The following is a 65,902-nucleotide window of genomic DNA, read 5'->3' on the forward strand; positions in this document are numbered from 1 at the left end:
TAAATATTTCAGATTTAATTCATCTCTTGTTAAAAAAAATGTAACTTTTGTTAGAGAGATTCATATATTATACTAAACATGACCGTAGAAAAAAAATTAAAGTCCGAATGAAATGCACGAGTTAAATGAAAAGTAGTGACTAAAAAGTGTGAAAAAAAAATCTTCAAGGACTAAAACGAAAATTCTGAGAAACTATAGGGACCAAAAATATATTTAACCCTAAATTTTATAAAATTCATCATTGGATTGAATGTTTATATCATATGATTATTCATTTTTTTTTAATCATATTTTTTTTAAAGAAATCAAAAATTATTTGATATGTTATTGAGACCCATTAATAATAACAATTTATGGTAAATCTTCTATATTAGCAAAAGCCATTAGTTTTAGGTGGTTTTTATTTTGAAATTACAACTAGGTGTTTGTTTTTCTAGAATTATATATTGGTAAAAGCTTATTAGGTGATTGGTTTTTAGACGTGATCAGGATTAGTAAGACACTTGCATGTTTGCATGTTGTTCCTTGCTCATTATTTGTGAGAGAGAATTGACATCTGGAGAGGGTGCATGCTATGAGAGAAGAGATGAGTGATGGAGAGGAGAGAGAGAGAATTGACATGTACAGAGGGTGCATGCATGATATTTTATTTTTTGTTTGTAGAAAAAAAAAAAGAAATTAAGAAAGTTTATTTTTGCACTTTATTTTCCCATTATATCCTTATTTTAATTTACCAATAATTTTTTTTGCACACACTTTCTCTTTCCAATAAATTTAATATATTATGTACAAAAAAAAATTAGTATTTTATGTACCAAAAAAAATATTTAATTCTAATGTCATCAATATTAAAATAAATATAAAACCGGACAATAAAAGAGTTTATAATAGAAATAACTGAATATATACCCAAATAATATAAATTATACAACCAAGCATTCGTAAGAGAGTTTCTCGACTCCACCTAGAAAAATTAAATTACAAAAAACAGAAAGAAAAGAATCTTGTTGGCCTTGGAGTTCCCTGACCTCCTTGCCTCCTCCTTAGAGTTCTCCTAACTCTGGAATGTGTTGGAATATTTTGGAATGAATAATAGTGGAGGAAGGAGGTTCTATTTATAGTTTTCAGTTGGGCTTGAGCTTTTTCTGCGCATTAATCACACCCATCGTGGCCACGATGGCGTGTATTTTTGCCTCATCGTGGCCACGATGGATCCTATCGTGGTGCGATGGAAGATCTTCTTAGGATTTTCTGCGTATTCTTCAAGTCATCATCGTGCCACGATGGAAAAGATTTTCTGCAAATTTTCTTCAATTTTCACCGCATTCTCATCGCGCCACGCTGAGACTCATCGTGGGTACGAATACGATGGTTGCGTTGCTTTATTACATTTTTACCCTTTTTAGTTGCTTTTTTCACTTTTCTTGCTTCTGGGTCTTGTAACTTCACTTTTCTTGGTATTTGCTTGCTTTTGGGCTTCAATTACTATTAAAACTATCCTAATTTACTACTAAAAACATCACATAATTGGTTGTCATCAACTTTCCACCGACGCTCACATCCTCTCCGTGAAGTTCTAATCACACAGATCATCAGGATTCATGAGAACATAAGTTTCAATTCATCTGTATAAGCAAAACTATATCACACCAAAAATCAATTTCAGAAAAATGAATCAGAATATTGTTGTTGACTTGTTGGTTTCCGAATTCGACAACATAGTGACTAACTCTTCTAACTCGGTTGGTGTTCTAGGTAGTATGGGTTGGAAAGATCTGGTTGAGTTTTTTTTTTTACCAAAAAAATGTCATTGTGAAGGTAGGTTAGGGAAGACGGAAACCATGAACTCATTAAAGGTTAATCCACGTGTTTTAATTTGGTTGGATAACAGATAAAACAGAATGTATGAAACTTGATATAAGTTTTGTCCATAGATTATAATATAGATAAATCAATTTTCAAAATTTTGAGAAATAGTGGGAATTAAAACTACATGCATAAAAATTGTTTAAGAATTAAAACTTGTCACTTTTTTTTTATATAAGAACCAAAAATAAAATTTAATAATTTTGTACGGTCCAAAAATATATTTATCCCACCAATTACTATTTTAATAAATTAATGGTGATGATGAAATATTTAGAGTCCTTTTGTTTGAGGGAAGAAAAGTGGGAGGAAAAAAAATTACGCAAACCAATGAATGAACCTAGACTAACTTTAGTCCATCTTCATTCATTGATTTGCGTAATTTTTTTCCTCCCACTTTTTTTCCTTCATACCAACGGACTCTTACGGTGGTGTAGCAAAAAAGAGATGTGAGCAGAGTACATATTAAAATTTTGGCAAAATTACATTTATCAAAAAATATAGTTTATAAAAATACAATTTTTGTTTGTAAAAATTTATAAATAATATAGATTTAGTTACATAAACGATTTTGCATAAATTCAAAAAATAAGCAATTTTAATAAGGTCCTAAAATTTTCATTTTGCTACTGCACTTTCATTTTACTTTAAAAATGGTCCCTAGACCCATTTTTTATGATGTGTCACTTTCATTTTACTTTTAAAAAATTACTTATTTAAGGGTATTTTGGTCCATTCACTGCAAAATTAAATGAGTCATCAACTCTAAAGTCCAGTCAACAGTGACACATCAGCAAAAATGTGTCATTTCAGCAAAAAATGGGTTTAGGGACCATTTTTAAAATAAAATGAAAAAACAGTGGCAAAATGAATTTTTTTTTAAATGCAGGGATTAAAACTCACATGGCCCATATGTGCAGGGACCTTTTACACATTTAAGCCAAATATATATAAATAAGAAAGATCAGTACCCTTATGTAAGAAAAAAGAAGATCAGTACAAAAAAAAATTAATAAGGAAAGATCACTAAAAAAAAAAAAAAGTGACTAGACCAAAACCGATACAATTTTTATTTATTTTTGGTACATAATACAAATCTAAAATAAGGTGATATAGAAAGAAAGAATATTCTTTCATTAAGTATAATTATGTTTGTAATTATTTTTCATTATGTGTAATTATATTAATTTTCTATGATTGACTTCACACTCTAACCTGTATATATCTATTTCACCAGTGAGAATACAGACAACACCATAACCATATAAACAAGAGATAGCCCTGGGTTTCTAGTCTATCAGCACAAACATTACCTTCTCTATTATTTTCAATAACATTACCTTCTCTATTATTTTCAATAACCCTATGTTGGCTAGTTTGTGCTGACGTATAAGCAAGAGATAACCCGTGTATAAGCAAGAGATAACCCTGTGTTGTTAGTTTATCAGCACAAACATTACCTTCTCTATTATTTTCAATAACCCCATTTTGGCTAGTTTATCAGCACAAACGTATAAGCAAGAGATAACACTGTGTTTTTAAGTCTATCAGCACAAACATTACCTTCTCTATTATTTTCAATAACCCTATAACCCTATGTTGGCTAGTTTATCAGCACAAACATATGAGCAAGAGATAACCCTGTGTTTCTAGTTTATCAGCACAAACATTACCTTCTCTAAATATGTGAGTCACCATAAGAATATAATCTAAACATTTTTAATGTTTTCAATTTATTTGTTATATAATCTGAATATTTGTTTTTACATTATTGCACCAGATCTAAATCAGGTCTAATCCAGCTCTTTATAAACTTTTCATTGAACTAGATCTATTTCTTGTTTTTTTTTTGAAGGATAGATCTATTTCTTGTTGTCTCTACATACCTAAGAAGTTAGTATTTTTTTATATTTCTTCAGCATAATAATAATGTGTTTGTTTTGTAAATTTTTTATTAAAAAAATGATTTTTTAACTTATTTTTGTTTGTTATATTTTTTAGGATATAATATTGTTTGCTTTTCAGGATATAGTTTTTTTTTTTTTTTTTTTTAAGAAACTAAGAGAAAATTATATTAAAACAAAACGCAGCCCCTCAAGCACAAGATGAGAAACTAAAAGGTAGTCAGTCATTATACAAAAGTTAAGCCACAACTAGCCAGAAGAAACATAAAAAATTACACAAGAGCCTGAAAGTAGCATAATTATATTTTAATAAATATATAGTTTTATCTTTTTTGTTTGTAACTTTTTTCGTTTTTTTAATAAATATATTTTTATTTTATTTATTTATTTTTGGTAGAATATTGTTTATTTTTAAAGTATAATTTCTATTTTTGATTCCTTATATATTTTGATAAATATATAGTTTTATCTTTTTTGTTTGTAACTTTTTCGTTTTTTTAATAAATATAATTTTTATTTTATTTATTTATTTTTGGTAGAATATATTGCTTATTTTTAAAGTTATAATTTCTATTTTTAATTCCTCATACGTGCACATGTTAATATTCTCCTATTTTTAATATAGTGTGTTATTTATGTATTAATTTGACAGAAAAAAATTAAGAAAATACTGACAGAAAAGTGTCCATTAAACTATAGTATATCTAAAAAATTATTGATTTTTTCGATATAGTGTATTATTAGATTCGTCAAAAAAATATAGTGTATTATTAGAAAATCCTGAAAACTCTACCAAAAAGAAAAGCATATCCTTAACTTTACGGTGCAAAGTTTTGCGTCTTGTCAAAAAAAAAAAAAGTATCAGTTTTTTTTTTTTACCAAACTTAACAAATTTTATTTTTTACTAACACCTAAAGTCAATTTTTTTAAGCCACAGCATAAATAAAGTGTATTATTAATTTTCACAGCTGGTTTGGTCTAGTAGTGAGGAACTTGAATAGTACGTTATAGATCCCGGGTTCGATCTACAGCTAATTATAAAAAAAAAAAATCAATTTTTCTTTCACTCATCAATAAAGTGTATTATTAATTTCCAAAACTGTTTCTTTTAAGTACAGTATAAATCTTACGTCAAAAAAAAGTATAGTATAAATATTATAATAAAAAAAAATGCGTCAAAAAAAAAAAAAGTAAAGTATAATATAGTGTATTACTATTAGTTTCCAAAACTGTTTTTTTCTTACTTAAAAAGAAAACTGTTTTTTTCTCAGTCAAATAAAAAAAAAACTGGGGCTTAGGCCCTCTCTACTACCAAAAAAAAAAAAAACTGTTTTTTTTTCAAGGTTACTCAAATCTGTATCTTAAAAAATTAATATATTTCTAAAACTGTTAATTTCCCAAACCAGCAAGAATTAATGGCTCATTACCACCAATAATTTCCTTTCTAAAACAATTTCAAAAGTCAATAAAAAATAATAATTACATAGTATACAATTAAAAATATCAGAGCTGCTATATAATTCATTATAAAAAATAAAAAACAAAAACTGCTATATAATTCCATGAAAATTCATAAACTTCGATAAATAGTACTTTCTCCGGTCACTATTATAAGTAAAAAAAAATTACTTTTTAAGTTCATTGAAAAAGTAATGTATTTAGGTACCGTTTGACCAAACTTTTTTACGGTTTAAAAGCTACTTTAAAATAAAGTTTAAAATAAGTGCTTTAGAAAAAAAGTTAAAGTTGTTTGGTGGTGATTTCATTTTTAAAAAACTTAAAGTAAACTCTAATTTATATTTGTTTCATAAAAAAATTTATTAAATCATTTATATTTAGGGATATTATATTTTAAAAATATAATAAACAAATATTAAAATTTGGTGTGCAATATTTTATCTAAATAAATATAACATTTTAACTAATAATATATTATAAAATCTACCATTTGATTAGAAGTATATATTATTTAGATCATCTATGTAAAATTTTACACAAATCTAAAATAATTCAATATGTTTTTGAAATTCATAAAAATAAGAAATGTTCAGTATTTTTTTTTTTTTTTTTTAACTTCAAATATCATAGATAAAAATAAAAAGTGGGATACAAAAGAGGGGGACCAAGCCTAAATCCTCAACAAAGGAAACAAAACAACTAGCTAGCAACATCTAAAATAAGGAAAACCTAACCTATTTGTAGTTAAATCTTCCCTAATGTTCAGTAAAGTGCATAAATTTTAAATTTTAGTAGGTCTCAATAACAAATCAAATAATTTTAAATTTGTGTAAAATTTTATATAAATAATTTAAATGACATATACTTTAAATCCATTGTAAATAATATTTTATAAAATTTATATTTTTTAAAATATTATTACACGGCGTAACATTATCGGTGTGAGGGAGCCGGAGTTTAAACCCCGATCATAGCGTTCAGCTTAACAATTTTAACATTTTTTTGTCAGTTGTGCTGGGACTTGTGAACTATAGGTGTAATTTAATCCAAATACATGTATAATTATTGAAATGATTAATTTCATATTTTGAAGAAGAAAAATACTACAGGGTTCTTATTTTTTTAATTAATAGTACAATGAAAACTAATAATAATGCCTTTTTTGTTATAAAAAAAATTAAATAATAGTGCACTTTTTAATAATAATAATAATAATAATAATAATAATAATAATAATAATAATAATAATAATGCACATGACATGAAGGTGATTAAATAATAGTGCATATTATGAACATATCAGTTAATGTACAAAAAAACAAAGCATATCAGTTAATTATAGGATATATGGTTTTACGTTTGTGAGGATTCGAAGAGGGGAGCAGCCGAAAAGTTCATTTTCCACAAAAAAAATTTGCATATATTAATTTTACCAAAAACTCATTATTGATGTATTTTACACATAAAAATTAAGCAAATTTTTTTATAAGTACTTTAAAGAAAACTGTTTGCCTCAAATTCTATTTTTTTGGAATAAAAAGTCGAAAATAAGTTCGGTCAAACGGTGCCTTAGTTTATATTATTGACTTATTTTTTTGAACAAATCTAAAAAATAATGTTTTTACTTATAAGAGAGAGTATAAATCTTGTTTAAGAAAAAAGTGTACTATAAATCAATAAAGAGTATTATTGGTACACATTACCACTTGCAATGATCCTAATTAATTAATATTAATTTATTAGTAAAATATCAACTGACCCATGGTCGACAAATTTACCACTTGTCCATGTCACCTATATTACTACACCATGTGCCATAAGTTATAACTACTATATAATGAAGGGCTGCCTTCCCCATTTTCATCAACAACACATTTCTTTTAATTCACATCCATTATAGCTCCCACGTGATCCCAATGCTTCATCTCATGTCCTATAAGTGTTTAGTGTTTACAAATATAGTATAGTTTATTGTGATTTTACCAAATTCATTGCGAATTCATACATGCATAGAAAAGTAAAATCAACAATCTTTTGATTGTTGATCCTTTCTAAGAAAATCTACAATTCTACTTGTGATACAATAAGTAGTTGACTGAATAGTTATCATAGGATTGACACCAATAGCAGTAGGAAGAACACTAGCATCACAAACAAACAATCATTCATCTTCTCAACTCTCACCATTTTCATCAACAGCACCTTCCTTTTGATTCATGCCCATTCTACAACTCCCCATTTGATGAGCAGAACTATACAAATTCCAGCTCTCACCCGGCCACAATGCTCCATCTATAGGACAAAAACTATCTATAAACTCTTCAATTTCATTTTCACTGATATTCTCATTAATCTTAATTCTTTGACCATCACTTCTATGTGTCCCTACTTCCACTGCTCCTGTTGCTATTAGAATCCTCACTGCATGTTGTAAACCAACTCTCATATTCTCTTTGTCAGTTGAATCCAATTTATAGCTTATTCTTCCTTTCTTTGTTACTTGTCCACTTGATTTGTCCCTTATTATTGTGATTAAATGTGATGTTCTTAGAAAGTTTAGCAAAAAGAGACCCCTTGAAAAAGGGATTATAGAAACCATGCACGAAAATGACTCAACTCTTCAACAATCTCTAATTAACAAAGGCCTCAATGTTACACTAGACTCCAAAAACAACACACTCAAAATAAAATTTGATGCAGTAGTTGTTGGATCTGGCTCTGGAGGAGGTGTAGCAGCTTCTGTCCTTTCAAATGCAGGACACAAAGTGCTTGTTCTAGAGAAAGGAAACTATTTTGTTCTAGAGGATTATTCATCACTAGAAGGTCCTTCGATGGATCAACAATATGAATGTGGAGGAATGTTAGCTTCTGTTGATTCAAGAATACTTATTTTGGCAGGTTCAACAGTTGGTGGCGGCTCAGCTGTTAATTGGTCAGTTTGCATAAGAACACCAAAAAAAGTGTTAAAAGAATGGTCAGAGGAACACAAACTTTCCATATTTTCAAGCTTAGAGTATCTATCTGCTATGGAAACTGTGTGTGAGAGAATTGGTGTCAATGAAAATTGTACACAAGAAGGGTTACAAAATCAAGTACTGAGAAAAGGGTGTCAAAATCTTGGCTTAAAAGTTGATTATGTTCCAAGAAATTCATCGGGGAACAATCATTATTGTGGTTCACGTGGTTATGGTTGTCCAAAAGGAGAGAAACAAGGGACTCAAGTTACATGGCTTGTAGATGCTGTTGAAAAAGGTGGTGTGATAATAACAGGATGCAAAGCTGAGAGGTTTTTATTTGAAAGTAATTACAGGAGTGGAAATACAAGAAAGAAGAAATGTTTGGGTGTTTTGGCAAAGACTTTAAAGAGTAGAGTCACAATGAAGCTACAAATTGAGGCCAAAGTAACAATTTCTGCAGGTGGTGCACTTCTGACACCTCCATTGATGATATCTAGTGGTTTAAAGAATAAAAACATTGGTAGAAACCTTCATCTCCACCCTGTGTTAATGATATGGGGATACTTTCCAGAATCAAAATCAGATCTCAAAGGTATTATTTAAAATAAATTTTTTTGTTAAGAGTTTAGTTAGTTTTTTTGGTAATTAACCATGTTATTGGCACGAAGTAATCTTCATCTCTTTCATCCTATGATTTATAACAGGTAAAGTCTATGAGGGAGGTATAATCACATCTGTTCATAAAGTACTATCATCATCAACATGTGATGATTTAAAATCAGACATAAGAGCCATAATTGAAACACCATTACTAGGACCAGCATCATTTGCATCACTATGTCCATGGGAATCAGGACTAGACTTCAAACAAAGAATGCTAAACTTTCCAAGAACATCACATTTAATCACAATAATAAGGGACAAATCAAGTGGACAAGTAACAAAGGAAGGAAGAGTAAGCTATAAATTGGATTCAACTGATAAAGAGAATATGAGAGCTGGTTTACAACAAGCAGTGAGAATTCTTATAGCAGCAGGAGTAGTTGAAGTAGGGACACATAGAAGTGATGGTCAAAGAATTAGAATTAATGAGAATATCAGTGAAGATGAAATTGAAGAGTTTATAGATAGTGTGTGTCCTATGGATGGAGTATTGTGGCCAGGTGAGAGCTGGAATTTGTATAGTTCTGCACATCAAATAGGGAGTTGTAGAATGGGTGTGAATCAAAATGAGGGTGTTGTTGATGAAAATGGTGAGAGTTGGGAAGCTGAAAGATTGTTTGTTTGTGATGCTAGTGTTCTTCCTACTGCTATTGGTGTTAATCCTATGATTACTATTCAGTCAACAGCTTATTGTATCTCAAGTAGAATTGTAGATTTTCTTAGAAAGGGTCAAGAATAAAAAAATTGTTGATTTTATTTTTCTACGCATGTGGCAAATGTTGATATATGTTAAAATCTCTGATTAGTGCTAATTAAGGATTAAAATTAGCAAATCATATCTATTAGACTTTTCAATGTATTTATTGTGATCTTATACACGAGGTCCCCATACCACATAAGGCCGTAAACACATACATGTTACACTAAGTTATCTTTCTGAAAATCTTAATTAGTCTATGTTACCAGCAATATTAATTTGAAGTTTTTTCTTCTATTTTTATCATGCTTAATCAGATGTTCCGGAACTAGACGCTTACCCGTGCGATGCACGAGTCTTATGCGTTATTTTATTCCATAACGTCAAAAAATTATTTGTATAGGTGATAAATTTAAAATTGAAACAATAGGTATTATCAAAATAATAGTAACAATAGAAGTTATGTAAATGTGATATAGATAAATATGTGTTTATACATTTAAAAAAAACTTATTTATACATCACATTTGGAGTTACCTTGGTATCTTCTTCATTAACATTGGTTAGCAATATCTTTAATTCATTCTTTAAAATAACTCTGGAAATGACAACATATGATTGACCACAAAAAATAAATTGATGTTGAAAAATAAGTTTTTTTTGTATTATAAATCTCAATGGAGGATTCTGAATTGAATAAACTACTTCATTATCGAATATGTCATTTATATTAATTTGAAAAATATTGGAGCATACCAACCATTATTAAATTTTAATTAATTTATTTTTTTACTAACACTTCAAATTGATTTTAATTTGGATCAACTAAAAGAGCGTGACGATGAATTTGCGTACCAAAATCATAAGTAAGTAGTGCTGACAATCGACCAATTTCTTATACACACAAAGATTGGACAAAAGATTATTAGCAAAATCATTAATTATTTCGAACAAAAAATAATAAAATACACAAATAATAAAATGAAAAAAATAAATTAAAATGAATAGTAACATAAAACAACCACAAAAAAATAACCCAACACAATAATAATAATAATAATAATAATAATAATAATAATAATAATCTAATAATAATAATAATAATTAATTATTATTATACATTAAATGGATGTAAGTGGGTGATGTGACTAAATGAAAGGTTTTCATTGTTTTAAGTGGATTAGGGTTTAGGTAGGTGATTAGACAACTATCTAGGATACTATACATTTAACTACATATTTAATCCCTTACATTTATTTTAGGTTTTAATTTGATCTCTTACATTTAAAAAGTATCAATTTGGTCCATTTAAGTTTATTGTGCATTCCTATGAGCTACAATTAATGCAATGACACAAGTCAAAAAAAAAAACCTTTTACATTCACTTGATCCAATGCTTTTAAAATTATGTCCATGATGGTGTCAACTGATTTAATCGCTTTTATCATAAAATCATTCATTTTTACATTCACTTGATCTAATGCTTTTAAAAAATTTAAAATTACAATCAGACGTTTACTTATCACAATATTTTTTTAAAAAATTAAATACAAAATTTTAGTTTACAAAGATTCCAAAGAGAGAAAATGTCTCTCTTTTTTATTTTAATCCAAGCTGTTACCAATTTTTTTTCCTTTTTGTTCTATCGAAGAGGGATGATTTAAGGTCAATTTTAGTCCGAAATCACTCCTCCAAATTATTTTTACTTCTCGTTATGGTAAATAAGTGTGATTTTCACATATTTTTGTTTTGATTTTTCATCTTCGTACGGTGTATTTTGTTGTCCTGTCTTTGTACGAAGTATTATGATGTCTCATCTGTGTGCGGAGTACTTTGTTGTTCCGTTTTTGTGCAGTGTTAATTTGTTTTAGGTTGGAGATTAATTTTGATCTAGTGTAGATCCAATCAATGTCGATTTTGGTGTCATCAACATTACAGATTCGGAGGCATGAACATTCCGGACACTTCAATATAGTCATTTTATAGGCTTATGTAATTTGCCGTTTTATACTATTAATATAGATACAGTGAGTTTGTTCGCAGATTTATGTTTTTTGTTTTTATCGAATTTGAATTTGTATTGTATATATATATATGTACTCTATCAATGAATGAATATTCTTTATTTTTTAATTAAAAAAAAAGAGAGAAAATATTGTGAGACAAGTGATGGAGAGGAGAGAATTGACATGTGGAGAGACAGGAGAGGGTGCATATATGCTATTAGAGATCAATCTAAAGGTAATTATTCCTTATATTTATTATAGACCATTTATTAGACTAGTCTATGTTACCAGCAATATTAATTTGAAGTTTTTTCTTCTATTTTTATTATGCTTAATCAGATGTTCCGGCACTTGACGCTTACCCGTGCGATGCACGAGTCTTATGCGTTGTTTTATTCTATAACGTCAAAAAATTATTTGTATATTTAAAATTGAAATAATAGGTATTATCAAAATAATAGTAACAATAGAACTTATCTAAATGTGATATAGATAAATATGTGTTTATACATTTAAAAAAAACTTATTTATACATCACATTTGGAGTTACCTTGGTATCTTCTTCATTAACATTGGTTAGCAATATCTTTAATTCATTCTTTAAAATAACTCTGGAAATGACAACATATGATTGACCACAGAAAATAAATTGATGTTGAAAAATAAGTTTTTTTGTATTATAAATCTCAATGGAGGATTCTGAATCGAATAAACTACTTCGTTATCGAATATGTCATTTATATTAATTTGAAACATATTGGAGCATAACAACCATTATTAAATTTTAATTAATTTATTTTTTTACTAACACTTCAAATTGATTTTAATTTGGATCAACCAAAAGAGCGTGACGATGAATTTGCGTACCAAAATCATAAGTAAGTAGTGCTGACAATCGACCAATTTCTTATATACACAAAGATTAGACAAAAGATTATTAGCAAAATCATTAATTATTTCGAACAAAAAATAATAAAATACACAAATAATAAAATGAAAAAAATAAATTAAAATGAATAGTAACATAAAACAACCACAAAAAAATAACCCAACACAACAACAACAATAATATAATAATAATAATAATAATAATAATAATAATAATAATAATAATCTAATAATAATAATAATAATTAATTATTATTACACATTAAATGGATGTAAGTGGGTGATGTGACTAAATGAAAGGTTTTCATTGTTTTAAGTGGATTAGGGTTTAGAAAGGTGATTAGACAACTATCTAGGATACTACACATTTAACTACATATTTAATCCCTTACATTTATTTTAGGTTTCAATTTGGTCTCTTACATTTAAAAAGTATCAATTTGATCCATTTCCGTTTATTGTGCATTCCTATGAGCTACAATTAATGCAATGACACAAGTCAAAATAAAAAACAATATTAAGCAAGTATGTAACACCTGCTCTGCTCCACTACCTAACACCTGCTCCAGATAGCAGGGTTTGCACTAAAGGCACTTAATAGTATGTAAGAAAATCATGACCAAACATAGCTGCATCAGTATCATTAAACAGACAAGGCTTGCATGGTAGACATGTGGAGACGGTGCATGCTATGAGAGAAGAGAGAATTGACATGTGGAGAGGATGCATGCATTCATGCATGCAATTTTATTTTTTGTTTGTAATTTTTCGTTTTTTAATAAATACATATTGTTTATTTTTAATAAATATAGTGTGTTATTTTTGTATTAATTTGAAAGAAAAAATAAAATAAAGAAAATATTGACAGAATAGTGTCCATTAAACTATATATAATATATATTATAGAAAAAGTTAAATATAATTTTAGTCCTTATATAAAAAAATTGACATATTTTAGTAGTACAAAAATTTTAAATATGTAGTTTTAGACCTATTAATTTTAAAAATTATTTAATTATTATTAAATTCTTAATTTATTTGTAATAAATTATTTTGCATAAATTCAGGAAGTTATTTCAAACGACTATAATAATTATCGCAAAAAGTAGTATAAATTTGTTGTAGTGAATTAAAATTGAGCTGCTTGAAAACTTAATCTTAAAGGAAAAATACAAGTCGAGAGAAATTTATGTAATCAGTCTTTCGGTGACATTTTCAATTTTAATTTTGTAGAACTTGAGTTTCAATTCATAAAGATTTTTAGTTTTTGCGAGTTCCACGGTGCAAGAGCTTGTTGTGTCTTGTTCTTGTTTACGAATATTATTATAACGAATATAAATTTTAAGGTTAAATATGTTTTTGGTTCTTATAGTTTTCGAGATTTTTTGTTTTAGTCTTTGAAGATTTTTTCACACTTCTTGATCCTGAAGTTTTTTCTGTCAAGATTTTTCGTCCATACTTTTAATCAAACTATTGTAAATTCTCACATTTTTTAATTCTCTTTTATATTAATGTTTATAATATTACAAGAACATCTCTGATAAAAATTTAGAATGTTTTAACGTAAGATGAATTATTTATGAATTTTTATGTACAAAAATCTAAATATTTCAGATTTAATTCATCTCTTGTTAAAAAAAATGTAACTTTTGTTAGAGAGATTCATATATTATACTAAACATGACCGTAGAAAAAAAATTAAAGTCCGAATGAAATGCACGAGTTAAATGAAAAGTAGTGACTAAAAAGTGTGAAAAAAAAATCTTCAAGGACTAAAACGAAAATTCTGAGAAACTATAGGGACCAAAAATATATTTAACCCTAAATTTTATAAAATTCATCATTGGATTGAATGTTTATATCATATGATTATTCATTTTTTTTTAATCATATTTTTTTTAAAAAAATCAAAAATTATTTGATATGTTATTGAGACCCATTAATAATAACAATTTATGGTAAATCTTCTATATTAGCAAAAGCCATTAGTTTTAGGTGGTTTTTATTTTGAAATTACAACTAGGTGTTTGTTTTTCTAGAATTATATATTGGTAAAAGCTTATTAGGTGATTGGTTTTTAGACGTGATCAGGATTAGTAAGACACTTGCATGTTTGCATGTTGTTCCTTGCTCATTATTTGTGAGAGAGAATTGACATCTGGAGAGGGTGCATGCTATGAGAGAAGAGATGAGTGATGGAGAGGAGAGAGAGAGAATTGACATGTACAGAGGGTGCATGCATGATATTTTATTTTTTGTTTGTAGAAAAAAAAAAAAGAAATTAAGAAAGTTTATTTTTGCACTTTATTTTCCCATTATATCCTTATTTTAATTTACCAATAATTTTTTTTGCACACACTTTCTCTTTCCAATAAATTTAATATATTATGTACAAAAAAAAATTAGTATTTTATGTACCAAAAAAAATATTTAATTCTAATGTCATCAATATTAAAATAAATATAAAACCGGACAATAAAAGAGTTTATAATAGAAATAACTGAATATATACCCAAATAATATAAATTATACAACCAAGCATTCGTAAGAGAGTTTCTCGACTCCACCTAGAAAAATTAAATTACAAAAAACAGAAAGAAAAGAATCTTGTTGGCCTTGGAGTTCCCTGACCTCCTTGCCTCCTCCTTAGAGTTCTCCTAACTCTGGAATGTGTTGGAATATTTTGGAATGAATAATAGTGGAGGAAGGAGGTTCTATTTATAGTTTTCAGTTGGGCTTGAGCTTTTTCTGCGCATTAATCACACCCATCGTGGCCACGATGGCGTGTATTTTTGCCTCATCGTGGCCACGATGGATCCTATCGTGGTGCGATGGAAGATCTTCTTAGGATTTTCTGCGTATTCTTCAAGTCATCATCGTGCCACGATGGAAAAGATTTTCTGCAAATTTTCTTCAATTTTCACCGCATTCTCATCGCGCCACGCTGAGACTCATCGTGGGTACGAATACGATGGTTGCGTTGCTTTATTACATTTTTACCCTTTTTAGTTGCTTTTTTCACTTTTCTTGCTTCTGGGTCTTGTAACTTCACTTTTCTTGGTATTTGCTTGCTTTTGGGCGTCAATTACTATTAAAACTATCCTAATTTACTACTAAAAACATCACATAATTGGTTGTCATCAACTTTCCACCGACGCTCACATCCTCTCCGTGAAGTTCTAATCACACAGATCATCAGGATTCATGAGAACATAAGTTTCAATTCATCTGTATAAGCAAAACTATATCACACCAAAAATCAATTTCAGAAAAATGAATCAGAATATTGTTGTTGACTTGTTGGTTTCCGAATTCGACAACATAGTGACTAACTCTTCTAACTCGGTTGGTGTTCTAGGTAGTATGGGTTGGAAAGATCTGGTTGAGTTTTTTTTTTTACCAAAAAAATGTCATTGTGAAGGTAGGTTAGGGAAGACGGAAACCATGAACTCATTAAAGGTTAATCCACGTGTTTTAATTTGGTTGGATAACAGATAAAACAGAATGTATGAAACTTGATATAAGTTTTGTCCATAGATTATAATATAGATAAATCAATTTTCAAAATTTTGAGAAATAGTGGGAATTAAAACTACATGCATAAAAATTGTTTAAGAATTAAAACTTGTCACTTTTTTTTTATATAAGAACCAAAAATAAAATTTAATAATTTTGTACGGTCCAAAAATATATTTATCCCACCAATTACTATTTTAATAAATTAATGGTGATGATGAAATATTTAGAGTCCTTTTGTTTGAGGGAAGAAAAGTGGGAGGAAAAAAAATTACGCAAACCAATGAATGAACCTAGACTAACTTTAGTCCATCTTCATTCATTGATTTGCGTAATTTTTTTTCTCCCACTTTTTTTCCTTCATACCAACGGACTCTTACGGTGGTGTAGCAAAAAAGAGATGTGAGCAGAGTACATATTAAAATTTTGGCAAAATTACATTTATCAAAAAATATAGTTTATAAAAATACAATTTTTGTTTGTAAAAATTTATAAATAATATAGATTTAGTTACATAAACGATTTTGCATAAATTCAAAAAATAAGCAATTTTAATAAGGTCCTAAAATTTTCATTTTGCTACTGCACTTTCATTTTACTTTAAAAATGGTCCCTAGACCCATTTTTTATGATGTGTCACTTTCATTTTACTTTTAAAAAATTACTTATTTAAGGGTATTTTGGTCCATTCACTGCAAAATTAAATGAGTCATCAACTCTAAAGTCCAGTCAACAGTGACACATCAGCAAAAATGTGTCATTTCAGCAAAAAATGGGTTTAGGGACCATTTTTAAAATAAAATGAAAAAACAGTGGCAAAATGAATTTTTTTTTAAATGCAGGGATTAAAACTCACATGGCCCATATGTGCAGGGACCTTTTACACATTTAAGCCAAATATATATAAATAAGAAAGATCAGTACCCTTATGTAAGAAAAAAGAAGATCAGTACAAAAAAAAATTAATAAGGAAAGATCACTAAAAAAAAAAAAAAGTGACTAGACCAAAACCGATACAATTTTTATTTATTTTTGGTACATAATACAAATCTAAAATAAGGTGATATAGAAAGAAAGAATATTCTTTCATTAAGTATAATTATGTTTGTAATTATTTTTCATTATGTGTAATTATATTAATTTTCTATGATTGACTTCACACTCTAACCTGTATATATCTATTTCACCAGTGAGAATACAGACAACACCATAACCATATAAACAAGAGATAGCCCTGGGTTTCTAGTCTATCAGCACAAACATTACCTTCTCTATTATTTTCAATAACATTACCTTCTCTATTATTTTCAATAACCCTATGTTGGCTAGTTTGTGCTGACGTATAAGCAAGAGATAACCCGTGTATAAGCAAGAGATAACCCTGTGTTGTTAGTTTATCAGCACAAACATTACCTTCTCTATTATTTTCAATAACCCCATTTTGGCTAGTTTATCAGCACAAACGTATAAGCAAGAGATAACACTGTGTTTTTAAGTCTATCAGCACAAACATTACCTTCTCTATTATTTTCAATAACCACTAGTGCAGAAAGGACTTTCCACTACTGGCCAAAGGGACTTTCCACTACTGGCCGTGGCCAGTAGTAAATGCAGTCGTCGTTGTAAGTATGTACTTTCCACGTCGGGTCGTTTAATACCCGACGTGGTATCCTAATTTCTTCAGTAATTTTTATTTAAAATTATGGGGATTCCACGTCGGTTTTTCCAATTACCCGTAGTGGTATGTATGGTTTCAAATTTTTTTAATATAAATCATGGGGATTCCACTACGGGTATTTACACATATCCGTAGTGGTATGTATGGTTTTCCAGTTTTTTATTAAAGAATTGGGGATTCCACTACGGGTATTTATACATACCAGTAGTGGTATGTATGGTTTCCAATTTAAAATTATGGGGATTCCACGTCGGTTTTAATGAATACCAGTAGTGGTATGTATGGTTTCCAATTTTTTAATATAAATCATGGGGATTCCACGTCGGTTTTAATGAATACCAGTAGTGGTATGTATGGTTTTCACGACTGTTAAACTGAATATCAGTAGTGGTATGTTTGATTTTTATTTTATTTTTTTTCGTTTTTTTGCTTCCTGTACCATTTTTAGGCATCACAAACAGACCATATATATTGGTACAAGAACAAATTGAGAACCCTCAAAGTAACCAAATTGAGAACCCTTGCTATTATGTGTGTGATTTTCCAATTCCCCAATAAAAACTACATAAATTAAACTAGAGTTTTAGTTACTACACAACTAGGCAACTCTGACAACAGGCTATCAGAGAAATGTAAAATCCTGGCATCCCCAAATTAGAAGTGTTAGATATTCAAGATCAACAAGAACAATTCCAGTTCACAAACATCACAATCATAATTTGGCAGCATCTTGAGTGATATAATTCTTTGAATTAAGCACACAGTTTACCTGTTTAAACTATCAGCTGCTCCTTTAACCATTGATTTAGCAGTAGAAGGCTCCATCTTCTCATCAATCATGAGGATACATACTCCCCGGTCATCAATACCTCGTCGACCAGCATGACCACTCATTTGTATATATTCTCCACTGGTTATCCACCTAAACTTGTCCCCATCAAATTTTCGGACATTTGTAAAAACTACAGTTTTTGCAGGCATGTTCAAACCAATACTGAAGGTCTCTGTGGCAAACAAACACTGAAGGAAAATAATTCAGTAGTTGAAAGATTTAATAATTTTGTCAAACAAGGAATGTTTATTATATCAACATAATCCTAGCTTATATTAGCAAATACAAAGACATTTCCCTTTATAGGCTATTATATTTTAGCATAGGTAATTCAAAGTGAGCATAGTCCAGAGCCTCATAAATAAGACACAAATCAGAAATTCTAGCAACTCTTACTAATAATCCTAGGAAGCTTATTTCTTAGGTTTATGCATATGCCTCCTCTTCTTTAGTTTTGATTGATGGTTCTCACATTATGTTTTGGAATGAAGAAATGTTCTTAAAGTTAAAGGCTTTTCCTGCTCACTATGAAAAGTCATCTATATAATATTTCAATTTTATACATGCTCATAATGCCGAACGGTAACTTTACTTGTGCAGACACAAGACCGAACGGTAATAGGCACAATGGCCAACATGTAGAGAATCAAAACACATGAAGTTTTGACAGCAGGCTCAAGAGTTCAACAAGTCAAAATTGAATCGGAAAACAATATCCATCACTCAGTCAGCTTATAGCAGAAAGCTGGGATAGCGTACAAGCCTGTAATGTAGTCCTACTCCTACTACAGGTATTATATGCATTGCCAGATTTCAACTCTTCAAATATTAAAAATAGCATAGTCATGCAGGGAATATACATGAAAAATTCTCAAATACACAGATGAAAAATGTGCTCATACCCCATTTTCAGATAATGGCTTCAGAGGGGCTTGATATATCCTTGAAAGCCCAAAGTCAGCAACTTTAACAACCCCGTGTTCCTCCTCATCGCCCATAACCTGTTCATGAAAGGTCATTAGAAAAATGAGTGCACAGATAAAAAAAAATGTACAAATAAATTTGAATTTAAATGTCTACTTGTGGGGGTAAAAGAACTAAACACATAATGGTAAGGTGGCAAAATTCATACCAATATATTCGATGGCTTCAAATCTCGATGTATTATCCAATTGCTAAAGGGAAAACATAATACAATAAGTTAACATACAAAGAAAATAAATAAAAGAAACCATCTTTAACTTCACAAAAAATAAACTCGCCTGTGCAGATAGTTCAGCCCATTGAGCAACTGCCACAGTATCGACTTAACAGTGTACTGATTAATTGATTGGTTGACCTTGTCTCTATGATGTCTTATTATTTCCTGCCATTCAAGATTGCAATATTTACACTCGACTAACTACAACACAACTAACAATTCCATACTACCTACATATGTTTCTTCCCATAGAAAATTCACATAACTTTTTAAGACACAGAAGTAACAATAGCACAAAATTCAATGGAATGCCATAATATGCCCATAAACAATACGCAACAGCTCCCAAACCTTATAAACGAATGTCGAAATGAAATATTTAAAATAAAACCAAATGAAATAACCTAAAAAAAATCCAGATATCAGAAACTACACATTTTCAGGAACAAACAGTTTGATAAATTTCAAGTCTAATGTCTTCTAGGTAGAATGTCATACTCACATAAAGGTCATGTTCAGCATAATCAAAGGCCAAATACAGAGACATGTCCGCATGATTGATGTGAACATTCACAAGCTTCACAACATTTTCATGAGTTATCTCTCTCAGCAACTGCAACATCAAATTAACAAATTACTCAAAAATAAAAATCAATCCAAAGCATCAAAAAATTATTAAAAATTAAAATAACAGAAATTATCCACTACATAGAACATTCATAAGCTACAATTTAAAAATCAGAGAAAAAACATTTAAAAAATACCATGATTTCACGGATGACGGTGGGGGAAACGCCATCTCCGTCTTTAGATTGTTTGAATTTCTTGATGGCGATGGATTTGCCGCGGTTTATGGCGGATTTGATCCGAGCAAGGAAAACGAGACCGTAGGTTCCTTCACCGATCTTACCGATGAGATCGTACTGTTGAAGCCACTCAGGTTTGTTGGAGCGGTTGACGTCAGCCATGGTTGTCGACGGACAGAAGCACGACGAAGCGGAAGCTAAGTTCTGTTTTCGATGTACCGTTCGGTCTTGTGTCTGCACAAGTAAACCAGAATGTTGAGTCTTTTGACTTAAAGGCCAAAGGAATTAAATCGTAATCATTTTGATGAGAAGAGAAGGGCAAACCCAGATCTCAAATAGCCTAACCTCAAGTGAAAATCTTCAAAACCCAGATCTCAGAAACAACAGTGTCTCATAAGTGAAGAAACCCAAACAAAGGAACAAAACATAAAGGTTAAATCTTTTTAAGACCCCAAATCTAGGAAGTGGAGAACGAAGAACGTGGTACTACTCTCAAAACCTCTTCGTTCAATCGCGAAAACGAAGAACACTACACGAACACGAGAGAGATTAGTGAGATTCAGAACAGAACACGATTTGGGAATGGGTTAGAGTTTCATTCGCGAAAATGAAGAGGATGATGTGCAGCATAGAAGATTTATGATTTGCAGCGGATTTGAAGGATTTTTGAGTGAGAAAGAGGAAGGGAAATCGTTTTAAGGGTTTTGAGTGAGAAAGATTTTCGCGTACGAGAGAATAGAAGGAAAGGGTATACATTCTAAGTTAAGGGATTTAACTACCGTTGAAGACCAAATCAGTAGTGAAATCCAATTAAAACAAATTTCAACGTAATTACAATATTGCCACCGTGTCTACTTTTCACTACTGATTTGAGAAAACCAGTAGTGAAATCCCTTGTCTATGAACTTTTCACTACTGGTATTCAAATATCAGTAGTGGAATCCTTTGGTCAAATGTGTTTCACTACTGGTATTCACATACCAGTAGTGGAATCCCTTATTCAAAAGTCATTTTTCTACTAGTGAACCCTATAACCCTATGTTGGCTAGTTTATCAGCACAAACATATGAGCAAGAGATAACCCTGTGTTTCTAGTTTATCAGCACAAACATTACCTTCTCTAAATATGTGAGTCACCATAAGAATATAATCTAAACATTTTTAATGTTTTCAATTTATTTGTTATATAATCTGAATATTTGTTTTTACATTATTGCACCAGATCTAAATCAGGTCTAATCCAGCTCTTTATAAACTTTTCATTGAACTAGATCTATTTCTTGTTTTTTTTTTGAAGGATAGATCTATTTCTTGTTGTCTCTACATACCTAAGAAGTTAGTATTTTTTTATATTTCTTCAGCATAATAATAATGTGTTTGTTTTGTAAATTTTTTATTAAAAAAATGATTTTTTAACTTATTTTTGTTTGTTATATTTTTTAGGATATAATATTGTTTGCTTTTCAGGATATAGTTTTTTTTTTTTTTTTTTTTAAGAAACTAAGAGAAAATTATATTAAAACAAAACGCAGCCCCTCAAGCACAAGATGAGAAACTAAAAGGTAGTCAGTCATTATACAAAAGTTAAGCCACAACTAGCCAGAAGAAACATAAAAAATTACACAAGAGCCTGAAAGTAGCATAATTATATTTTAATAAATATATAGTTTTATCTTTTTTGTTTGTAACTTTTTTCGTTTTTTTAATAAATATATTTTTATTTTATTTATTTATTTTTGGTAGAATATTGTTTATTTTTAAAGTATAATTTCTATTTTTGATTCCTTATATATTTTGATAAATATATAGTTTTATCTTTTTTGTTTGTAACTTTTTCGTTTTTTTAATAAATATAATTTTTATTTTATTTATTTATTTTTGGTAGAATATATTGCTTATTTTTAAAGTTATAATTTCTATTTTTAATTCCTCATACGTGCACATGTTAATATTCTCCTATTTTTAATATAGTGTGTTATTTATGTATTAATTTGACAGAAAAAAATTAAGAAAATACTGACAGAAAAGTGTCCATTAAACTATAGTATATCTAAAAAATTATTGATTTTTTCGATATAGTGTATTATTAGATTCGTCAAAAAAATATAGTGTATTATTAGAAAATCCTGAAAACTCTACCAAAAAGAAAAGCATATCCTTAACTTTACGGTGCAAAGTTTTGCGTCTTGTCAAAAAAAAAAAAAGTATCAGTTTTTTTTTTTTACCAAACTTAACAAATTTTATTTTTTACTAACACCTAAAGTCAATTTTTTTAAGCCACAGCATAAATAAAGTGTATTATTAATTTTCACAGCTGGTTTGGTCTAGTAGTGAGGAACTTGAATAGTACGTTATAGATCCCGGGTTCGATCTACAGCTAATTATAAAAAAAAAAAATCAATTTTTCTTTCACTCATCAATAAAGTGTATTATTAATTTCCAAAACTGTTTCTTTTAAGTACAGTATAAATCTTACGTCAAAAAAAAGTATAGTATAAATATTATAATAAAAAAAAATGCGTCAAAAAAAAAAAAAGTAAAGTATAATATAGTGTATTACTATTAGTTTCCAAAACTGTTTTTTTCTTACTTAAAAAGAAAACTGTTTTTTTCTCAGTCAAATAAAAAAAAAACTGGGGCTTAGGCCCTCTCTACTACCAAAAAAAAAAAAAAACTGTTTTTTTTTCAAGGTTACTCAAATCTGTATCTTAAAAAATTAATATATTTCTAAAACTGTTAATTTCCCAAACCAGCAAGAATTAATGGCTCATTACCACCAATAATTTCCTTTCTAAAACAATTTCAAAAGTCAATAAAAAATAATAATTACATAGTATACAATTAAAAATATCAGAGCTGCTATATAATTCATTATAAAAAATAAAAAACAAAAACTGCTATATAATTCCATGAAAATTCATAAACTTCGATAAATAGTACTTTCTCCGGTCACTATTATAAGTAAAAAAAAATTACTTTTTAAGTTCATTGAAAAAGTAATGTATTTAGGTACCGTTTGACCAAACTTTTTTACGGTTTAAAAGCTACTTTAAAATAAAGTTTAAAATAAGTGCTTTAGAAAAAAAGTTAAAGTTGTTTGGTGGTGATTTCATTTTTAAAAAACTTAAAGTAAACTCTAATTTATATTTGTTTCATAAAAAAATTTATTAAATCATTTATATTTAGGGATATTATATTTTAAAAATATAATAAACAAATATTAAAATTTGGTGTGCAATATTTTATCTAAATAAATATAACATTTTAACTAATAATATATTATAAAATCTACCATTTGATTAGAAGTATATATTATTTAGATCATCTATGTAAAATTTTACACAAATCTAAAATAATTCAATATGTTTTTGAAATTCATAAAAATAAGAAATGTTCAGTATTTTTTTTTTTTTTTTTAACTTCAAATATCATAGATAAAAATAAAAAGTGGGATACAAAAGAGGGGGACCAAGCCTAAATCCTCAACAAAGGAAACAAAACAACTAGCTAGCAACATCTAAAATAAGGAAAACCTAACCTATTTGTAGTTAAATCTTCCCTAATGTTCAGTAAAGTGCATAAATTTTAAATTTTAGTAGGTCTCAATAACAAATCAAATAATTTTAAATTTGTGTAAAATTTTATATAAATAATTTAAATGACATATACTTTAAATCCATTGTAAATAATATTTTATAAAATTTATATTTTTTAAAATATTATTACACGGCGTAACATTATCGGTGTGAGGGAGCCGGAGTTTAAACCCCGATCATAGCGTTCAGCTTAACAATTTTAACATTTTTTTGTCAGTTGTGCTGGGACTTGTGAACTATAGGTGTAATTTAATCCAAATACATGTATAATTATTGAAATGATTAATTTCATATTTTGAAGAAGAAAAATACTACAGGGTTCTTATTTTTTTAATTAATAGTACAATGAAAACTAATAATAATGCCTTTTTTGTTATAAAAAAAATTAAATAATAGTGCATTTTTTAGGTAAAAAAATAATAGTGCACTTTTTAATAATAATAATAATAATAATAATAATAATAATAATAATAATGCACATGACATGAAGGTGATTAAATAATAGTGCATATTATGAACATATCAGTTAATGTACAAAAAAACAAAGCATATCAGTTAATTATAGGATATATGGTTTTACGTTTGTGAGGATTCGAAGAGGGGAGCAGCCGAAAAGTTCATTTTCCACAAAAAAAATTTGCATATATTAATTTTACCAAAAACTCATTATTGATGTATTTTACACATAAAAATTAAGCAAATTTTTTTATAAGTACTTTAAAGAAAACTGTTTGCCTCAAATTCTATTTTTTTGGAATAAAAAGTCGAAAATAAGTTCGGTCAAACGGTGCCTTAGTTTATATTATTGACTTATTTTTTTGAACAAATCTAAAAAATAATGTTTTTACTTATAAGAGAGAGTATAAATCTTGTTTAAGAAAAAAGTGTACTATAAATCAATAAAGAGTATTATTGGTACACATTACCACTTGCAATGATCCTAATTAATTAATATTAATTTATTAGTAAAATATCAACTGACCCATGGTCGACAAATTTACCACTTGTCCATGTCACCTATATTACTACACCATGTGCCATAAGTTATAACTACTATATAATGAAGGGCTGCCTTCCCCATTTTCATCAACAACACATTTCTTTTAATTCACATCCATTATAGCTCCCACGTGATCCCAATGCTTCATCTCATGTCCTATAAGTGTTTAGTGTTTACAAATATAGTATAGTTTATTGTGATTTTACCAAATTCATTGCGAATTCATACATGCATAGAAAAGTAAAATCAACAATCTTTTGATTGTTGATCCTTTCTAAGAAAATCTACAATTCTACTTGTGATACAATAAGTAGTTGACTGAATAGTTATCATAGGATTGACACCAATAGCAGTAGGAAGAACACTAGCATCACAAACAAACAATCATTCATCTTCTCAACTCTCACCATTTTCATCAACAGCACCTTCCTTTTGATTCATGCCCATTCTACAACTCCCCATTTGATGAGCAGAACTATACAAATTCCAGCTCTCACCCGGCCACAATGCTCCATCTATAGGACAAAAACTATCTATAAACTCTTCAATTTCATTTTCACTGATATTCTCATTAATCTTAATTCTTTGACCATCACTTCTATGTGTCCCTACTTCCACTGCTCCTGTTGCTATTAGAATCCTCACTGCATGTTGTAAACCAACTCTCATATTCTCTTTGTCAGTTGAATCCAATTTATAGCTTATTCTTCCTTTCTTTGTTACTTGTCCACTTGATTTGTCCCTTATTATTGTGATTAAATGTGATGTTCTTAGAAAGTTTAGCAAAAAGAGACCCCTTGAAAAAGGGATTATAGAAACCATGCACGAAAATGACTCAACTCTTCAACAATCTCTAATTAACAAAGGCCTCAATGTTACACTAGACTCCAAAAACAACACACTCAAAATAAAATTTGATGCAGTAGTTGTTGGATCTGGCTCTGGAGGAGGTGTAGCAGCTTCTGTCCTTTCAAATGCAGGACACAAAGTGCTTGTTCTAGAGAAAGGAAACTATTTTGTTCTAGAGGATTATTCATCACTAGAAGGTCCTTCGATGGATCAACAATATGAATGTGGAGGAATGTTAGCTTCTGTTGATTCAAGAATACTTATTTTGGCAGGTTCAACAGTTGGTGGCGGCTCAGCTGTTAATTGGTCAGTTTGCATAAGAACACCAAAAAAAGTGTTAAAAGAATGGTCAGAGGAACACAAACTTTCCATATTTTCAAGCTTAGAGTATCTATCTGCTATGGAAACTGTGTGTGAGAGAATTGGTGTCAATGAAAATTGTACACAAGAAGGGTTACAAAATCAAGTACTGAGAAAAGGGTGTCAAAATCTTGGCTTAAAAGTTGATTATGTTCCAAGAAATTCATCGGGGAACAATCATTATTGTGGTTCACGTGGTTATGGTTGTCCAAAAGGAGAGAAACAAGGGACTCAAGTTACATGGCTTGTAGATGCTGTTGAAAAAGGTGGTGTGATAATAACAGGATGCAAAGCTGAGAGGTTTTTATTTGAAAGTAATTACAGGAGTGGAAATACAAGAAAGAAGAAATGTTTGGGTGTTTTGGCAAAGACTTTAAAGAGTAGAGTCACAATGAAGCTACAAATTGAGGCCAAAGTAACAATTTCTGCAGGTGGTGCACTTCTGACACCTCCATTGATGATATCTAGTGGTTTAAAGAATAAAAACATTGGTAGAAACCTTCATCTCCACCCTGTGTTAATGATATGGGGATACTTTCCAGAATCAAAATCAGATCTCAAAGGTATTATTTAAAATAAATTTTTTTGTTAAGAGTTTAGTTAGTTTTTTTGGTAATTAACCATGTTATTGGCACGAAGTAATCTTCATCTCTTTCATCCTATGATTTATAACAGGTAAAGTCTATGAGGGAGGTATAATCACATCTGTTCATAAAGTACTATCATCATCAACATGTGATGATTTAAAATCAGACATAAGAGCCATAATTGAAACACCATTACTAGGACCAGCATCATTTACATCACTATGTCCATGGGAATCAGGACTAGACTTCAAACAAAGAATGCTAAACTTTCCAAGAACATCACATTTAATCACAATAATAAGGGACAAATCAAGTGGACAAGTAACAAAGGAAGGAAGAGTAAGCTATAAATTGGATTCAACTGATAAAGAGAATATGAGAGCTGGTTTACAACAAGCAGTGAGAATTCTTATAGCAGCAGGAGTAGTTGAAGTAGGGACACATAGAAGTGATGGTCAAAGAATTAGAATTAATGAGAATATCAGTGAAGATGAAATTGAAGAGTTTATAGATAGTGTGTGTCCTATGGATGGAGTATTGTGGCCAGGTGAGAGCTGGAATTTGTATAGTTCTGCACATCAAATAGGGAGTTGTAGAATGGGTGTGAATCAAAATGAGGGTGTTGTTGATGAAAATGGTGAGAGTTGGGAAGCTGAAAGATTGTTTGTTTGTGATGCTAGTGTTCTTCCTACTGCTATTGGTGTTAATCCTATGATTACTATTCAGTCAACAGCTTATTGTATCTCAAGTAGAATTGTAGATTTTCTTAGAAAGGGTCAAGAATAAAAAAATTGTTGATTTTATTTTTCTACGCATGTGGCAAATGTTGATATATGTTAAAATCTCTGATTAGTGCTAATTAAGGATTAAAATTAGCAAATCATATCTATTAGACTTTTCAATGTATTTATTGTGATCTTATACACGAGGTCCCCATACCACATAAGGCCGTAAACACATACATGTTACACTAAGTTATCTTTCTGAAAATCTTAATTAGTCTATGTTACCAGCAATATTAATTTGAAGTTTTTTCTTCTATTTTTATCATGCTTAATCAGATGTTCCGGAACTAGACGCTTACCCGTGCGATGCACGAGTCTTATGCGTTATTTTATTCCATAACGTCAAAAAATTATTTGTATAGGTGATAAATTTAAAATTGAAACAATAGGTATTATCAAAATAATAGTAACAATAGAAGTTATGTAAATGTGATATAGATAAATATGTGTTTATACATTTAAAAAAAACTTATTTATACATCACATTTGGAGTTACCTTGGTATCTTCTTCATTAACATTGGTTAGCAATATCTTTAATTCATTCTTTAAAATAACTCTGGAAATGACAACATATGATTGACCACAAAAAATAAATTGATGTTGAAAAATAAGTTTTTTTTGTATTATAAATCTCAATGGAGGATTCTGAATTGAATAAACTACTTCATTATCGAATATGTCATTTATATTAATTTGAAAAATATTGGAGCATACCAACCATTATTAAATTTTAATTAATTTATTTTTTTACTAACACTTCAAATTGATTTTAATTTGGATCAACTAAAAGAGCGTGACGATGAATTTGCGTACCAAAATCATAAGTAAGTAGTGCTGACAATCGACCAATTTCTTATACACACAAAGATTGGACAAAAGATTATTAGCAAAATCATTAATTATTTCGAACAAAAAATAATAAAATACACAAATAATAAAATGAAAAAAATAAATTAAAATGAATAGTAACATAAAACAACCACAAAAAAATAACCCAACACAACAATAATAATAATAATAATAATAATAATAATAATAATAATAATAATCTAATAATAATAATAATAATTAATTATTATTATACATTAAATGGATGTAAGTGGGTGATGTGACTAAATGAAAGGTTTTCATTGTTTTAAGTGGATTAGGGTTTAGGTAGGTGATTAGACAACTATCTAGGATACTAACTACATATTTAATCCCTTACATTTATTTTAGGTTTTAATTTGATCTCTTACATTTAAAAAGTATCAATTTGGTCCATTTAAGTTTATTGTGCATTCCTATGAGCTACAATTAATGCAATGACACAAGTCAAAAAAAAAAACCTTTTACATTCACTTGATCCAATGCTTTTAAAATTATGTCCATGATGGTGTCAACTGATTTAATCGCTTTTATCATAAAATCATTCATTTTTACATTCACTTGATCTAATGCTTTTAAAAAATTTAAAATTACAATCAGACGTTTACTTATCACAATATTTTTTTAAAAAATTAAATACAAAATTTTAGTTTACAAAGATTCCAAAGAGAGAAAATGTCTCTCTTTTTTATTTTAATCCAAGCTGTTACCAATTTTTTTTCCTTTTTGTTCTATCGAAGAGGGATGATTTAAGGTCAATTTTAGTCCGAAATCACTCCTCCAAATTATTTTTACTTCTCGTTATGGTAAATAAGTGTGATTTTCACATATTTTTGTTTTGATTTTTCATCTTCGTACGGTGTATTTTGTTGTCCTGTCTTTGTACGAAGTATTATGATGTCTCATCTGTGTGCGGAGTACTTTGTTGTTCCGTTTTTGTGCAGTGTTAATTTGTTTTAGGTTGGAGATTAATTTTGATCTAGTGTAGATCCAATCAATGTCGATTTTGGTGTCATCAACATTACAGATTCGGAGGCATGAACATTCCGGACACTTCAATATAGTCATTTTATAGGCTTATGTAATTTGCCGTTTTATACTATTAATATAGATACAGTGAGTTTGTTCGCAGATTTATGTTTTTTGTTTTTATCGAATTTGAATTTGTATTGTATATATATATATGTACTCTATCAATGAATGAATATTCTTTATTTTTTAATAAAAAAAAAAGAGAGAAAATATTGTGAGACAAGTGATGGAGAGGAGAGAATTGACATGTGGAGAGACAGGAGAGGGTGCATATATGCTATTAGAGATCAATCTAAAGGTAATTATTCCTTATATTTATTATAGACCATTTATTAGACTAGTCTATGTTACCAGCAATATTAATTTGAAGTTTTTTCTTCTATTTTTATTATGCTTAATCAGATGTTCCGGCACTTGACGCTTACCCGTGCGATGCACGAGTCTTATGCGTTGTTTTATTCTATAACGTCAAAAAATTATTTGTATATTTAAAATTGAAATAATAGGTATTATCAAAATAATAGTAACAATAGAACTTATCTAAATGTGATATAGATAAATATGTGTTTATACATTTAAAAAAAACTTATTTATACATCACATTTGGAGTTACCTTGGTATCTTCTTCATTAACATTGGTTAGCAATATCTTTAATTCATTCTTTAAAATAACTCTGGAAATGACAACATATGATTGACCACAGAAAATAAATTGATGTTGAAAAATAAGTTTTTTTGTATTATAAATCTCAATGGAGGATTCTGAATCGAATAAACTACTTCATTATCGAATATGTCATTTATATTAATTTGAAACATATTGGAGCATAACAACCATTATTAAATTTTAATTAATTTATTTTTTTACTAACACTTCAAATTGATTTTAATTTGGATCAACCAAAAGAGCGTGACGATGAATTTGCGTACCAAAATCATAAGTAAGTAGTGCTGACAATCGACCAATTTCTTATATACACAAAGATTAGACAAAAGATTATTAGCAAAATCATTAATTATTTCGAACAAAAAATAATAAAATACACAAATAATAAAATGAAAAAAATAAATTAAAATGAATAGTAACATAAAACAACCACAAAAAAATAACCCAACACAACAACAACAATAATATAATAATAATAATAATAATAATAATAATAATAATAATAATCTAATAATAATAATAATAATTAATTATTATTACACATTAAATGGATGTAAGTGGGTGATGTGACTAAATGAAAGGTTTTCATTGTTTTAAGTGGATTAGGGTTTAGAAAGGTGATTAGACAACTATCTAGGATACTACACATTTAACTACATATTTAATCCCTTACATTTATTTTAGGTTTCAATTTGGTCTCTTACATTTAAAAAGTATCAATTTGATCCATTTCCGTTTATTGTGCATTCCTATGAGCTACAATTAATGCAATGACACAAGTCAAAATAAAAAACAATATTAAGCAAGTATGTAACACCTGCTCTGCTCCACTACCTAACACCTGCTCCATATAGCAGGGTTTGCACTAAAGGCACTTAATAGTATGTAAGAAAATCATGACCAAACATAGCTGCATCAGTATCATTAAACAGACAAGGCTTGCATGGTAGACATGTGGAGACGGTGCATGCTATGAGAGAAGAGAGAATTGACATGTGGAGAGGATGCATGCATTCATGCATGCAATTTTATTTTTTGTTTGTAATTTTTCGTTTTTTAATAAATACATATTGTTTATTTTTAATAAATATAGTGTGTTATTTTTGTATTAATTTGAAAGAAAAAATAAAATAAAGAAAATATTGACAGAATAGTGTCCATTAAACTATATATAATATATATTATAGAAAAAGTTAAATATAATTTTAGTCCTTATATAAAAAAATTGACATATTTTAGTAGTACAAAAATTTTAAATATGTAGTTTTAGACCTATTAATTTTAAAAATTATTTAATTATTATTAAATTCTTAATTTATTTGTAATAAATTATTTTGCATAAATTCAGGAAGTTATTTCAAACGACTATAATAATTATCGCAAAAAGTAGTATAAATTTGTTGTAGTGAATTAAAATTGAGCTGCTTGAAAACTTAATCTTAAAGGAAAAATACAAGTCGAGAGAAATTTATGTAATCAGTCTTTCGGTGACATTTTCAATTTTAATTTTGTAGAACTTGAGTTTCAATTCATAAAGATTTTTAGTTTTTGCGAGTTCCAGGGTGCAAGAGCTTGTTGTGTCTTGTTCTTGTTTACGAATATTATTATAACGAATATAAATTTTAAGGTTAAATATGTTTTTGGTTCTTATAGTTTTCGAGATTTTTTGTTTTAGTCTTTGAAGATTTTTTCACACTTCTTGATCCTGAAGTTTTTTCTGTCAAGATTTTTCGTCCATACTTTTAATCAAACTATTGTAAATTCTCACATTTTTTAATTCTCTTTTATATTAATGTTTATAATATTACAAGAACATCTCTGATAAAAATTTAGAATGTTTTAACGTAAGATGAATTATTTATGAATTTTTATGTACAAAAATCTAAATATTTCAGATTTAATTCATCTCTTGTTAAAAAAAATGTAACTTTTGTTAGAGAGATTCATATATTATACTAAACATGACCGTAGAAAAAAAATTAAAGTCCGAATGAAATGCACGAGTTAAATGAAAAGTAGTGACTAAAAAGTGTGAAAAAAAAATCTTCAAGGACTAAAACGAAAATTCTGAGAAACTATAGGGACCAAAAATATATTTAACCCTAAATTTTATAAAATTCATCATTGGATTGAATGTTTATATCATATGATTATTCATTTTTTTTTAATCATATTTTTTTTAAAAAAATCAAAAATTATTTGATATGTTATTGAGACCCATTAATAATAACAATTTATGGTAAATCTTCTATATTAGCAAAAGCCATTAGTTTTAGGTGGTTTTTATTTTGAAATTACAACTAGGTGTTTGTTTTTCTAGAATTATATATTGGTAAAAGCTTATTAGGTGATTGGTTTTTAGACGTGATCAGGATTAGTAAGACACTTGCATGTTTGCATGTTGTTCCTTGCTCATTATTTGTGAGAGAGAATTGACATCTGGAGAGGGTGCATGCTATGAGAGAAGAGATGAGTGATGGAGAGGAGAGAGAGAGAATTGACATGTACAGAGGGTGCATGCATGATATTTTATTTTTTGTTTGTAGAAAAAAAAAAAAGAAATTAAGAAAGTTTATTTTTGCACTTTATTTTCCCATTATATCCTTATTTTAATTTACCAATAATTTTTTTTGCACACACTTTCTCTTTCCAATAAATTTAATATATTATGTACAAAAAAAAATTAGTATTTTATGTACCAAAAAAAATATTTAATTCTAATGTCATCAATATTAAAATAAATATAAAACCGGACAATAAAAGAGTTTATAATAGAAATAACTGAATATATACCCAAATAATATAAATTATACAACCAAGCATTCGTAAGAGAGTTTCTCGACTCCACCTAGAAAAATTAAATTACAAAAAACAGAAAGAAAAGAATCTTGTTGGCCTTGGAGTTCCCTGACCTCCTTGCCTCCTCCTTAGAGTTCTCCTAACTCTGGAATGTGTTGGAATATTTTGGAATGAATAATAGTGGAGGAAGGAGGTTCTATTTATAGTTTTCAGTTGGGCTTGAGCTTTTTCTGCGCATTAATCACACCCATCGTGGCCACGATGGCGTGTATTTTTGCCTCATCGTGGCCACGATGGATCCTATCGTGGTGCGATGGAAGATCTTCTTAGGATTTTCTGCGTATTCTTCAAGTCATCATCGTGCCACGATGGAAAAGATTTTCTGCAAATTTTCTTCAATTTTCACCGCATTCTCATCGCGCCACGCTGAGACTCATCGTGGGTACGAATACGATGGTTGCGTTGCTTTATTACATTTTTACCCTTTTTAGTTGCTTTTTTCACTTTTCTTGCTTCTGGGTCTTGTAACTTCATTTTTCTTGGTATTTGCTTGCTTTTGGGCTTCAATTACTATTAAAACTATCCTAATTTACTACTAAAAACATCACATAATTGGTTGTCATCAACTTTCCACCGACGCTCACATCCTCTCCGTGAAGTTCTAATCACACAGATCATCAGGATTCATGAGAACATAAGTTTCAATTCATCTGTATAAGCAAAACTATATCACACCAAAAATCAATTTCAGAAAAATGAATCAGAATATTGTTGTTGACTTGTTGGTTTCCGAATTCGACAACATAGTGACTAACTCTTCTAACTCGGTTGGTGTTCTAGGTAGTATGGGTTGGAAAGATCTGGTTGAGTTTTTTTTTTACCAAAAAAATGTCATTGTGAAGGTAGGTTAGGGAAGACGGAAACCATGAACTCATTAAAGGTTAATCCACGTGTTTTAATTTGGTTGGATAACAGATAAAACAGAATGTATGAAACTTGATATAAGTTTTGTCCATAGATTATAATATAGATAAATCAATTTTCAAAATTTTGAGAAATAGTGGGAATTAAAACTACATGCATAAAAATTGTTTAAGAATTAAAACTTGTCACTTTTTTTTTATATAAGAACCAAAAATAAAATTTAATAATTTTGTACGGTCCAAAAATATATTTATCCCACCAATTACTATTTTAATAAATTAATGGTGATGATGAAATATTTAGAGTCCTTTTGTTTGAGGGAAGAAAAGTGGGAGGAAAAAAAATTACGCAAACCAATGAATGAACCTAGACTAACTTTAGTCCATCTTCATTCATTGATTTGCGTAATTTTTTTTCTCCCACTTTTTTTCCTTCATACCAACGGACTCTTACGGTGGTGTAGCAAAAAAGAGATGTGAGCAGAGTACATATTAAAATTTTGGCAAAATTACATTTATCAAAAAATATAGTTTATAAAAATACAATTTTTGTTTGTAAAAATTTATAAATAATATAGATTTAGTTACATAAACGATTTTGCATAAATTCAAAAAATAAGCAATTTTAATAAGGTCCTAAAATTTTCATTTTGCTACTGCACTTTCATTTTACTTTAAAAATGGTCCCTAGACCCATTTTTTATGATGTGTCACTTTCATTTTACTTTTAAAAAATTACTTATTTAAGGGTATTTTGGTCCATTCACTGCAAAATTAAATGAGTCATCAACTCTAAAGTCCAGTCAACAGTGACACATCAGCAAAAATGTGTCATTTCAGCAAAAAATGGGTTTAGGGACCATTTTTAAAATAAAATGAAAAAACAGTGGCAAAATGAATTTTTTTTTAAATGCAGGGATTAAAACTCACATGGCCCATATGTGCAGGGACCTTTTACACATTTAAGCCAAATATATATAAATAAGAAAGATCAGTACCCTTATGTAAGAAAAAAGAAGATCAGTACAAAAAAAAATTAATAAGGAAAGATCACTAAAAAAAAAAAAAAGTGACTAGACCAAAACCGATACAATTTTTATTTATTTTTGGTACATAATACAAATCTAAAATAAGGTGATATAGAAAGAAAGAATATTCTTTCATTAAGTATAATTATGATTGTAATTATTTTTCATTATGTGTAATTATATTAATTTTCTATGATTGACTTCACACTCTAACCTGTATATATCTATTTCACCAGTGAGAATACAGACAACACCATAACCATATAAACAAGAGATAGCCCTGGGTTTCTAGTCTATCAGCACAAACATTACCTTCTCTATTATTTTCAATAACATTACCTTCTCTATTATTTTCAATAACCCTATGTTGGCTAGTTTGTGCTGACGTATAAGCAAGAGATAACCCGTGTATAAGCAAGAGATAACCCTGTGTTGTTAGTTTATCAGCACAAACATTACCTTCTCTATTATTTTCAATAACCCCATTTTGGCTAGTTTATCAGCACAAACGTATAAGCAAGAGATAACACTGTGTTTTTAAGTCTATCAGCACAAACATTACCTTCTCTATTATTTTCAATAACCCTATAACCCTATGTTGGCTAGTTTATCAGCACAAACATATGAGCAAGAGATAACCCTGTGTTTCTAGTTTATCAGCACAAACATTACCTTCTCTAAATATGTGAGTCACCATAAGAATATAATCTAAACATTTTTAATGTTTTCAATTTATTTGTTATATAATCTGAATATTTGTTTTTACATTATTGCACCAGATCTAAATCAGGTCTAATCCAGCTCTTTATAAACTTTTCATTGAACTAGATCTATTTCTTGTTTTTTTTTTGAAGGATAGATCTATTTCTTGTTGTCTCTACATACCTAAGAAGTTAGTATTTTTTTATATTTCTTCAGCATAATAATAATGTGTTTGTTTTGTAAATTTTTTATTAAAAAAATGATTTTTTAACTTATTTTTGTTTGTTATATTTTTTAGGATATAATATTGTTTGCTTTTCAGGATATAGTTTTTTTTTTTTTTTTTTTTAAGAAACTAAGAGAAAATTATATTAAAACAAAACGCAGCCCCTCAAGCACAAGATGAGAAACTAAAAGGTAGTCGGTCATTATACAAAAGTTAAGCCACAACTAGCCAGAAGAAACATAAAAAATTACACAAGAGCCTGAAAGTAGCATAATTATATTTTAATAAATATATAGTTTTATCTTTTTTGTTTGTAACTTTTTTCGTTTTTTTAATAAATATATTTTTATTTTATTTATTTATTTTTGGTAGAATATTGTTTATTTTTAAAGTATAATTTCTATTTTTGATTCCTTATATATTTTGATAAATATATAGTTTTATCTTTTTTGTTTGTAACTTTTTCGTTTTTTTAATAAATATAATTTTTATTTTATTTATTTATTTTTGGTAGAATATATTGCTTATTTTTAAAGTTATAATTTCTATTTTTAATTCCTCATACGTGCACATGTTAATATTCTCCTATTTTTAATATAGTGTGTTATTTATGTATTAATTTGACAGAAAAAAATTAAGAAAATACTGACAGAAAAGTGTCCATTAAACTATAGTATATCTAAAAAATTATTGATTTTTTCGATATAGTGTATTATTAGATTCGTCAAAAAAATATAGTGTATTATTAGAAAATCCTGAAAACTCTACCAAAAAGAAAAGCATATCCTTAACTTTACGGTGCAAAGTTTTGCGTCTTGTCAAAAAAAAAAAAAGTATCAGTTTTTTTTTTTTACCAAACTTAACAAATTTTATTTTTTACTAACACCTAAAGTCAATTTTTTTAAGCCACAGCATAAATAAAGTGTATTATTAATTTTCACAGCTGGTTTGGTCTAGTAGTGAGGAACTTGAATAGTACGTTATAGATCCCGGGTTCGATCTACAGCTAATTATAAAAAAAAAAAAATCAATTTTTCTTTCACTCATCAATAAAGTGTATTATTAATTTCCAAAACTGTTTCTTTTAAGTACAGTATAAATCTTACGTCAAAAAAAAGTATAGTATAAATATTATAATAAAAAAAAATGCGTCAAAAAAAAAAAGTAAAGTATAATATAGTGTATTACTATTAGTTTCCAAAACTGTTTTTTTCTTACTTAAAAAGAAAACTGTTTTTTTCTCAGTCAAATAAAAAAAAAACTGGGGCTTAGGCCCTCTCTACTACCAAAAAAAAAAAAAACTGTTTTTTTTTCAAGGTTACTCAAATCTGTATCTTAAAAAATTAATATATTTCTAAAACTGTTAATTTCCCAAACCAGCAAGAATTAATGGCTCATTACCACCAATAATTTCCTTTCTAAAACAATTTCAAAAGTCAATAAAAAATAATAATTACATAGTATACAATTAAAAATATCAGAGCTGCTATATAATTCATTATAAAAAATAAAAAACAAAAACTGCTATATAATTCCATGAAAATTCATAAACTTCGATAAATAGTACTTTCTCCGGTCACTATTATAAGTAAAAAAAAATTACTTTTTAAGTTCATTGAAAAAGTAATGTATTTAGGTACCGTTTGACCAAACTTTTTTACGGTTTAAAAGCTACTTTAAAATAAAGTTTAAAATAAGTGCTTTAGAAAAAAAGTTAAAGTTGTTTGGTGGTGATTTCATTTTTAAAAAACTTAAAGTAAACTCTAATTTATATTTGTTTCATAAAAAAATTTATTAAATCATTTATATTTAGGGATATTATATTTTAAAAATATAATAAACAAATATTAAAATTTGGTGTGCAATATTTTATCTAAATAAATATAACATTTTAACTAATAATATATTATAAAATCTACCATTTGATTAGAAGTATATATTATTTAGATCATCTATGTAAAATTTTACACAAATCTAAAATAATTCAATATGTTTTTGAAATTCATAAAAATAAGAAATGTTCAGTATTTTTTTTTTTTTTTTTTAACTTCAAATATCATAGATAAAAATAAAAAGTGGGATACAAAAGAGGGGGACCAAGCCTAAATCCTCAACAAAGGAAACAAAACAACTAGCTAGCAACATCTAAAATAAGGAAAACCTAACCTATTTGTAGTTAAATCTTCCCTAATGTTCAGTAAAGTGCATAAATTTTAAATTTTAGTAGGTCTCAATAACAAATCAAATAATTTTAAATTTGTGTAAAATTTTATATAAATAATTTAAATGACATATACTTTAAATCCATTGTAAATAATATTTTATAAAATTTATATTTTTTAAAATATTATTACACGGCGTAACATTATCGGTGTGAGGGAGCCGGAGTTTAAACCCCGATCATAGCGTTCAGCTTAACAATTTTAACATTTTTTTGTCAGTTGTGCTGGGACTTGTGAACTATAGGTGTAATTTAATCCAAATACATGTATAATTATTGAAATGATTAATTTCATATTTTGAAGAAGAAAAATACTACAGGGTTCTTATTTTTTTAATTAATAGTACAATGAAAACTAATAATAATGCCTTTTTTATTATAAAAAAAATTAAATAATAGTGCATTTTTTAGGTAAAAAAATAATAGTGCACTTTTTAATAATAATAATAATAATAATAATAATAATAATAATAATGCACATGACATGAAGGTGATTAAATAATAGTGCATATTATGAACATATCAGTTAATGTACAAAAAAACAAAGCATATCAGTTAATTATAGGATATATGGTTTTACGTTTGTGAGGATTCGAAGAGGGGAGCAGCCGAAAAGTTCATTTTCCACAAAAAAAATTTGCATATATTAATTTTACCAAAAACTCATTATTGATGTATTTTACACATAAAAATTAAGCAAATTTTTTTATAAGTACTTTAAAGAAAACTGTTTGCCTCAAATTCTATTTTTTTGGAATAAAAAGTCGAAAATAAGTTCGGTCAAACGGTGCCTTAGTTTATATTATTGACTTATTTTTTTGAACAAATCTAAAAAATAATGTTTTTACTTATAAGAGAGAGTATAAATCTTGTTTAAGAAAAAAGTGTACTATAAATCAATAAAGAGTATTATTGGTACACATTACCACTTGCAATGATCCTAATTAATTAATATTAATTTATTAGTAAAATATCAACTGACCCATGGTCGACAAATTTAGCACTTGTCCATGTCACCTATATTACTACACCATGTGCCATAAGTTATAACTACTATATAATGAAGGGCTGCCTTCCCCATTTTCATCAACAACACATTTCTTTTAATTCACATCCATTATAGCTCCCACGTGATCCCAATGCTTCATCTCATGTCCTATAAGTGTTTAGTGTTTACAAATATAGTATAGTTTATTGTGATTTTACCAAATTCATTGCGAATTCATACATGCATAGAAAAGTAAAATCAACAATCTTTTGATTGTTGATCCTTTATAAGAAAATCTACAATTCTACTTGTGATACAATAAGTAGTTGACTGAATAGTTATCATAGGATTGACACCAATAGCAGTAGGAAGAACACTAGCATCACAAACAAACAATCATTCGTCTTCTCAACTCTCACCATTTTCATCAACAGCACCTTCCTTTTGATTCATGCCCATTCTACAACTCCCCATTTGATGAGCAGAACTATACAAATTCCAGCTCTCACCCGGCCACAATGCTCCATCTATAGGAAAAAAACTATCTATAAACTCTTCAATTTCATTTTCACTGATATTCTCATTAATCTTAATTCTTTGACCATCACTTCTATGTGTCCCTACTTCCACTGCTCCTGTTGCTATTAGAATCCTCACTGCATGTTGTAAACCAACTCTCATATTCTCTTTGTCAGTTGAATCCAATTTATAGCTTATTCTTCCTTTCTTTGTTACTTGTCCACTTGATTTGTCCCTTATTATTGTGATTAAATGTGATGTTCTTAGAAAGTTTAGCAAAAAGAGACCCCTTGAAAAAGGGATTATAGAAACCATGCACGAAAATGACTCAACTCTTCAACAATCTCTAATTAACAAAGGCCTCAATGTTACACTAGACTCCAAAAACAACACACTCAAAATAAAATTTGATGCAGTAGTTGTTGGATCTGGCTCTGGAGGAGGTGTAGCAGCTTCTGTCCTTTCAAATGCAGGACACAAAGTGCTTGTTCTAGAGAAAGGAAACTATTTTGTTCTAGAGGATTATTCATCACTAGAAGGTCCTTCGATGGATCAACAATATGAATGTGGAGGAATGTTAGCTTCTGTTGATTCAAGAATACTTATTTTGGCAGGTTCAACAGTTGGTGGCGGCTCAGCTGTTAATTGGTCAGTTTGCATAAGAACACCAAAAAAAGTGTTAAAAGAATGGTCAGAGGAACACAAACTTTCCATATTTTCAAGCTTAGAGTATCTATCTGCTATGGAAACTGTGTGTGAGAGAATTGGTGTCAATGAAAATTGTACACAAGAAGGGTTACAAAATCAAGTACTGAGAAAAGGGTGTCAAAATCTTGGCTTAAAAGTTGATTATGTTCCAAGAAATTCATCGGGGAACAATCATTATTGTGGTTCACGTGGTTATGGTTGTCCAAAAGGAGAGAAACAAGGGACTCAAGTTACATGGCTTGTAGATGCTGTTGAAAAAGGTGGTGTGATAATAACAGGATGCAAAGCTGAGAGGTTTTTATTTGAAAGTAATTACAGGAGTGGAAATACAAGAAAGAAGAAATGTTTGGGTGTTTTGGCAAAGACTTTAAAGAGTAGAGTCACAATGAAGCTACAAATTGAGGCCAAAGTAACAATTTCTGCAGGTGGTGCACTTCTGACACCTCCATTGATGATATCTAGTGGTTTAAAGAATAAAAACATTGGTAGAAACCTTCATCTCCACCCTGTGTTAATGATATGGGGATACTTTCCAGAATCAAAATCAGATCTCAAAGGTATTATTTAAAATAAATTTTTTTGTTAAGAGTTTAGTTAGTTTTTTTGGTAATTAACCATGTTATTGGCACGAAGTAATCTTCATCTCTTTCATCCTATGATTTATAACAGGTAAAGTCTATGAGGGAGGTATAATCACATCTGTTCATAAAGTACTATCATCATCAACATGTGATGATTTAAAATCAGACATAAGAGCCATAATTGAAACACCATTACTAGGACCAGCATCATTTGCATCACTATGTCCATGGGAATCAGGACTAGACTTCAAACAAAGAATGCTAAACTTTCCAAGAACATCACATTTAATCACAATAATAAGGGACAAATCAAGTGGACAAGTAACAAAGGAAGGAAGAGTAAGCTATAAATTGGATTCAACTGATAAAGAGAATATGAGAGCTGGTTTACAACAAGCAGTGAGAATTCTTATAGCAGCAGGAGTAGTTGAAGTAGGGACACATAGAAGTGATGGTCAAAGAATTAGAATTAATGAGAATATCAGTGAAGATGAAATTGAAGAGTTTATAGATAGTGTGTGTCCTATGGATGGAGTATTGTGGCCAGGTGAGAGCTGGAATTTGTATAGTTCTGCACATCAAATAGGGAGTTGTAGAATGGGTGTGAATCAAAATGAGGGTGTTGTTGATGAAAATGGTGAGAGTTGGGAAGCTGAAAGATTGTTTGTTTGTGATGCTAGTGTTCTTCCTACTGCTATTGGTGTTAATCCTATGATTACTATTCAGTCAACAGCTTATTGTATCTCAAGTAGAATTGTAGATTTTCTTAGAAAGGGTCAAGAATAAAAAAATTGTTGATTTTATTTTTCTACGCATGTGGCAAATGTTGATATATGTTAAAATCTCTGATTAGTGCTAATTAAGGATTAAAATTAGCAAATCATATCTATTAGACTTTTCAATGTATTTATTGTGATCTTATACACGAGGTCCCCATACCACATAAGGCCGTAAACACATACATGTTACACTAAGTTATCTTTCTGAAAATCTTAATTAGTCTATGTTACCAGCAATATTAATTTGAAGTTTTTTCTTCTATTTTTATCATGCTTAATCAGATGTTTCGGAACTAGACGCTTACCCGTGCGATGCACGAGTCTTATGCGTTATTTTATTCCATAACGTCAAAAAATTATTTGTATAGGTGATAAATTTAAAATTGAAACAATAGGTATTATCAAAATAATAGTAACAATAGAAGTTATGTAAATGTGATATAGATAAATATGTGTTTATACATTTAAAAAAAACTTATTTATACATCACATTTGGAGTTACCTTGGTATCTTCTTCATTAACATTGGTTAGCAATATCTTTAATTCATTCTTTAAAATAACTCTGGAAATGACAACATATGATTGACCACAAAAAATAAATTGATGTTGAAAAATAAGTTTTTTTTGTATTATAAATCTCAATGGAGGATTCTGAATTGAATAAACTACTTCATTATCGAATATGTCATTTATATTAATTTGAAAAATATTGGAGCATACCAACCATTATTAAATTTTAATTAATTTATTTTTTTACTAACACTTCAAATTGATTTTAATTTGGATCAACTAAAAGAGCGTGACGATGAATTTGCGTACCAAAATCATAAGTAAGTAGTTCTGACAATCGACCAATTTCTTATACACACAAAGATTGGACAAAAGATTATTAGCAAAATCATTAATTATTTCGAACAAAAAATAATAAAATACACAAATAATAAAATGAAAAAAATAAATTAAAATGAATAGTAACATAAAACAACCACAAAAAAATAACCCAACACAACAATAATAATAATAATAATAATAATAATAATAATAATAATAATAATAATCTAATAATAATAATAATAATTAATTATTATTATACATTAAATGGATGTAAGTGGGTGATGTGACTAAATGAAAAGTTTTCATTGTTTTAAGTGGATTAGGGTTTAGATAGGTGATTAGACAACTATCTAGGATACTATACATTTAACTACATATTTAATCCCTTACATTTATTTTAGGTTTTAATTTGGTCTCTTACATTTAAAAAGTACTCCCTCCGTCCCAAAATATAAGAGAAAATTGGTCAACTAAAGTTGATGTATCTAATTCAAATTTTTAACCAAATACATCAACTTTCTTTGACCAATTTTCCCTTATATTTTGGGACAGAGTAGTATCAATTTGGTCCATTTAAGTTTATTGTGCATTCCTATGAGCTACAATTAATGCAATGACACAAGTCAAAATAAAAAACAATATTAAGCAAGTATGTAACACCTGCTCTGCTCCACTACCTAACACCTGCTCCATATAGCAGGGTTTGCACTAAAGGCACTTAATAGTATGTAAGAAAATCATGACCAAACATAGCTGCATCAGTATCATTAAACAGACAAGGCTTGCATGGTAGACATGTGGAGACGGTGCATGCTATGAGAGAAGAGAGAATTGACATGTGGAGAGGATGCATGCATTCATGCATGCAATTTTATTTTTTGTTTGTAATTTTTCGTTTTTTAATAAATACATATTGTTTATTTTTAATAAATATAGTGTGTTATTTTTGTATTAATTTGAAAGAAAAAATAAAATAAAGAAAATATTGACAGAATAGTGTCCATTAAACTATATATAATATATATTATAGAAAAAGTTAAATATAATTTTAGTCCTTATATAAAAAAATTGACATATTTTAGTAGTACAAAAATTTTAAATATGTAGTTTTAGACCTATTAATTTTAAAAATTATTTAATTATTATTAAATTCTTAATTTATTTGTAATAAATTATTTTGCATAAATTCAGGAAGTTATTTCAAACGACTATAATAATTATCGCAAAAAGTAGTATAAATTTGTTGTAGTGAATTAAAATTGAGCTGCTTGAAAACTTAATCTTAAAGGAAAAATACAAGTCGAGAGAAATTTATGTAATCAGTCTTTCGGTGACATTTTCAATTTTAATTTTGTAGAACTTGAGTTTCAATTCATAAAGATTTTTAGTTTTTGCGAGTTCCACGGTGCAAGAGCTTGTTGTGTCTTGTTTCCGAATATTATTAAATAAATATTAAAATAAATATAAAACCGGACAATAAAAGAGTTTATAATAGAAATAACTGAATATATACCCAAATAATATAAATTATACAACCAAACATTCGTAAGAGAGTTTCTCGACTCCACCTAGAAAAATTAAATTACAAAAAACAGAAAGAAAAGAATCTTGTTGGCCTTGGAGTTCCCTGACCTCCTTGCCTCTTCCTTAGAGTTCTCCTAACTCTGGAATGTGTTGGAATATTTTGGAATGAATAATAGTGGAGGAAGGAGGTTCTATTTATAGTTTTCAGTTGGGCTTGAGCTTTTTCTGCGCATTAATCACACCCATCGTGGCCACGATGGCGTGTATTTTTGCCTCATCGTGGCCACGATGGATCCTATCGTGGTGCGATGGAAGATCTTCTTAGGATTTTCTGCGTATTCTTCAAGTCATCATCGTGCCACGATGGAAAAGATTTTCTGCAAATTTTCTTCAATTTTAACCGCCTTCTCATTGCGCCACGCTGAGACTCATCGTGGGTACGATGGTTGCGTTGCTTTATTACATTTTTACCCTTTTTAGTTGCTTTTTTCAATTTTCTTGCTTCTGGGTCTTGTAACTTCACTTTTCTTGGTATTTGCTTGCTTTTGGGCTTCAATTACTATTAAAACTATCCTAATTTACTACTAAAAACATCACATAATTGGTTGTCATCAACTTTCCACCGACGCTCACATCCTCTCCGTGAAGTTCTAATCACACAGATCATCACGATTCATGAGAACATAAGTTTCAATTCATCTGTATAAGCAAAACTATATCACACCAAAAATCAATTTCAGAAAAATGAATCAGAATATTGTTGTTGACTTGTTGGTTTCCGAATTCGACAACATAGTGACTAGCTCTTCTAACTCGGTTGGTGTTCTAGGTAGTATGGGTTGGAAAGATCTGGTTAAGTTTTTTTTTTTTTGTTACAAAAAAAATGTCATAGTGAAGGTAGGTTAGGGAAGACGGAAACCGTGAACTCATTAAAGGTTAATCCACGTGTTTTAATTTGGTTGGATAACAACAAAAACAGGATGTATGAAACTTGATATAAGTTTTGTCCATAGATTATAATATAGATAAATCAATTTTCAAAATTTTGAGAAATAGTGGGAATTAAAACTACATGCATAAAAATTGTTTAAGAATTAAAACTTGTCACTTTTTTTTTATATAAGAACCAAAAATAAAATTTAATAATTTTGTATGGTCCAAAAATATATTTATCCCACCAATTACTATTTTAATAAATTAACGGTGATGATGAAATATTTAGGGTCCGTTTTGTTTGAGGGAGGGAAAGTGGGAGAAAAAATAATTACGCAAACCAATGAATGAACCTAGACTAACTTTAGTCCATATTCATTCATTGATTTGCGTAATTTTTTTTCCTCCCACTTTTTTTCCTTCATACCAAACAGACTCTTACGGTGGTGTAGCAAAAAAGAGATGTGAGCAGAGTACATATTAAAATTTTGGCAAAATTACATTTATGAAAAAATATAGTTTATAAAAATACAATTTTTGTTTGTAAAAATTTATAAATAATATAGATTTAGTTACATAAACGATTTTGCATAAATTCAAAAAATAAGCAATTCTAATAAGGTCCTAAAATTTTCATTTTGCCACTGCACTTCATTTTACTTTAAAAATGGTCCCTAGACCCATTTTTTATGATGTGTCACTTTCATTTTACTTTTAAAAATTACTTATTTAAGGGTATTTTGGTCCATTCACTGCAAAATTAAATGAGTCATCAACTCTAAAGTCCAGTCAACAGTGACACATCAGCAAAAATGTGTCATTTCAGCAAAAAATGGGTTCAGGGATCATTTTTAAAATAAAATGAAAGTACAATGGCAAAATATTTTTTTTTTAAAATGCAGAAATTAAAACTCAAATGACCCATATGTGCATGGACCTTTTACACATTTAAGCCAAATATATATAAATAAGAAAGATCAGTACCCTTATGTAAGAAAAAAAAAGATCAGTACAAAAAAAAAATTAATAAGGAAAGATCAGTAAAAAAAAAAGTGACTAGACCAAAACCGATACAATTTTTATTTATTTTTTGTACATAATACAAATCTAAAATAAGGTGATATAGAAAGAAAGAATATTCTTTCATTAAGTATAATTATGTTTGTAATTATTTTTCATTATGTGTAATTATATTAATTTTCTATGATTGACTTCACACTCTAACCTGTATATATCTATTTCACCAGTGAGAATACAGACAACACCATAAACATATAAACAAGAGATAACCCTGGGTTTCTAGTCTATCAGCACAAACATTACCTTCTCTATTATTTTCAATAACATTACCTTCTCTATTTTTTTTTGAACAAGACATTAATAACCCTATGTTGGCTAGTTTGTGCTGACGTATAAGCAAGAGATAACCCGTGTATAAGCAAGAGATAACCCTGTGTTGTTAGTTTATCAGCACAAACATTACCTTCTCTATTATTTTCAATAACCCCATTTTGGCTAGTTTATCAGCACAAACGTATAAGCAAGAGATAAACCTGTGTTTTTAAGTCTATCAGCACAAACATTACCTTCTCTATTATTTTCAATAACCCTATGTTGGCTAGTTTATCAGCACAAACATATGAGCAAGAGATAACCCTGTGTTTCTAGTTTATCAGCACAAACATTACCTTCTCTAAATATGTGAGTCACCATAAGAATATAATCTAAACATTTTTAATGTTTTCAATTTATTTGTTATATAATCTGAATATTTGTTTTTGCATTATTGCACCAGATCTAAATCAGCTCTAATTCAGCTCTTTATAAACTTTTCATTGTACTAGATCTATTTCTTGTTTTTTTTTGAAGGATAGATCTATTTCTTGTTGTCTCTACATACCTAAGAAGTTAGTATTTTTTATATTTCTTCAGCATAATAATAATGTGTTTGTTTTGTAAATTTTTTATTAAAAAATGATTTTTTAACTTATTTTTGTTTGTTATATTTTTTTAGGATATAATATTGTTTGCTTTTCAGGATATAGTTTTTTTTTTTTTTTTTAAGAAACTAAGAGAAAATTATATTAAAACAAAACGCAACCCCTCAAGCACAAGATGAGAAACTAAAAGGTAGTCATTATACAAAAGTTAAGCCATAACTAGCCAGAAGAAACATAAAAAATTACACAAGAGCCTGAAAGCAGCATAAATATATTTTTTGTTTGTAATTTTTTTCGTTTTTTTAATAAATATATTTTTAATTTTATTTATTTATTTTTGATAGAATATTGTTTATTTTTAAAGTATAATTTCTATTTTTGATTCCTTATATATTTTGATAAATATATAGTTTTATCTTTTTTGTTTGTAACTTTTTCGTTTTTTTAATAAATATATTTTTTATTTTATTTATTTATTTTTGGTAGAATATATTGTTTATTTTTAAAGTTATAATTTCTATTTTTGATTCATCATACGTGCACATGTTAACATTCTCCTATTTTTAATATAGTGTGTTATTTATGTATTAATTTGACAGAAAAAAATTAAGAAAATACTGACAGAAAAGTGTCCATTAAACTATAGGATATCTAAAAAATTATTGATTTTTTTGATATAGTGTATTATTAGATTCGTCAAAAAAATATAGTGTATTATTAGGAGTCCAGATCCTCTCCATTTCCACTAGAAATGGGGATCTGAAGGTGTGAAAACACAAGAAGGGGGGGGTTGAATTGTGTTTTAGCTAAGTTAAAACTTTTTCAAGTTCTTAACTCAGCTACGTTCGCAGCGGATAAATAACACAAATAATAACAAGAGAGAGAGAGAGAAAAACACACAAGCAGTTTATACTGGTTCCTCTCACAAAACGAGAGTAGTCCAGTCCCCTTGCACTTCCAAGGGAGTTCACTATAATCACACAAGATTACACCTGCTCAAGCACACAAGCAAGAGACTTCTCAACAATGCTCAAGCACACAAGCAAGAGACTTCTCAACAATGCTCAAGCACACAAGCAAGAGACTTCACACTTAAGCACACAAGCTTAAGTTACACACTTAAGCACACAAGCTTAAGTTTCCTCAAGTAAATAGTAAAGTATATAAAAATATACAAGTGCTCTTAGATGAACCTAAAGAGAGCAAATACAAATATTACAGAGTATTTGGCTAAAGTGCAAAAACACTTGAGAAAGGTTCAGAGCTTGTATATCACAGAGTTCAGAGTTTGTTCAGCGCACGTTCAATTCTTGATAATTGTCTATAAGTTGCAGCTGATCCTTCTAGTATATATACCACTAGAAAAGAGTCGTTGCAAAAGGAGCCGTTGGAGTTGATAACCTTTTGTCTTCAAGCAGTCTGTCTTGATGCAGTTTGGTTGTATCCAAAACTAAGAAAGAGTTTCAGTTACTTTGACTACTGCAGAGAAGACTTTCCTTATTCAGCTAACAAAACTGAAGACCCACGTTCTCAGGTTAGGACAGACAAAACAGAGGTAGCTGAACTGATCAGGCTTGAAAGGTCCTTTTCTCCATTGGTAGAAGAGTTGACTAGCAAAGGGAATCTTTACAGCTTTCAAAGAGATCTTCAGAGGTTGATGAAGCTTGTAGACAGACAAGAAGTTCTGAAGTCTTCATCCTCTGAATGTTGTAACTTCTGAAGTCTAACATCTTCTGAGCGCTTGTGAACTTCTGAATTCACATCCTCTGAACTTCACTCAGAGCTTATATGATGCTTATATCTGCACACTTAAAATAAATTTTTAGTCCTTCCAATTGTTAATTAATACTTTGTTATCATCAAAACCTTTATAGATTTAGGGGCAAACATTTTTAAATCAATTTTGTTCCAACAATCTCCCCCTTTTTGATGATGACAAACATCAGTATTAATTGACAATTGTTGTTAAATTAACTTATCATGTTTCTCTTAGGTTTATGAGGTTTGCAAGCTCCCCCTAAGATTGATACTCCATAAAGTCTGAACTTTATGTTTTATCCATGATATATTAATTTAGTATAAGATTAAGATAATTTTGAAATAAAATAAGTTTCATATCTTTCTTCAGAGTGAGAGGTTTGCAAGCTCTCCCCCTAAGTCTCATAAGGCTAAGTTAAAATTGCACTCTTAACTTATCCTTACTTATGAAATTTATTTTAGTTTCAACTAACTTAGTCTCCACCTTGAAATACGTAAAACAACTTAAACGTAACAACTTTTAACATAACAGATAAAAGCGAGATAAAAGGCGTGGTTTCAGTTTTGGAACTTATCAATTAATGCGTAACTACTCCCCCTTTTGTCATTATCAAAAAGGAAAAAAAAATAATTTGATAAAACCAAGACAGTCAAAGAAAGAAGAGAGGTTGTTACAAAGGTGAATTAATGTCAAAAACGAAAACCAACGCGCTCAAGGTTTTATAAAAAGGGAAAAGAGTTAACATTCCTTCTTCGTAAAAACAAGAATAAGCAAGTGAAGCAAGAGAAGGTAGGAATAATGAAAAGATTTAGTTTACGCATCGCAGAGTTTAAGAGAAAGAAAAACGAGGAGAAACGCGAAGACGAAGAGAAGGATAAAGAAGACAACAAGATACCACAAGATGCTGAGATAATAATCATCTCATCAGATTCTGAAGCTGAAGAGAATGAAGATGATGCTGACTATGTTGAGTTCTTGGCTAGCTATGTTCCAGAGGAGGAACAAGAAGAAGAAGAACAAGAACAAAACCCAGATCCCATAGAAATTTCATCAGAGGATGCTGAGGAGAAATCAGAGATTTCTTCTGAGTTTTATCCATCTGATTAGGATTAGGTTGTCTTTTTCTTTTTCTTTTTACCAATGTACTCAACATGGTTAGAGCATTAATAAAAAATTTTCGTTTAAAAGCATCTTGTGTTCTTATGTTCTTATTTATCAAAAAATTAGCACAAGCAAAACAAACAAAACATAAACCAAACCACATAACAAATAGCTTAAAAAGAAAATTGTTCAGAGGATAAACAGAGAATAAAAAGAAAGCATAAAACATGTGCATAGAATCCTAGGGTTTCTTAAGAAAGGCTAAGAGTTGGTCGAATTTATCATTCAAGGATCCCACATTGGAAACTAAACCATCCACCTTGGTTTCCAATGTTTCTTGAGCAGCTCTTTGACGTTCTAAACCTTCTTGCTGTTCCCTCAGGGCTTCTTGAAATATTTGCAACTGATCCGCCATAACAGGAGCTTGATCTTCAATCACAGGCGCTTGCTCTTCAACCAAAGGTGCCTTTCCTTTATCAGAGGGTTCACCTTCCTCTGGATAGTCTATCATCAGCACATCCTCTTGATCCTGAGAAGCAAGCACATCATCTGTAGCATCCTCTTGGTTTAACTCAGAAGTTTCTTCAGCAAGCCTGGCAGCAGCTTCAGCAAGTCGTTCATACTCAATCCGTTGATCCTCAAGACTTTGCAAAAGAGTAGAATCAACCCAGCAATCCTTGAATGCAGACAGACGCCTCACAGCACCAGCTATAGCAGCAAGCTTAGCACGCTCATGCTCTTCATGATTGAACGGCGTTAACCTTTTCAACTCAGCCCTAGCCAAACTGTTCCTCATGAAGCTTATACCATCCAGATCCCTTCTACTAACAACAGCCTTAATCTTTGCAGCAGCAACATCCAAAGCATTGCAAATCCTTGCCTTAATGCTTGAAACTTCTAGGTCCACATCAGACGGACAAACTAAGAACCTGTCCTTTATTGTAGATAATCTAAGCAAATCTTCATGAAATTGAGTGGATAGATTACTAAAAGGGTTGGATGATGAGGGTGAAGGATTGGGAATGGTAGAGAGAGTAGGTGTTTCAGTAGCAGGGTTGTTAATAACCACAACTTCTGCCTCTGAAGGCTTGGGAGCACAAGTGTGAATACGCTCAGGAGAAGCATGTTCAGCACTCGGGTTAGGATGGTGTTCAGGGGTTGGTTCAGATGATGAAATGTCAGAAGTTGATTCAGGGTAAATATGTTCCGGAGATGGTTCAGGAGTTTTATGTTCAGCTGTTGGTTCAGGAGATTTTTGTGGAGAAGGTTGTTTTGTGGGAGAGATTGGTTCAGTAACAGGAATATCTGGTTGAGGTTCAGATGGTGAAATTTCAAATTGAGGTTGAGGTTGAGGTGATTTAGGTTTAGGAGGTGATGAAGACTTCTGGGTGAAAGTTTGATTGTTAAGAGGGTCTGGACTAAGATGTTTTTCTAGTTCAGATAGGGGGTTATCAGAGGTTGGAATATCAGAGGTTGGTAAAACAGTTCTGAGAGGTTTGGTGTAACCTAATCCAATCTCATTTTCATTAAAGATGAACTGAGTCGACTTACCTTTATCTTTGGAAATAGGAGCAGGTCTTTTCCTCAAACGAGCAGCAAGAGTCTCCTCATCAGATTCAGTCTCATCTTCTGACGTAGATCCTTCAGATGAACTGTCTGAACTATCTTCCTCAATAACAATAGGCTCTTTTGAAGCTCCTTCAGCAGCCTTGGTAGCAGATTCTTCATGCTTCCTCTTAGTCCTTTGCTCAACCAAAGCTTTTTCTACCTTAATCTTCTTCTGAACCAGAAGATCTGGCTTAGGAAGATCAGCTTGAGCTTCAGCCTTTCTCTTTGGTTTCCTCTTAGGGTTATACAGATTGACAGGAGCAGGAGGAACCATACTCCTATCAACAACAAAACCTTCTTGTCTGAGCACTTCCAAGTAATCCTGAATTACATGCTCAGCATCAGCTTCAGATATAACTGGGTAGCCTGCGACATACAGACGATCCTCAAGCCTAACAGTGAACTCTTGTGGGGGAGCAACAGGCTTAGATGCAATCAAACGCATCTTGGACAGAAAGTTAGCGTTCAGAATTTCTGGATAGAACCTCTTCTCAACCAATTCAGGGTGGAATTTCCTCAAGTTCTGAACAACATGACCTTGATGCAGAAGGTCTGACAACAGCCTAGGATAAACTATAGTAGTTTTCCTCTGAGATTTACTTGCAAAAATGGCTTCACAAATACGTTCAAAAAAGTAATCTCCAAGATTAACCTTCTTTCCAGTCAGAAGGAAATACAGCAGATGACGATGAGTCCAGGAGATTGTATCAGTCCCACCAACCCTTGGACTGATAGCTGCTAGGATGATCTTGAAAAGAACTCTACATTCATCAGTCAAACCCTTTACTTTCCCTTTTAAGGAGAAATCTGTGCAAATGAGATGCAGAAGATCATCCCTGTATCTTGTATCCTTTTCAAACACATCTAACTCTATCCCAGAGTTAGGTAGACCAAGAAGAGCATTGAAATGGATAGGCGAGAGTGCCATGTTCATCCCACAGATATTTGACCTAATTTGTACACCTGTATAATCCAGCAAACCCATTTCCTTCCTAGTTTTACCCTTCAGACTAGGATTCCTTTCTATTGCTGCAAGCTCTTCCTTCTTAGCTTCATGCTTATCAAATACCTTTGCTTTCATCCAAAATTTCTTCAACAAATCTGGATAAATGGGACCATTAAGCATGTCGAAGTACTTATCCCATCCCTGAGTGATAAAGTACTTTTTAACATCAAACCCATTAGCTTGTAGACCATCGAAATCAACCATCTTCTCTGAAAGAAAAGTAAGTTCAGATTCTGGAAACTCCATCTCGTTCCCAACGATCTGAAGATTTTTGAAAATAAACGGTGGAATCCTTTTTGACGAAGAAGACGAAGCACCAGCCATTGTTGGAGATTAGGGTAAGGTTTGGAAAACTAACGAGAGAGAAAGAAAGTTTGTTGGAGGTTTAGAAAGAATATGAAAGTGTAGGTTGTGAAAGTGAATAGTGTGCAAGTGTATTGTGTAAGTTTTATTTAAATGCACACAGTTAACACGAAAATAGCAAATTTGGGAAGTCACGCTAATTGACAGAAAGTTGAATACCAAAAATCATCATTAACCACCCACTACCTGTGTAACGACCCAAAATTTAGTATTCGTTATTTAATTATTTTATTACGCGAGGGCGTGATTTATAATTAAATTATTAAGCGGCAAATAATCATTTAGCGAGAACGTAAGTTAATGAGCGAGAAGTTATGTTGTTTGGGCCTTTGGGCGTGGGATAGGCATTGGGCCTAAGCCAAGTGGGCTTGGATCCATGAGAACAATGGGAGCTCTATAAGTAGCATAAGTTTGGGTGAATAGTCTCATAAGTTACAATCCATGAGAAGTTCAAGAGCTTAGCTAGGGCAAGGAGCTCATGAGGAAGAGAGGAGCTCGTGGGAGAGAAAGAGAAGAGCAAGCTTGTGGATTCGTCGAGCTAAGGTACGAGAGTTAGATTACATATTCGTGAGTGATTCGAAAGAGGGGAGGATGTCGATTCCTCCATTCCCAAACTCTTTCCACTCTATTTTCTTGTGGGTTTTGTGGGTGATTTTCTTAATGGAAATTGGATTCTTTTGATCCTAACATGTGTAGTGAACTCATGATAGATGAGGTAAACAACTTTGGGGAGTTGAAAGTGGGTATATGTAGATGTTTGATCAATGATTTGCATGTTTATGCAACTTTGCTTATTTTGCAAGAAATTGGCATGATTTTGATTGTTTGATGTATTTGGATGTTTAGAAGGGATGATTAATGTTCCTTGATACCATATATGCTTGAATTAGCTGTTTATAAGAATTTATAACATGTCTAGATGAATTTTTGAGTGGATTTCATGTTAAACCGCCTTAGAAACTCAAGAACAGATATTTCTGGTGTAGTTCGCTACGGATTCGCTACGGATTCGCTTAGCGAATAAGTTCGCTACGGGTTCGCTACGGATTCGCTTAGCGAATAAGTTCGCTACGGATTCGCTATCTGTTCGCCATGTACCTGTAACCCTCTGATGTAGTTCGCTACCTGTTCGCTACAGCGAACGTGTTCGCTACGTGTTCGCTACGTGTTCGCTACGGGTTCGCTACGGATTCGCTCAGCGAACAGCACTGTGACAGCAACTTTTTGATAATTGTTTTAAGTGCAATTAGGCACTTGTAACATGGTTTAAGGGTATCCTTACATGTTTGTTGATACATGTTGATGTTGTTAATGCTTATTGTTAATCGTTATATGATTCGCACGCGTATGCAATGACTTGTAGTTCAAGTGACTATGTTTATGTTTTAGCATTAATTGCAATGTTAAGGAAATGATGTGTGTTTTATGACATAAGTGTAAATGAAACTTTATGTGTATAAAAATGGTTATGCAGATAATTATCATGTGAATAATTATGATTTGAGTGATAGGATATTGTGTTATCCTAATGTGTTAGATGTTGGAATTGTGTTTCCGCATCAGTGAATGAATAGCTTCGAGCTAGATAGCGTCATGTATTTGATGTGTTTAAAAGTAATCATGCATTCATGAATAATTGTGTTATGGGAATCATGTGAATTCCAATAATTGATGAAAATAGATTATGTTTATGAAAAGTGGCCGAAGATGGGATTATGTTATCCGAGATCTGGAGCCCATATCCAAACATGATATAAAACTGTGTGACTCCTCTTTATGGGAGAGATGGTTGATGATAACCACATCCTACATGATATAAAACTGTTATTGAGCTTATCCAAGGGAGATAAGGTGGTTCGGTAAGTTCCGACGCATCCAACAAGATGTAAAACTGGGTTCATCTTAAATGGGGTGAATAGCAGCATCCAACATGATGTAAAACTGGTTTGGTCCACCATTGGTGAGACGCTTATCCTGCATGATGTAAAACTGCTGATGTAGAGTCCGTGCATGACTATAATCTGAACAGTCCGTACATGACTATAATCTGAACAGTCCGTACATGACTGAAAACTGAACAGTCCGTCATGACTGAAATCTGAACAATGTAAATTGGTACCACATGCATTAGTCGTGTCTAGGGATGACATGACATTGGATAATTGGCATTAGATGCATTAGGGTAAATGCACATGTATTTGATAATTGTTATGTGACATTATCTGATTGGGGTGTAATGTGTTTTCCGTATGTGTTAAGCTTTGGTATTTACTAATTGTTTAATACTGTGATTGTTGCCATGTCTTGGTATATGAGCAGAGTCCGTCATGACTATAAAATGAACAAGTGTAGAGTCCGTCATGACTATAAAATGAACACTTTGGTAGTGTCCGAGAAGACGTGAAACTATATGATTGGTGTGTTTGTAAATGAATGATTAATTGGTAGTCGTATTTGACGATGTATGTGCGTGAGTTAGAAATGTATGATAGCGTGTGAAGTGCGTAGTATACTACTCACACTTATATTTATGTTTATGTTTTCTAACTCTCTGCTTTGTGTTAATTGCTGGACCTTTGGGGGTCCAGGTTGACAGGTTATGTGTTAGCCTCGTCCGAGTGCAATGGTGAAGCTCTGCTCTGATTGAGACACGGGAAAAAGGGGTTTTTATATGTATATGCATGTAGTCCTCTTAGTATACTCTGTTGGTCTTAAGCTTTCATTTGAAAAGTATCCGTTTTGTATAACTAATAACGCATCGTTTGATGCGAGGTTTTGTTTTTAGTTCATTCGAATATTTTACTAGACAAATGTATTAGTATTATCTTTGAATGAAGTTTGTGATATTCAAACCAGCGCTTTATAAATCAGATTTTCAATTTTTCCGCTGCGTATTTTCGAAAAAGATTTTATAAAGGCAGAGATAATTAAATACCGGGTTTGGGTGTTACAAAGTGGTATCAGAGCAGTTGTCTTCGGACTGTGAGGTTATGTGTCAATCAGAGCCGGTCTGTGCAGTCAGATCGAGTGAGCGTGTGTGCCAGTTGTGTCTGTCTTTTCTTGTTGTGTGTACTTGATGCGATTGATACTTATCATTGTTATAAGATATCAAGTCAAGTAGTGGTTGAGTATTTTTATGCTTAAAGTTTTGAAAATTTGTGTGGTTTGAACTTTTGGTTTGTAGATGCTTATTGCTAATAGTTGATGATCCAGCATGATGTAAAACTGCATGTGATGAAGATTTTGTTGAGAATATAAGATTAATTCCTTTTGAGTAAGTGAAAATGAATTTTTCACTAGAGTGAGAAAGGAGTAGGATGTAAGTAGATCCTAATATGTGTTGTTATATGTTTGTTTATAACATGTGCTAGATGATTACTAGGCATTTGAATTGCTATGCGTTTTATGAGTAAAAACATGAAGATCTCATAATTCTATGTCGTGATTGTTGATGCATGATTCTAATTGTGCTTTCAAGTTTATAATGATGTTATATGCTTGAAGTTTTGGATTTTGTGGATTAGTGAGTCGAGAAAACGAGAGTTTAGTGAGCGTAAGTTCAAAACCGTAGCAGAGCACCCAGATTTTTGGATGTGCTCGCTAGGCGAAGAATGAACCTCGCTGAGTCTCGCTAAGTCTTGCTAAGTCCTGTGAATGTTTTGACTTGTCTCGCCGGGAGCTCGCTAGCGTTTGCTAAGCGAGGGAGCTAGACACGAATTTTATTTTGTTGATGTCTTGTCCTAAGTTGATTAGATGTGAAATTCTTGTCTTCTTGTGTTTGCTAGGACTAGAATGAATGTGAATATGAATTATTGCTATGCAATGTTCATTTTTCTTGTGTTGTTTTGATTTCCTAACTTTGAGAAGTATAGGTTACTTGAATGCTTGCATGAATTTGTGTTAGTGTTTAGGTATCGTGGGTTAGGTTTTGTCCCTTGTATGCGACATGCGTGTAAACGATGTCGATACTAGTTTCTTCTTAGGAAGAGTATGTTTAGAGACGATAGAACCGTTAGGTGTGAGCACCGGATGTTCTAGTGGAAGTATAAAGGTGGGTTTGAGATAAGTGGGGGAGAAGATTTTGTCTCTCCAAGATGTTTCGAACGCGAGAAGTAAGGACGAATAGAGATGTTCTTGAAGTGGATTGTTTAAGATTGAGTAGCATTGTTCGAAGTGGAGTTCTTATTTGGAGAATACTTTGGAGGAAGTATCAGATGATCATTTCGGAATGAGTCGGAATGAAGTTGTTTAGCCGTAGGGAGAATGTGGCCATTGGGGAACGATGGAGCAGATTGAATGTTAAGTGAACACCGTTGCTGGGAAACGGAGAAGACGTGTGCGTCGAGGGTAAGAAAACCTAGTGATGATCATACGACGAATATGCGAATGGTGGATACCTTGAGGGTTAAGTTAAATGGGAGATTGATGTCAAGGATGGAAGGTGTGGTTAGGGAACCGAAAACCCGATTACAATAAGTGGGACTGGTGGTGTTTCTAGCGAAACTCGTAGCAAGAATGTTCCATTGTTTGGTTGTCTTTCACTTGATGGTTCATCCTCAAAGAGGAGGAAGAGTGATAAAGATGGAAGCTTTGTTGATGAAAAGTTTTCAGAGGAATCTGATGAGAGTTGTGTTGGAATCAACAAGACGGAGATCATGGTTGTTTGGAAATCAACTCTTGATAGTAGCTGAGATTTGAATACAGAATTGCTAGGTGATCAAGAAGAGCCTAGGAAGGATTTATAAAGGTTGAGTATGTTTGAACCGAGTGGTCATTTCTTGGAAGGATTTGAGAAGCTAAGTGCGAAGTGTTACCTTTGGATGTTTAGGGATAAGAAAGTTAGCCTTTGGAAACGTGTCGAGCACGAGTATTAGAGAAACGTAAGAAAGTGACTTATGTCAAGTAAGAATTTGCGGAAAGGACTATCTCACACATAAGTGATTGTTGTGTTTGGAAATTGTGCGTTGAGAATTTGGAAGTGATGCTTGAAGTAAGTATCAGAGATGTTTTGTAGCAATTGGAAAATTATTTATGGAATGGAAAAGTCGGTGGAGACTAAGTGATGTTGGGAACATCGTATATGTTGGAGTAGTATAGTAATACTATGTGGTAAGGAAATAAAATATTTTGGATAAGAATATTTCGACGGGAAATGATATCGGGAAGGTCATGTTAAGGAAGTCAGAATTTGGATAAGAGATTGTTTGGAAAATAAAACAGTTATGATGGGGTTTGACGCAACGATTTGGGAGTTGCGAAGGAAAAGAATTTGACGGTTGGAGATAATATATTTTTGGAATGTGTTAAGAACTTTGAGAAGTTGGACAACAAATGAGCGTAGAAGTTGTGCTACCGAATGAATGGTTGGAGTGAGATTCGACGCAGTCAAGAACTTATGGAATTTGAAAAGTTGTGAAGTATGCAACGGAAGGGTCTTTCGGAGTATTTGGGTTAAGTGGTTTTGTTTTGGAGTGGTGCTGCGAGTACCGTAAGATGTTAAGAGAAAGTTTTAAGTAGTTTGATGAGAATGGTTTATGCCATCATCACGATTGTTGACTATCTATCGACAAATCAAGGGATTAGCTGTCCTTGATCTATTGTTGATGAGTAGACGAGATTGTGTCGATTGGGATTGACTGATTTTGTCAAACTTGGTTTGGTTTGGAGTTTGTATGTTTTGTTGGTACGAATCCGGAAGAAGTGTTATTTTGACCGGAGATAGTATAAAGGAATACAGAGGGAAGTAAAATGATTCGGAAAAGTGACGTATAGGATTGCTTTGCCGCCATCATGGGCGAATCTGCATGAAGTGTTTTGTATGTTTTGGTTAAAGTAGTATGAGGAAACCCGTTGGTTAGAATGCAAGTTGGGAATTAGAAAGTCGGATGAGGGAGTTTATCCGGAGTTGTGTTTTGGTCGGGTAATTTTCGAGGGCGAAAATCTTTTAAGGGGGGTAGAGTTGTAACGACCCAAAATTTAGTATTCGTTATTTAATTATTTTATTACGCGAGGGCGTGATTTATAATTAAATTATTAAGCGGCAAATAATCATTTAGCGAGAACGTAAGTTAATGAGCGAGAAGTTATGTTGTTTGGGCCTTTGGGCGTGGGATAGGCATTGGGCCTAAGCCAAGTGGGCTTGGATCCATGAGAACAATGGGAGCTCTATAAGTAGCATAAGTTTGGGTGAATAGTCTCATAAGTTACAATCCATGAGAAGTTCAAGAGCTTAGCTAGGGCAAGGAGCTCATGAGGAAGAGAGGAGCTCGTGGGAGAGAAAGAGAAGAGCAAGCTTGTGGATTCGTCGAGCTAAGGTACGAGAGTTAGATTACATATTCGTGAGTGATTCGAAAGAGGGGAGGATGTCGATTCCTCCATTCCCAAACTCTTTCCACTCTATTTTCTTGTGGGTTTTGTGGGTGATTTTCTTAATGGAAATTGGATTCTTTTGATCCTAACATGTGTAGTGAACTCATGATAGATGAGGTAAACAACTTTGGGGAGTTGAAAGTGGGTATATGTAGATGTTTGATCAATGATTTGCATGTTTATGCAACTTTGCTTATTTTGCAAGAAATTGGCATGATTTTGATTGTTTGATGTATTTGGATGTTTAGAAGGGATGATTAATGTTCCTTGATACCATATATGCTTGAATTAGCTGTTTATAAGAATTTATAACATGTCTAGATGAATTTTTGAGTGGATTTCATGTTAAACCGCCTTAGAAACTCAAGAACAGATATTTCTGGTGTAGTTCGCTACGGATTCGCTACGGATTCGCTTAGCGAATAAGTTCGCTACGGGTTCGCTACGGATTCGCTTAGCGAATAAGTTCGCTACGGATTCGCTATCTGTTCGCCATGTACCTGTAACCCTCTGATGTAGTTCGCTACCTGTTCGCTACAGCGAACGTGTTCGCTACGTGTTCGCTACGTGTTCGCTACGTGTTCGCTACGGGTTCGCTACGGATTCGCTCAGCGAACAGCACTGTGACAGCAACTTTTTGATAATTGTTTTAAGTGCAATTAGGCACTTGTAACATGGTTTAAGGGTATCCTTACATGTTTGTTGATACATGTTGATGTTGTTAATGCTTATTGTTAATCGTTATATGATTCGCACGCGTATGCAATGACTTGTAGTTCAAGTGACTATGTTTATGTTTTAGCATTAATTGCAATGTTAAGGAAATGATGTGTGTTTTATGACATAAGTGTAAATGAAACTTTATGTGTATAAAAATGGTTATGCAGATAATTATCATGTGAATAATTATGATTTGAGTGATAGGATATTGTGTTATCCTAATGTGTTAGATGTTGGAATTGTGTTTCCGCATCAGTGAATGAATAGCTTCGAGCTAGATAGCGTCATGTATTTGATGTGTTTAAAAGTAATCATGCATTCATGAATAATTGTGTTATGGGAATCATGTGAATTCCAATAATTGATGAAAATAGATTATGTTTATGAAAAGTGGCCGAAGATGGGATTATGTTATCCGAGATCTGGAGCCCATATCCAAACATGATATAAAACTGTGTGACTCCTCTTTATGGGAGAGATGGTTGATGATAACCACATCCTACATGATATAAAACTGTTATTGAGCTTATCCAAGGGAGATAAGGTGGTTCGGTAAGTTCCGACGCATCCAACAAGATGTAAAACTGGGTTCATCTTAAATGGGGTGAATAGCAGCATCCAACATGATGTAAAACTGGTTTGGTCCACCATTGGTGAGACGCTTATCCTGCATGATGTAAAACTGCTGATGTAGAGTCCGTGCATGACTATAATCTGAACAGTCCGTACATGACTATAATCTGAACAGTCCGTACATGACTGAAAACTGAACAGTCCGTCATGACTGAAATCTGAACAATGTAAATTGGTACCACATGCATTAGTCGTGTCTAGGGATGACATGACATTGGATAATTGGCATTAGATGCATTAGGGTAAATGCACATGTATTTGATAATTGTTATGTGACATTATCTGATTGGGGTGTAATGTGTTTTCCGTATGTGTTAAGCTTTGGTATTTACTAATTGTTTAATACTGTGATTGTTGCCATGTCTTGGTATATGAGCAGAGTCCGTCATGACTATAAAATGAACAAGTGTAGAGTCCGTCATGACTATAAAATGAACACTTTGGTAGTGTCCGAGAAGACGTGAAACTATATGATTGGTGTGTTTGTAAATGAATGATTAATTGGTAGTCGTATTTGACGATGTATGTGCGTGAGTTAGAAATGTATGATAGCGTGTGAAGTGCGTAGTATACTACTCACACTTATATTTATGTTTATGTTTTCTAACTCTCTGCTTTGTGTTAATTGCTGGACCTTTGGGGGTCCAGGTTGACAGGTTATGTGTTAGCCTCGTCCGAGTGCAATGGTGAAGCTCTGCTCTGATTGAGACACGGGAAAAAGGGGTTTTTATATGTATATGCATGTAGTCCTCTTAGTATACTCTGTTGGTCTTAAGCTTTCATTTGAAAAGTATCCGTTTTGTATAACTAATAACGCATCGTTTGATGCGAGGTTTTGTTTTTAGTTCATTCGAATATTTTACTAGACAAATGTATTAGTATTATCTTTGAATGAAGTTTGTGATATTCAAACCAGCGCTTTATAAATCAGATTTTCAATTTTTCCGCTGCGTATTTTCGAAAAAGATTTTATAAAGGCAGAGATAATTAAATACCGGGTTTGGGTGTTAGACCACGTGCAGAAATTTACTCGGTAACTGCTATTTTAATGGACAACTGTTCAGCAGTGAATACTAAACGTTTCCCACTTAAATAGTTCAGAGCCTCTGAGTTATTTAAAATTCTCTATCAGAGTTAAGTACTTCAGAGCTTGTGTTTCAGATGTTCTGAATCATAAGTTCTGATATACATAACCTCTTACACTTTAATTGCCAGAAAAAAATTTTCATTCAGAGATTGAAAACATGTTCAGATGTTTCTTTATAAAATCAAATCTTTCAACAGATAAGGCTTTAGTAAATATGTCAGCCCATTGATTTTCAGTATCAACAAACTTAATATCTATAATGCCTCTCTGAACATAATCTCTGATAAAATGGTGTTTAATTTCAATATGTTTGGCTCTAGAGTGTAGAATAGGATTTTTAGATAAATGAATGGCTGCAGTATTATCACAATATAAAGGAATATTGTTACTGCTTACCTGGTAATCTTCTAACTGATATTTTAACCAGAGTAGTTGTGTGCAACACTTAGCTGCTGAAATGTATTCTGCTTCTGCTGTAGACAAAGCTATAGTAGTTTGTCTCTTACTAGCCCAGGAGATAAGGTTTTCACCAACAAATTGACAATTGCCACTTGTGGATTTTCTTTCAATTTTATCTCCAGCATAGTCAGCATCACAGAATCCATTTAGCACATAATCATTGGATTTCTTATAGAGAAGTCCAAGATTAGTTGTTCCTTTCAGATACCTAAAGATTCTCTTTACAGCTGTAAGATGAGATTCTCTAGGATCTGACTGGAATCTTGCACATAAGCAAACACTGAATAAAATATCTGGTCTAGAGGCTGTCAGATAGAGTAAGGAACCAATCATACCTCTGTAGACCTTTTGATCTACCTTTCCTTCATCATCTGACTTGCCCATGTTGGTAGTTGGATGCATAGGAGTATTCATTATCTTGCAGTCATCTAGATTGAATTTCTTCAGAAGTTCTTTAGTGTATTTTGATTGATGAACATAAGTTCCTTCCTTCTTCTGATTGATTTGAATTCCAAGAAAGAACTTCAACTCTCCCATCATGCTCATTTCAAATTCATCCTGCATTATCTTAGAAAAATTCTTGCACAAAGCAGCATTAGTTGAACCAAAAATAATATCATCAACATAAATTTGAATGATTAAAATGTCTTCTTTGGTTGTTTTTCTAAAGAGTGTGCAGTCAACCTTTCCTTTTTCAAAACCTTTTTCAAGAAGGAAATTACTGAGTCTATCATACCAAGCTCTTGGAGCTTGTTTCAGACCATACAGTGATTTCTTCAATTTAAAAACATGTTCTGGGTTTGAGACATCTTCAAAACCAGGAGGTTGCTTAACATACACTTCTTCAGAAATAAAACCATTTAAGAAGGCACTTTTAACATCCATCTGATACAAGGTTATTCCATGATTAACAGCATAAGATAGAAGTAACCTGATTGCTTCAAGTCTAGCAACTGGTGCAAAGGTTTCAGTATAGTCAATCCCCTCTTGCTGACTATAACCTTGTGCAACCAATCTAGCCTTGTTTCTTACCACTTCACCTTGTTCATTCAGCTTGTTTCTGAATACCCATTTTGTTCCAATAATGTTCTTGTGTGAAGGCTTAGGCACTAGAGTCCACACGTCATTTCTTTGAAATTGATTCAGCTCTTCTTGCATTGCTACAATCCAAGCATCATCCTTCAGAGCTTCATCAATCTTTGATGGTTCCATCATTGAGATAAGACCAACTAAGGATTCCTCAATTCTTAGTTGAGATCTTGTCTTTCTTGGACTATCCTTGTTGCCTAAGATCAGTTCCTCTGGATGTGATGATTTGTATTTGAAAGTATTTCTTGGGGGCTCATCATCTTCAGACTCATCAACATCAGGTTCAGCAGTTGCTTCAGTTCTTTGTTGTTCAGAGTCTGTAGGAACTATTGTGTTCAGAGGTTCTTCAGAGAATGGATGTTCTGAGTAGTTTGGAATATCTGAATATTGATCCTCTGATACCTGAAATCTAGACAAACCTTCCACAAGCTCTGACACTTGGTCAGGCTCTTTGTCATCAAATTTGACATGCATACTTTCTTCCACAGTGTGTGTTTCAGAAATATACAGTCTGTATGCTTTTGAGCGTTCAGAGTATCCTATAAAGATACCCTTATATCCTCTAGCATCAAATTTCTTTAGATGGACTTTGTTGTTTAGGATATAACATGTACATCCAAACTGATGAAAGTAAGAAATATCAGGTTTTCTTCCTTTGAACAGTTCATAAGCAGTTTTGTTCAACTTAGATCTAATATAGATTCTGTTTTGAACATAACATGCTGTGTTTACAGCTTCTGCCCATAAAAACTTTGCTACATTTGTTTCATGCATCATGGTTCTGGCCATTTCTTGCAGAGTTCTATTCTTCCTTTCAACAACCCCATTTTGTTGAGGAGTTCTAGGAGAAGAGAATTCATGCAGAATGCCATATTTTTCACAAAAGTTTTCAAAAGGTTCATTTTCAAATTCTCCACCATGATCACTTCTAACTTTTAAAATAGTGTAGCCTTTTTCATTTTGAATTTGTTTGCAGAAGATGCTAAACTCATCATAAGCTTCATCTTTTGTTCTTAGGAATTTTACCCAAGTCCATCTACTGTAATCATCAACAATTACTAATCCATACTTCTTTCCATTGATTGAAGCAGTGTTAACTGGCCCAAAAAGATCAATGTGAAGAAGTTCCAATGGTCTTGAGGTAGAGACAATGTTCTTAGGTTTAAAAGAAGATTTTGTAATCTTTCCTTTTTGACATGAACCACAAAGTGTGTTTGAGTGATACTTGATTTTTGGTAAACCTCTGACAAGGTCAAGCTTACTAAGCTTAGAGATTAACCTCCAGTTAGCATGGCCTAACCTCTTATGCCAGATCCATTTTTCTTCACTCAAGGTCAAAAGACACATCACTTTTTGTTCATTCAAATCAGAAAGATTAATTTTATAAACATTGTTCTTTCTGAGACCTTTGAATATAATGGAATTATCAGATTGTTTGGTTACAGTACATGATTCCTTATTAAAAATGACTACATAACCATTGTCGCAAAATTGACTTATGCTCAATAGATTATGCTTAAGTCCATCAACTAACCAAACATCATTAATAGATAGAGAAGAATTACCTACTGTACCTGTACCTATTATCTTTCCTTTTTGATTACCTCCAAAACCAACAGATCCTCCTTCTTTCATAGTCAGCTTAGAAAATAGTTGTTTGTCACCAGTCATATGCCTTGAACATCCACTATCCAAATACCATGAATGATTCATGATACTTCTTTGAGTGGCAGGCTGTACGAGAAACAACTTTAATCATTGCGATAGAACTCTTCATCAAGGTTAATGATAAAGTCATCCCAGTATTCTTCCTCTTCATTTTCCAAGTTCTGATTGTTAACTTGAGAACTTGTCAACCATGTGTCTAGGACATAAGCCCTTCTTCCTTTGCATAGGACTTGTTTCCATACTTTAGGTAAGACATATCCTTTCCTAGTTGGTAAATCTGAATGGTACATACTTTCAGCTTTTGGTACCCATCTTCTGGGTCCACGCTTGTTAGTCCACAAATGCTTATTATGTTGTCTAGTGTTGAAGAAAGACCTTGGTTTGGAATAATAACCTTTTTGAAATCTTTTCTTTGTTTGAAATCTGTTATTGTTCCAAGATTTGGATTGTTTATGATTCCAGGGTTTGTGTCTATTATCAATCCCATGTTCTGATTGATTATATCTACTGACTCTAGAATCATAAATAATCTGAGTCTTGTACTTCATCTGAGATTTGGAGTTAGAATTTTTCTTTTTAAAAACTTCTGATGTTTTAGGTTGACTAGCTTCAGGTACTGAAGTTCCTTTGGATTCAGAATTTGAAGTCTCAGATGTTGAATCTTTCAGAACATCTGAACTAATGTTCTCAGGTTCTGAACAGCTTCTATCTTCTGAACTTTTCTTTCCAGATCCTGAGGCACTTGGTTCCTCTGAGCTGTCAGCTTCTAAATCATTCAGATCATCATTGTCATTTTCAACACTACCAGGATTCTTTCCCTCTTCACTTGGTGGAACAACATAATAAACCCAAGATTTTCCAACCTTTTTGGCAAAGGTCTTCAGCTTTGAATATGTTCTACCATATTCATAGCCAAGTCCTTCTCCTCTATGTCTCAAGACATTATAAATTCTATTAGCAGCTTTGCTCTTCCCAAGGTTGAGATGCACAAACTGTTGAAGAGCTATTTCCTGCTCATCAATAGGTTTGTGACAAACAGCACAACCCTTTTCAAAGTCATCTACTCTATTCAGAGTTTCTTGATATAGACCTTGAAAATGTTCTGCTTGCTCAGTCAG

The 65,902-nt window shown here is 31.0% G+C and overlaps 4 protein-coding genes across 4 annotated transcripts; 3 read left to right on the plus strand and 1 right to left on the minus strand.

Annotated features, from left to right (window-relative positions):
- The first annotated feature begins 1,670 nt into the window (after positions 1–1,670).
- LOC123914768 (long-chain-alcohol oxidase FAO1-like) lies at positions 1,671–9,587 on the plus strand. The gene is made up of 3 exons (XM_045965940.1): positions 1,671–1,778; positions 7,706–8,777; positions 8,890–9,587. The coding sequence occupies exons 1-3, from the start codon at positions 1,671–1,673 to the stop codon at positions 9,585–9,587; spliced, it is 1,878 nt and encodes a 625-aa protein (XP_045821896.1).
- An 8,446-nt stretch (positions 9,588–18,033) lies between these two features.
- On the minus strand, positions 18,034–21,199 carry LOC123916557 (cyclin-dependent kinase E-1-like). The gene is made up of 7 exons (XM_045968036.1): positions 20,818–21,199; positions 20,431–20,706; positions 20,169–20,279; positions 19,728–19,831; positions 19,598–19,640; positions 19,368–19,466; positions 18,034–18,653 (listed from the first exon to the last, which is right to left on the minus strand). The coding sequence occupies exons 2-7, from the start codon at positions 20,632–20,634 to the stop codon at positions 18,399–18,401; spliced, it is 816 nt and encodes a 271-aa protein (XP_045823992.1). The 5' UTR covers positions 20,635–20,706; positions 20,818–21,199; the 3' UTR covers positions 18,034–18,398.
- On the plus strand, positions 20,633–27,650 carry LOC123914769 (long-chain-alcohol oxidase FAO1-like). Its single transcript, XM_045965941.1, has 3 exons — positions 20,633–20,697; positions 25,843–26,840; positions 26,953–27,650. Exons 1-3 carry the CDS (start codon positions 20,633–20,635, stop codon positions 27,648–27,650), a joined length of 1,761 nt encoding a protein of 586 aa, XP_045821897.1.
- Positions 27,651–33,770: 6,120 nt separating this feature from the next.
- Positions 33,771–41,697, plus strand: LOC123914770 (long-chain-alcohol oxidase FAO1-like). Its single transcript, XM_045965942.1, has 3 exons — positions 33,771–33,878; positions 39,816–40,887; positions 41,000–41,697. The coding sequence occupies exons 1-3, from the start codon at positions 33,771–33,773 to the stop codon at positions 41,695–41,697; spliced, it is 1,878 nt and encodes a 625-aa protein (XP_045821898.1).
- The last annotated feature ends 24,205 nt before the right edge of the window (positions 41,698–65,902 follow it).

Source organism: Trifolium pratense, linkage group LG3, assembly GCF_020283565.1.
Source record: "Trifolium pratense cultivar HEN17-A07 linkage group LG3, ARS_RC_1.1, whole genome shotgun sequence".
In the NCBI taxonomy this organism is placed as follows: Eukaryota; Viridiplantae; Streptophyta; class Magnoliopsida; order Fabales; family Fabaceae; genus Trifolium; species Trifolium pratense.

Bases quoted from the DNA above. Each gene is read 5' to 3' on its own strand.
- LOC123916557 (XM_045968036.1), bottom strand. From the start codon at position 20,634: ATGGCTGACGTCAACCGCTCCAACAAACCTGAGTGGCTTCAACAGTAC. The intron at 19,467-19,597 runs GTATGAATTTTG...TTTCATGAACAG, and splicing joins TGAAGCCATCGAATATATTG to GTTATGGGCGATGAGGAGGA. The intron at 18,654-19,367 runs GTATGAGCACAT...ATTTTCCTTCAG, and splicing joins AGCCATTATCTGAAAATGGG to TGTTTGTTTGCCACAGAGAC.
- LOC123914769 (XM_045965941.1), top strand. From the start codon at position 20,633: ATGGTTGTCGACGGACAGAAGCACGACGAAGCGGAAGCTAAGTTCTGT. The intron at 20,698-25,842 runs GTCTTGTGTCTG...TGATGTTCTTAG, and splicing joins TGTTTTCGATGTACCGTTCG to AAAGTTTAGCAAAAAGAGAC. The intron at 26,841-26,952 runs GTATTATTTAAA...GATTTATAACAG, and splicing joins ATCAAAATCAGATCTCAAAG to GTAAAGTCTATGAGGGAGGT.
- LOC123914768 (XM_045965940.1), top strand. From the start codon at position 1,671: ATGAATCAGAATATTGTTGTTGACTTGTTGGTTTCCGAATTCGACAAC. The intron at 1,779-7,705 runs GTTGAGTTTTTT...TCCAATTTATAG, and splicing joins GTATGGGTTGGAAAGATCTG to CTTATTCTTCCTTTCTTTGT. The intron at 8,778-8,889 runs GTATTATTTAAA...GATTTATAACAG, and splicing joins ATCAAAATCAGATCTCAAAG to GTAAAGTCTATGAGGGAGGT.
- LOC123914770 (XM_045965942.1), top strand. From the start codon at position 33,771: ATGAATCAGAATATTGTTGTTGACTTGTTGGTTTCCGAATTCGACAAC. The intron at 33,879-39,815 runs GTTGAGTTTTTT...TCCAATTTATAG, and splicing joins GTATGGGTTGGAAAGATCTG to CTTATTCTTCCTTTCTTTGT. The intron at 40,888-40,999 runs GTATTATTTAAA...GATTTATAACAG, and splicing joins ATCAAAATCAGATCTCAAAG to GTAAAGTCTATGAGGGAGGT.